This window comes from Coffea arabica, chromosome 5e, assembly GCF_036785885.1.
Source record: "Coffea arabica cultivar ET-39 chromosome 5e, Coffea Arabica ET-39 HiFi, whole genome shotgun sequence".
NCBI classification, from domain to species: domain Eukaryota; kingdom Viridiplantae; phylum Streptophyta; class Magnoliopsida; order Gentianales; family Rubiaceae; genus Coffea; species Coffea arabica.
Window position 1 is genome coordinate 1,231,869 of NC_092318.1, and position 72,089 is coordinate 1,303,957.

General features: G+C 36.7%; 2 protein-coding genes across 2 annotated transcripts in view; both read left to right on the top strand.

Annotated features, from left to right (window-relative positions):
- The window catches only part of LOC140006356 (uncharacterized), a 4,097-nt gene extending 2,642 nt beyond the window's left edge, over positions 1-1,455 (top strand). Inside the window, exon 3 of the mRNA XM_072048167.1 lies at positions 597-1,455. Within this exon, the coding sequence (XP_071904268.1) occupies positions 597-1,455 (859 nt within the window). The remainder of the gene's footprint in view (positions 1-596) is intronic.
- A 30,581-nt stretch (positions 1,456-32,036) lies between these two features.
- Positions 32,037-54,900, top strand: LOC113723606 (diaboline synthase-like). The gene is made up of 5 exons (XM_072048168.1): positions 32,037-32,079; positions 32,689-32,800; positions 42,576-42,782; positions 44,381-45,554; positions 54,817-54,900. Exons 1-5 carry the CDS (start codon positions 32,037-32,039, stop codon positions 54,898-54,900), a joined length of 1,620 nt encoding a protein of 539 aa, XP_071904269.1.
- Positions 54,901-72,089: the final 17,189 nt, after the last annotated feature.

A 72,089-nucleotide genomic window follows, 5' to 3' on the forward strand; every position in this document is an offset into this window, starting at 1 on the left:
TGTGGGTCATTTTCTACATCTGCTTGGAATGGTCAACAATATTTTATAACGTTCATAAACGATTTTTCAAGATATGGGTACATATATCTCATTTCTGAAAAGTCACAGTCACTAGACGTGTTCAAAAATTTTAAGGCTGAAATTGAGAATCAACTCAACAAAAGAATTAAAAGCGTCAGATCTGACTGTGATGGTGAGTACCAAGGTAGATATGACGATTCAAGTGAACAACGTCCAGGACCATTTGCTAAATACCTAGAGGAATGCGGTATCGTCCCACAGTACACTATGTCGGGTTCACCCACTATGAATGGTGTAATTGAAAGACGAAATAGAACACTTAAAAACATGGTAAGGAGTATGATATGTCATTCTACCTTACCAGAGTCACTTTGGGGAGAAGCACTTAAGACTGCAGTATATATTCTGAACAGAGTTCCAACTAAATCAACTATTAAAATCCTTTATGAACTTTGGACAGGAAAAAAGTCCAGTTTAAAGCATTTACATATTTAGGGATGTCCACCTGAGGCAAGACCTTATAGGCCAAATGAAAAGAAACTGGACTCAAGAACGATTAGTTGTTATTTTATTAGATACTCTGAAAGATCTAGAGGTTACAAATTTTATGATCCCACAACTAAATCAATTTTTGAGGCAGGAAATGCCCGGTTCTTTGAGGATATCGAGTTTGGGGGAGAAAATACAGTAAGGGACATTGTCTTTAAAGAACAATATATTAATATTCCCACAGGTGTCATTACTCTTGCTCAGAACCCTATTCCTGAACTTGATCATGATATGACAAATCATGACAATGTCGAAGAACAAACTGTTATAGAAGAACAAATTCTTCCTTTCCAAGAACCAGCGCCATTAAGAAGATCCACTAGAGCAAGGAGAAGTACAGTGTCAAATGATTACATTATTTTTCTCCAAGAACATGAGGATGATTCTGGATTGATGGAAGATGATCCAATCAACTTCCGTCAAGTCATGGAAATTTCAAATTCTCAAAAGTGGATCGATGCCATGAATGAGGAGATTAAATCCATGAAGGACAATGATGTTTGGGATCTTGTGTTATTGCCAGAAGGAGCGAAACCCATTGGTTGTAAATGGATATTTAAAATCGAAAGAAATTTGAAAGACAATGTGGAAAGATACAAAACTCATCTTGTCGTCAAGGAATTTACACAAAAAGAAGGTATCGATTATAAAGAAACTTTCTCCCCAATTTCTTCAAAGGACTCCTTCAGAATTATTATGGCATTGGTGGCGCATTTCGATCTTGAGTTACATCAGATGGATGTAAAGACAGCGTTTCTCAATGGTAACATTGATGAGATAATTTATATGGTGCAACCAGAAAACTTTGTATCAGGAGATCCAAAGAATATGGTTTGCAAACTTAAAAAATCCATCTATGGGCTCAAACAAGCGTCTCGACAATGATATTTCAAATTTCATCAAGTGATCATCTTATTTGGTTTCGAGATGAACTTAGTAGATGATTGTATATACCATAAGTTCTGTGGGAGCAAATATATTTTTCTGGTATTGTATGTTGATGATATTTTGCTTGCTAGCAACGATATTAGTCTATTGCATGAAACCAAAAAAATTTCAAACTAAGAATTTTGAGATGAAAGATCTTGGTGATACATCTTTTGTGTTAGGCATACAAATACACCAGAATCGATCTCGGGGTATTTTAGAACTATCACAAAAAGATTATATCGAAAAGATTCTTAAAAGGTATGACATGCAAAATTATAAATCAGGTGACACCCCTGTGGCTAAAGGCGACAAATTTAGTCTTGAACAGTGTCCTAAGAATGCTTTTGAGGAAAAAGATATGTAAAAGATTCCTTATGCATCAACAGTAGGGGTCTAATGTATGTTCAAATATGTACACGTCCGGATATTGCGTACATTACTGGAATGTTGGGTAGATATTTAAGTAATTCAGGATTAGATCATTGGAAAGCAACCAAACGGGTCTTACGTTATTTACAGAAAACAAAAGATTACATGCTCACGTATCGGAAGTCAGATGAGTTAGAAATCATTGGGTATACTGATTCCAATTATACTGGATGCCAAGATACTATGAAATCAACGTCAGGCTATATCTATTTGTTGGCAAGAGGTGTCATATCTTGGAAGAGTACTAAACAATCCCTCATAATATCTTCCACTATGGCTGCAGAGTTTATAACTTGTTATGAGGCATCCAACCAAAAAATTTGGTTGCGAAATTTCGTCACAGGATTACGTGTAGTGGATAGCATTGAAAGGCCACTCAAATTATTTTGTGACAATAAGTCAGCAATTCTCTATTCCAATAATAACAGGAGTTTGACGAAATCTAAACATATAGATATCAAGTTCCTGACTGTTAAAGAAAGAGTACATAGTGGACAGTTATCGATAGAGCATATCGGGACAAACTCCATGGTTGCGGATCCGCTTACTAAGGGATTGCCACCCAAAATGTTTCATGAGTATACTTTTAGTTTAGATGCTCTTATGATACCTTTCGGTTATTAATGATTTAAGGATATTTTATGTATAAATAAAGTTTAGATTTATTTACACTTTGATTTTGGTATGGTTTGATATCATAAAATTTAAGATAGACCAGTTGGAAATAGGCATATTTTGATCACATTACATGAATTTTCATGCTACACATCCACATCATGATTCATGCCATTCAATTATATTAATATATGTGACCATTGATGGGTCGAATTACGAAATTGTAACAAAACCCGCTTTGATCCTATGTTGGTATGATTGATGGATCGAATTGGTTACAAGTACATTATGATAATGACAGTAAAGTTGAGCTCATACGGTAATTGCGAATCATAATTATAAGCTTACACATATAGTCCAAGTGGGAGATTGGTAGATCTTTAATCCAACGTTGGATTTATATATGAATAATTACTTGCACACCACAAAAAAAAAGTGTTGAAAACCAATCAACGTATCAAAACCATACATCTCAGTAATATCAATTTCTCTAAGTTATTCAGTAAGTCCTTTTGGTTATCAACTTGTTTTAGCCAATCTTACCAATCTTTTGTATGGGTTTACATCCTAAATTCATAATTTTCATCAACCAGATGACTCCAGCACAATTATATGGACAGACGAAAAGAAAAAAAAAATCGAAAATCAGCAGCATTATATCAATTTTATCATGAGTCAAAGTTTTCTTGCAACACAATAAGAGACGTAAAACCTTGCTTGGTGTGGTTGGAGAAAGACTGAAAATTAGACCTTTGTTTCTTCTCTTCATGAATAAACGTTTTTTATATGTTTACTGTTTGTTTTCTTTCACTTTTCTTCCTTACACTATTATAATCATGTCAACTATTCATAACAATATTTATTAGAATGTCAAAATTAATTAATCATAAGTCCAACATAAAACTATTTGATAGGGCAATAATTGAATGTTTATTCGTTGGTATTTGGTCTTAATTTTGATCATTTATTGTGCAAGACACTAAATTTTTGCCCAAATTTGGTATTTGTGTTGTTTACAGGCGAGTTGTGTTAAAAAGTGAAAAGAAGAGGCAAATTCCAGAAGCCTAGGCATTATCTGGCGTGCCCACGCCAGAAAAGGTAGAACTGCGTGAAAAAGACGAACCGCGGGTCCTATCCCTGGAATCACCACCTTTCTTTGGAAACAAATTCTGAACGTGCGTGGAATTGATTCAAGTCAAAGATGACTTTTGGCAACAATCCAAGGAGGGAATTAAGGAAACAATTCGTTCGAAAAACAACCTCTTATTTCGGCTAGCAAAAAGGACGGCGGAACACTATAAATAGGAGGACTGTAATAGATTAGGGATCTTATCATCTGTCTTGGACTTTTCTCTTTGTTTTCTTTTTCTTCTGAACGCAAGTTGTAAGTTGGCGGCCGAATCTTTTTACTCCTTCAATTAATGAAACTCCATGGAAACTGTGAATCGCATGAACAGCATGAGATCAGGCTAAGTTCTTTTATCTAGTTGAGGAGTAATCAAGGGCCGGAATACAAACAATTGTGAGATCGTTTTTAGTATTCTAAGTTCTACGTTTGTGAGTATTTAATTATTCTTTGTTTGAATTGCTTGTTATTGTTTAGATATATTGAATTAATGTGGTCAGTTGTTCAGTTGTCTAAATAATATACCTCCGATTAGGACAGGGGTACGTATCACCTGAGTGTCTTAAATTAGTGGCGAACGATACCAATTTCATTGCCTCGCAAGCAGTCTAATCTGGGTCGTAGGGATAATTAATCTAGTTTAAATGAACTCGCATGTGTGTTTGTTAACTAGAATTGGGTCTCTCTAATTCCTAAAGCTGTAATTAGATTAAATCCTTTGAGCGTCTCTGGGGTTGTCTATTTTACAAGATGGTAGTTTACGAGCATTTCTGAACTACTGTAAAATTAAGGAGAGATTGGGAGTTTGGCGGTTGATAAATTGCTAGAACCGATTTATTTGCGAACGTATGAATTAATTTAGATATCTATGATCAATTGTGAAAATCGGTGCCGAAATTGTCTCCTTGACTAGGTTGTGTCAATTAATTGTTTATTTCATTCTTGAGTTATAGCATTTATTGCGATTGTTATTTAATAATCTTGCATCTTTAATTTGTTTCATTTATTTATCTCTATTCCAAAAACCCCCCCCCCAATTATCTGTGTGTGATAAATCTACCAGTTCCCTTTAGAGACGACCCTACTCACCTCCACTAGCTGTATTGATCATGCTCCTATCCATGGGTAGGAGCCCCTCGTAGAAATATTGGATCAACAGTTGGTCAAGAATTTGATGGTGTGGGCAACTGGCACACAATTGTTTAAATCGCTCCCAATATTCGTAAAGAGTCTCTCCATTTGCTTGCCTCACTGCACATATCTCCTTCCTGATATTGGCGGCCCTGGAGGCTGGGAAGAACTTCTCCAAAAATTGTCGTTTTTAATGCTTCCCATGTAGTGATGGACCCCGATGGCAAGTAGAACAACCAGTCCTTCGCCTTATCTGCTAAGGAAAACGGGAAGGCACGCAACTTGATTTGTTCCTCGGTGACCCCCTGAGGTCTCATGGTCGAACACACCACATGAAATTCCTTCAAGTACTTGTTTGGGTCCTCACCTGCAATACCACGAAAAGTAGGTGACAAGTGAATTAAACCAGATTTTAGCTCAAAAGACTCCTCTGTGTTAGTGTATGTGATGCACAGAGGCTGTTGGTTAACATTAGGGATCGCAAGCTGCCTCAAAGTTCTTTGGGCTGCCATTGTTTTGTTGGATCCAAGCAAATTTGTTTCCAGTTGGACTAGTGAATCACCAAAGTGAAAGTTTTGCTCAAGTTCAGATGGTTGTGCCGTTGAGGCTTGTTGCTTTTGCAACTTTGTCTCCTTTGTCAACCTCCTGGCGGTTTTCTCGATCTCTGGGTCAAACTCAAGTCTTCCTGTACGGGAAGATCGAGGAATAAAACAAGGCTATACTAGCCTGTGTAATAAATCACTTCAAGCACCAGGTCCTCGGCAGCGGCGCCATCCTCAACGCGGTCACCGCTCGCATCGCCGCCACCGCTCACCTGCCCCCTCGAGCACGCCACCATCCCGACCCAACCGCCCACGCCGCTTCGACGTACTCCACTAACCGAGGGCCACCATCGCGACCGACTTGCCTTCAAGTGCACGGTCGTCGCTCACCGTGCCCATTCACCCCGGTGTTCCTCAGTGGTACCCCACTTCCTCTCACTTGTTGCCGCTTTGTGACTCAGATCTGGGATTTTTTTTCTGGCTAAATTTTCCCATTTTGTGGGTTGACATAACGGTTGGTTTATTGGGTAACATTTGACTGCTGACCACGATTTGGAGGATCTAATTTTATGATGAAATTTAAAATTTTTCTATCAATGGGACTTTTTGAGTGTAGCATTCTGCCAAGTGATGTTCGCATTTGCAAAATGCGAGCTCACTGAGTTCGCATTTCGCAAATGCGGTTTATTATTGAATTTCTAACTTGCAAAAATCCAAAAAAAAAAAAATTTTGCTTCAGACCTCGCATTTGTGGAATGCGAGGTCAGGTAACCTCGCATTTGACAAATGCGAGGTCCAGCGCATATAAGATATGCAAGTTTTAAAACCTTTTAGTTTTTTCTTGTTTGTTTTGTTGGTAAATTTCATTCTTTGCAGAAACCATAGATTTACAATGATAGGCTAGTGCCTCAGAGATCACCCACTTGAAGGACAACATGCTAAACATAATCCATCCGAAATCCTTGCAAATGCCGATTTTGCCACGTTATGAGTGGTAGAATCCAGTTTCTAGGAACCTTCAGCTTCTTGGATATCCATCTTACGTGACCAGTCTACTCTGTAATAATAATCCTGAACAAATCGAAAAAAAAAAAACCAATTTAGAGGATTATCTGAATAAGGTCTCCTCTGTTTCTGAAACAAAAAAAAGAGAAGTACATCTTTTAATTTCAGAAGAAACGAAGCATGAAGATAGCAAATTTACATATCCAGTTCACCTAATTCTCACGCTTATTGAGTTATTTCTATTTGTATCTAAACATTTTCCTGAGTTCAATAATTCTTGAGACGCTAGAAAAATCTTCCTCGAGAACTCTGAATATTCTCTGATGACTATCAAATGATTAAAAAAGTTGTTCCTGTCTCTTGGCTGCAATGAGTTTGCTCCACGCTTAGACCCTCAGTTTCACAACTTGCCATGGACTGATAGTAGGATTCAACTGGTGCAGCTCCAAGAACGTAGCGTAACTTGGATGCCAAGTGTTGATGATTGCCTTTCTTTGCCAAGAACTCTGGTATTTAGTGTAAAACAATTGGTTGTGTTCCATTAGAACTAAGTGGTTTCCGATTGATCATTCCGAGTGCTCACCCACACGGTGAAATATTATTGTTTAGCATCCGATGCTAGACACACGTAATAAAGCAAACATACTTGATGCAGTCTGTGTGGAAGATATAAAAATATAGTTGTTCGCATTTGAAGAATGCGAATTCAATTGAGTTCGCATTTACTAAATGCGAACACCCCCGGAGTCAGCACAGCTAACCCAAAACACCCCTTATGTGGAATTAAATTTAATTTTCATAATAATTTTAGAATTTACTCTTTTTTTCCATTGGTTATATCTGTCTTGGTGTCACTTGTGGGTCTGGTAGATCTAATATTTGATACTTGTGGGTTGGTGACTCGTCCATTGGTTGGGGATAGTTGCCTGTTGACTGCTATTTTGGGATTTCTTGGCTGTCTTTCCTTACTTTTATTTGTCACATGCACGCTAGTGGCCGTTCTGGTGTCTATCCGTGCTTTATTTGTTAACTGTTGACTGTGGGTAGCGTGTTTGTGGTTCCCTGCCTCCATTTGGTATTTCTTTGTCAATCTGTGCCTTTGGAATTGTCAAATTTACCCTCCATGGCTTCAAAGAAAACTGCTACATCTGGGGCATCGAGCTCCAATTCTCGTAAGAGGCGGGCCCTGGTCCAACCCCCTACTAGGTCCCGTTTGGGACTGTCCAGGAGTACTTCGTCTCCTGGAGTGTGGGGGGAACCTCTGAAGGATCTCACTCCGGAGCAGCAGCAGCGCGTGAACTCATTGGTGATCCGGCCATTCGCCCCATGCAAGTGCTTCCACCCCCCAACTCTCGATCAGTTGAATATTGCTCGGGAGGTGAAGCAGTTGTTTACTGCCATCGGATGGGGTAAGTTTCTGGTTATTGACTGCCCGGCGTATGAGGAGCTCTGCTATGAGTTCTACGCCACCTTCGAGTTTGAGAGGTCTGCTAATCTCGCCTTGGATTCACCAGCGGTTATCAAGTATCGGCTAAGGGGCGCCCCACAGGCCTATTCTATCAATGAATTCAATTTGATGCTGGGCTTTGTGAGTGAGGACACCATCGCCTCCAGCGCTTATATCAACAGCGCTTGTGACTACACCCACCATTTCACCAATAATTACATTGAGATTTGGCGGGAGTGGTCTACTGACAGGCAACTCTACGACCCGAGTCAGTCAAAGGTCTCGTATCTTAAGGATCCGGTGCTGAAGGTCATTCACCGGTTTTTGGCCTATAACTTCTCCGGTCGGAAGGATTCTTCCAGCACTCTTGCCAAAGCGGAGTTCTATTTCCTCTGGTGCATGCGTAATAAGGTTCAGGTAAAATTTGGTTGTTGGATGGCCTCTCAGTTACAATCTGTCCTTCATAAGCGCCATAAACCCTTGATTATGGGCTCTCTCATCACTTATTTGCCCATCCGCTTAAGAGTCCTCGATCTCGATAAGGAGCATAAGCTTACCTTGGCTCGCGAGCTTGAGCCTTTGGACCTGCACAGCCTTGAGCGGATGGGGGTCATTCGTAAAATGGGGGACGTTTATCAGTTTACATCTCCTGGGGAGGGTATTCCCCAGCCACGAGTTCCTTCCACGGCACCAGAGGAAGCCCAGGCGGGTCCTTCCTCCTCCGCTGCTCCGTCGTCTTGGGACACCCAGTTCCGTCACCTACAGGACTCAGTTACTGATTTGAATGCCCGGGTAGAGCACTTGGATGGCCGTCTCGCAGCCCTACAGGTTTTTGCCCGTATCCAGACGGAGAATCAGGCCGCCTTCTACGCCCACATTGGCTTTCAGCCTCCTCACTCTCCTCCTCCATAGTGCTCTCGTGCTTTCGTGGCCCTCAGGGAAGCCCCTGTCCCTTTCTTTTTAGCTTTTATTTTTCTTTGCTCTATTGAGGACAATGTAGATTTCTGGTGTGGGGGAAGTAGTTCTAGCTCTTTAGGTTTGATATGTTTGATAGATAGTTTTAGCTCTTTCGGTTTGTTAATACAAAAAACAAAAAAACAAAAAAAAAATTTTTGGAAAACTAGGAAAAGGGAATATATATATATATATAGGTGATGAGTTTGGTTGGATTCAGTTGATAATGTCTAGAACTTGACGCTATGATGATGATTGCGATTACTTTACAAGCATGAGCAGTGTTATTATGTGGTTAACTGTCCTATCTTCTTGATGATGGAATTAAATGAGGAAATTTGCAAGATTTGATTGCTAATACCCAGATGTGAGCTATTGAGCTATTGAGTATTGTATTGATAACTGCTCCATTTCCTTTCTTTGAGTGCTATCACACATGACTTGATTGTTCTAGAACTTGCTTTGTTGTGCATGTCAAGATCACACCCCTGAGTTTGGTGCCTTAAAATGATAAGGGCACTTAGGTTCACCATTTTCAGCTTTCTAAACACCAACCCTAGTCAAAACTCCCCTAGTTGACCATGGTTGAGCCTGGACCTTCTCTTTGTTTTGAAACTCATTTTGTTACCTCTAAACCTCTTGTGTTCAAATCCTCTTTGTTTTCACCCCGTGTCAAAGGAACGCCTTGATTTCAGTGCATGATGATTTTCAAATTGGGTTGAAATGAGGCAATTGAAGTTAGCAGGTGTGTTTATATGTAGCTGTGCGTATTTGAAAAAAAAAAAAGGGAGAAGACTGTGGGTTCCAAGGCATGCCCCCGCCTTCCAACCATTGTAACCGAAAAAAAAGAGAGAAAAGAAAAGTGCTTTTGTCTATGTGTGTTTTGTTGAGAAAAATGGGTGAAGTTCTTAGTTGTGCTTGCTCTTGCTAAGTTTTTGGGAAAGTCACAGTTAGGCTTTGGAGAGATCAATGGGATGAAGGATGAAATGGGAATTCATGCGGTGGGGTCAATGGTGTTTTCTTTGACACAATGAGCCTAAATTACCTGTTTGATCTAACCTGTGCCTGAGCCCCATTACAACCCGCATAAAGACCCTTTGATTTTTGCATTAAATTTGGTTTAAGTGGTGGAGATGTGATATATTAGCAAGCACATGGTAACATCATTTTATTGTGTGGTGAGAGTGACCCTTTGTGTTTCATATCGGTATGGTGAGTAATTGTACTCCATCCAATAAGAGAGGGTTGAGTCTTGCAATTTCTGAATTTGATCACATTGTTAGGAGGATAGGATACTTGTGCTCGCATGGTGGACTGCTACATATGCGTAACTGTGATTGTATCTCTGAGCTTTGAAATGCTTGAGGACAAGCATTGTCTTGGTGTGGGGGGATTTGATAAGGCAATAATTGAATGTTTATTCGTTGGTATTTGGTCTTAATTTTGGTCATTTATTGTGCAAGACACTGGATTTCTACCTAGATTTGGTATTTGTATTGTTTGCAGGCGAGTGGTGTTAAAAAGTGAAAAGAAGAGGCAAATTCCAGAAAGACTAGGCATTCTCTGGCGTGCCCACGCCAGAAAGGGTAGAGCTGCGTGAAAAAGACGGACCGCGGGTCCTGTTCCTGGAATTGCCACCTTTCTTTGGAAACAAATTCTGAACGTGCGTGGAATTGATTCAAGTCAAAGATGACTTTTGGCAACAATCCAAGGAGGGAATTAAGGAAACAATTCGTTCGAGAAACAACCTCTTATTTCGGCTAGCAAAAAGGACGGCGGAACACTATAAATAGGAGGACTGTAATAGATTAGGGATCTTATCATCTGTCTTGGACTTTTCTCTTTGTTTTCTTTTTCTTCTGAACGCAAGTTGTAAGTTGGCGGCCGAATCTTTTTACTCCTTCAATTAACGAAACTCCATGGAAACTGTGAATCGCATGAACAGCATGAGATCAGGCTAAGTTCTTTTATCTAGTTGAGGAGTAATCAAGGGCCGGAATACAAACAATTGTGAGATCGTTTTTAGTATTCTAAATTCTACGTTTGTGAGTATTTAATTATTCTTTGTTTTAATTGCTTGTTATTGTTTAGATATATTGAATTAATGTGGTCACTTGTTCAGTTGTCTAAATAATATACCTCCGATTAGGACAGGGGTGCGTAACACCTGAGTGTCTTAAATTAGTGGCGAACGATACCAATTTCATTGCCTCGCAAGCAGTCTAATCTGGGTCGTAGGGATAATTAATCTAGTTTAAATGAACCCGCATGTGTGTTTGTTAACTAGAATTGGGTCTCTCTAATTCCTAAAGCTGTAATTAGATTAAATCCTTCGAGCGTCTCTGGGGTTGTCTATTTTACAAGAGGGTAGTTTACGAGCGTCTCTGAACTACTGTAAAATTAAGGAGAGATTGGGAGTTTGGCGGTTGCTAAATTGCTAGAGCCGATTTATTTGCGAACGTATGAATTAATTTAGATATCTATGATCAATTGTGTGAACCGGTGCCGAGATTGTCTCCTTGACTAGGTTGTGTCAATTAATTGTTTATTTCATTTTTGAGTTATAGCATTTATTGTGATTGTTATTTAGTAATCTTGCATTTTTAATTTGTTTCATTTATTTATCTCTCTTCCAAAACCCCCCCCCCCCAATTATCTGTGTGTGATAAATCTACCAGTTCCCTGTAGAGACGACTCTACTCACTACTATACTCATTCAGTTTTGGGAGTAGGTCTTATATAAATTTTATTTTTGATAGTTTGACAACCACCACTATTATAATAAGGGTGAGCATTAAGGTGAACTATTTTCTTAACTTGAATGTAAACAAATAAGGGCACCTTTGTGCAAGTGCTTAAAGATCGTTAACTATATTCATTTTTTTTATAAAAAATGTATTGAGGTAGAATTTTATAAAATTTATACCCCCAATACTAGCTTATCCAATCGAACCTTAAAGCAGTCATGGCTCTAGTTTGGTTCTGTATTTAACTCGGGAAGTTAGATGAATCTATCAAACCCAATAAAAATTGGTCAAACTTGGAAAAACTGATAAAAAATGGCCTCTGAACTAGTTTCGCACTAAATATTTCTTTTATTTTTTTTAGATATTACTTTTGTCCAAGTAACTTAATACTAAATAATTTTAAGAAAGTTTAACATCATTGAATCAGTGTTGAAATGTGAACCGAAAGCTCATTCAGTTTACTTGTTCACCCGGGTTTCAAAATATTGCAGCATATTGTTATTTGGGTTCGTATTTGACAAGGAAATAAACATGAAAAATGATTGAATAGGTCTTAGCATTTGATAGTGAAGGGATAGGGAAAGGCGGTACTACAAGCGGGGAGAAAGCAATTTGTAGTCAAGAGAGAGGTGGGGATGCAAGATACAGAAATGAGGGGATAGATGGGTAGAGAAAGGGAGATGGGGCTGCGAGACAAGAGGGAGGATGGCGATTAGATGGGAAAGGAGGGGCGGAATGTGATTGCAGGTAAGTAGTTAAAAAATATTTTGATTAGACAATTCCAATTACATATAACAATTAGACCCACATTTTCTAAGCTATTTCCTAATTTGACGAAGTGGTTAAGATGCCATTGCTTACACTCAATAAGTTAGGATTTTTTTCTTCGCGTTATTTAAAGTAACATATTTCAGTAGAAGTTGACACTAAATTGATACCCTTTTGAAGCTTTTAGGTTTTTCTTATTATGTGACTTTTTTATAAAAATAATTTTGATTTAAGATAGAAACCCGTGCAAAGCACGGGTTATATTGCTAGTTTGAAAAAACTTAAGAAATTATAATTCTCTTTCATGCCAAAATTTAGCATGCAAAAAGTTCAACAACTTTAGTTTCATCAAAAAATTCACCCCTGCTCAAGATTAAACCATTTACAATATTATCCTCACTCTTTTCAAACAATTTTTGTGCTCTAGTAAAAGTGACATAATTGGCCCTCTTTTTTAAAAAAATATCAGCCACACTAACAATTGCATTAATTAAAGAATATTAAGTATTTAATGAATCCTTTTCAAGTTCAAATCTATGGAATCCCAATCAATTGATTCAGTTTCTCCATCACCATTTAAAAACTCCAAGAGGACTAATACAATTCGAGTTTATTACTGAAGTAACCTTTTTTGGAAAAAAAATATTTCAAGTGTGATGCTCTTTTATAAACCATTACCATTTTAATCCTTTTTATACCATGTAAACTCTTATTTTAACTGTGGGAAGACCTCACTTAAATGAAACTTCTTATTGTGGTAATCTTACCAAATTCATATTCAAAATTTAGACACAAAATAACCAAATCCAAAGTGGAAAAGAAAAAGAAGGAAACAAACATAAGATTCCCCATTTGGCTAACGATAAAATATTATAATTAAGAAGTATTTTATATCTTAAATTATTCAATAATCGAAGGTCCTTTATATCGAAACCTATGACTGTCCCACCTTTCCCTAGGGCGAACCCTAGGGTATCAGCAGAACGCCTGCTCAACTCTCGTCAGGATTCACGCACTCGTTCAAGTTTAATATAGAGCCACAAAACAACCATCGACCTAAATAAAAGTACTTCGAATATACAAGTCATAACTTCTAGGGTTAACAATTACGATTACAATCCACCAACCAACAATAACAAAATTACACTTAAAGAACCATCAAAAGTTCATACAAAAGGTATACTAGCATCCATCAAGTCGCTAGTCTAGAACCACCAATCCATCTCCAAAGCTTGTTAAGGAATACAAACTTAATGGGATGAGCGAACGCTCAGTGAGGCGAAAAAAATAAACAGGCAAGCAAGTAATACCAATTAATCAAATAACATGCTTAAAAGCAACTTTAAACATGACATTTTATTTAAGTGCACAAGGAGGATTTAACACACAAGAAGGATATCGGAGCTCTCAGGAGCTATTTTCATGTCTCGATCAATTGAGCCTTCGGGGGTTGACCCTCCGTCAACCCAAGTAGTAACACGACCTAGTGCTCCACTTACTTCTTCCATCCAACATAACACCCTCTCGGATTCGGAACCAAACATGTAAGGGTGGCAATACTATTCGAGTATGCCAAACGAGATCTCAAAGATCAAGCTATTATTTTCAAGGTTCACCAAGCTTCTCGACCAAGCCCTTGCCGGCTCGAGTTACAAGGTTAGCCGATGGGTTGGGGCATCCCCACACGTGTATTTGATCGACGAGACAACGCTCCAATCGACTTTAAGTCGATCATAGCACTGAGTCGGGGTGAGCGGTACCTCCTACCCGAATAGGGCGTGATACTTCTAGCCGCCCAGTGCTCACGAGTTAAAACATGTTCGTATATAAGTGTAAGTCATATATATTCATGTAACAAGTATCATGTAATCAGAAAGAGAGAGGACGAAGGCGATAAAGTACACCCTCGCCTCGGTAAGTTTCATGTATCATATCTAACACTTGTACATATATCATTTCAAACACATAAGCATTTAACACGCACTTGACACTCACCACAAGTCAAGGGCAAAACAAGAGTGAAGCGAGTAGTCAGATGAGTTCTTCAGCGTTCTCGTGACCACCTGAGACATATACAATCACCATTACTTAGGTGCTCGACAAAGATTAATAAGAAAGACATTTTTCCGCTACCCACTATTAAGGTCACAAGTTCGAGTCAAATTAAAGAAGTTTTTCTAGCTAAAACATTGGAATAATGCTCAAAGAGAGCTCGAAAGTCATTTTTGATTCAAGTCATGGTAAGTAAATCTCAATCTAAGAGAAAGTACCATTTTCATCTTCGGCACGAAAATCATGGAAAAGGGTAAAAGGTTTTCATCTCCCAAAACTTCAAATCTCATGACCCAAAAGTTAAAATATAAAGAACGTTCACATTTTCAAACTAATGGAGTCCAAACTCGTCCAAAACTCCACTCATATTCATAGTAAATGTCAAGGTTAAGGTTCCAAGGTTCAAGTATAAAACTAGTGAAATTTCTCCAAGATTTACTCTTGTCAAAACGCTCCCTTTTAAAAGTTCAAACTCATGGAAATCGAGGGCATAAAACTAGGGGTTGAAGTTCATTTTTTTTAATATGAAAAGAGGTGCCATCAACTAATGAAGTTGAACAACCAATAAAACGTATTAAGAGAGGTTTAATCCTTTGAAACCAAGATTCAAAATGAAAGTTTAAAATTCAAAGAGACTTTATACCTAATCATGAAATTAAACTTAAAACAGTCCAACAATTGCAAAGGAAGGTGGAAAGTTCTTAAAAAGAGTATTTGTTTGAAATCAGAAATTTTCAGCTCAGAGCGGCAATATTTGGAAAAATGGTATCTCGAGTTCCGTAAGTCCAAAAATTGAAAACTTTCTACCATTGGAAACTAGACTTAAAGCACTAAAACTTTCTACAACACATTTTTCCCAGACTCCAATTTGAAGTCATTAAAATTTTAGTTCAAAATCACTGTTCTAGACAGAACAGAGCAAAACAGGCTTGCAAATTCAGTGAAGTTTGGAAATTAGGCAAAATTCGTAAAAATGGAATCAGTCCTTAAAATTTATACCAAAATTAAAAATCCAAATCTAGTTTCAAATGCAACTAATGGAACTCAATTTAGACCTTTCTACACCAAGATACAACAGTTCTAAGAAAACTGATTTTTAGGACCTGTTTTACGAAATTCTAGTTCTGACATACTTGACAGAGTTTAAGAATCTGATCGTAACTAGAGCTACAGAACTCAAAATTTAGTATGGTTTACGGCATTGAAAATTAGATTTAAAATTCTGAAAATTACTAGAAGGAACTGTCTTAAAATTCGTTTTGAAAGATAGCCAAAATTGAGCTACAAACTGCAGCTGAGACTGTTTCTCGGATGAATGCAGTGAAGAATTTCAGTCATTTTTACCGGTTCAATATAGCTCATAGGAAACAAGTTAGGAGGTGCATTTTATACCAACGGAAAGCTACCGGAGTCTAGTTTCGGATGCCATAAACGGCACTTGATTTAAGCTCTCAGAAAAAAAGTTATGACAAAAAAGTGAACATTGGTTGGGGTCATCTGATCAGAAAAATTTCAAATTTCAACCTTACTTTCACCCTACTTTAACACAACCAATTAGAAAACTTTTTGGATGATATTCAACACACATAACCACCATTGTATATCAAGCATTATTGTACCAAAAGAACATCAAAAACTTGAAATTAACAAGAGAGGAACAAATGGATGCTACTAATACTTTTTGTAGAGATCCTTTTCAGAAATGTCACCAAACAGGTCTGTGGATTTAAAGCAGAAAAAGAAGATCAAAAAGGATGAAGAGTGCTGAGGATGATGTCGGACGCACAAAAGAAGAGTACCGGACGTCCGACATCCTTTGAGTATCTTCGGACGTGTGAAGAACTCAGACTCGGACGTCCGAAGAAGACAAGCCAGGGCTTCTATGATTACTGATCATGATCGGACGCTCAACACATGAGTATCGGACGTCCGACAAGTGTTGCTGCTCTTCGGACGCAACACTCTGGTCGCATCGGCCATCCGAAGGAATTGAAGAAGAAAGTCCAAGTATTCATCCTACCCTCGGACGCATGATCGGACGTCCTAAGGGATTCAAGAAAACTTCCAGAACTCATTGATCTCGTTCGGACGCATAAAAACCAAACATCGGACGTCCGACAGCACCAACGGCTAGTTGACTCTTCAGTTGCCTTCTACCCGTTGACAGCATTAATGGAAGAACTCTCTGGTCTCCTATAAAAAGAACAAAGTCAACCACCTCAAGATAACTTTGCACATCAAGCCTACAACAGATTGTGAGTGTTTCTAGTGCTAGAATACTCAAAAGGAACATTTGTACTATTTGCTTGTGTAATCTTCGTGTAGTTTTTCAAGTGTGACACAGCTTTTTCAATAGTGTAGCATAGTGAGGGTTTGCGAGTGTTTGTAAAACTTCCTTGCTTGACCAAGTGTGGTTTGGGGCAAGAAGGAAGTGATCCCTTCCTTGTACACAAAAGATTGGTTGCAAGTTTGTTCAACTTGAAGTAACTTGGTATATAAAAGTGGTGTTCAAACCTCAGTTGTGTTTGAAGCCTGGTTTGTTTCTTTACTTTCATTTACTGCTTTTCTACATAAACTGTTCTTCTCTTCATCTCACGAATACCTGTGCTCTTGTGTTATCTCGTTCATTGGGAGGTATTTGAGAAAAGAAAGGTAGTCTGTGAAAAAGTGGACTATATCTTAGCAGTTTTTTGAAAGCCTAATTCACCCCCCCTTAGGTTGTTTTCGATCCTTACAATTGGTATCAGAGCTTGGTCTCCTAGAGATTAAGCTCAAGCGGCTTGGAGTAAAGATGACAACCAGTCATGCTATGTTTGTTGAGGGGCAATCTGTTACTAGGCCTCCCATATTTACTGGTTCCAATTATGTTAGTTGGAAAGAAAGAATGATTATCTTCTTGCAATCCATTGATATTGAGTTGTGGTTTATTGTGAATGAAGGACCGCATGATGCTAACTTTCTTGATGCAGAAACAGGTTTGTTGCGGCCAAAAACGAGAGCTGAGATGAATGCTCAAGATAGAACCAATCTCACATTGAATGTCAAAGCCATGAATGTTCTTTATAGTGCCTTAGACTCAAATGAGTCAATTAGAGTAAAAGGGTGTAAATCTGCCAAAGAAATGTGGGATAAGCTAAGAGAAATTCATGAGGGTAGTGACAACGTAAGAGAACAGAAAAAGTCCATTCTGGTCACCAAGTATGAATCTTTTAAGATGGAGCCTCATGAAAACATCGATAAAATGTATTGTAGATTTAATGATCTGATCAAGGATTTAGAGGTGCTTGAGAAGGAGTACTCTTTAGGTGAAAAGAACAGAAAAATTCTGAATGCTCTATCAAAGGATTGGGAAAGCAAAGTGACTGTCATAGAGGAAGCCAAGGATCTAAATTCCTTATCCATTGAATCTCTGATTAACTCTCTAACTTCTTACGAACTGAAACTTAAATCTAAGATGCAGGAAGAAGAAGACACAAAAGGAAGGAAGAGTATTTCTCTGAAAGCTTCACAAGATGAAGATGAAACAGCCTCACTGGATGAAAATGACTTGGAAGGTGGTGACAGTGATATTGCACTCATCACAAGAGGATTCAAAAGATTTCTCAGTAAGAGAAGATTCAGGAAAGACGGATCCAGCAATTCCTTCCAGAATCAGATTAATGACTTCAGAAATAGAGGGAAACTAGAGTTCAACAAGAAGCAAAACGATAAATGTTTTGAATGTGGCCAACCTGGACATTATGCAAATGAGTGTCCAATGAAGAAAAAGAAGGAAAACAAGATTGAACGAAAACCAAAGTTCAACAATTTTCAAATTACCTGGAATGATTGCAACTCAGAAGGCGAAGTTGAAGAAGAAGAGGAATCTGCTCAAGTGGCTTTCATGGCTATTGGAGATGAAGAGGTAACACAATGCAACTCTCAAACCGATAGTGATAGTGAATCTGATGATGATGTTAATTCTTTTCTAGAAAAAAATGCATAACAGATTGAAAGAATCCTATGTTAAAAACAAGGAACTGAAGCAGAAAATTAGCTTTCTAATACAAGACAATGCAAATCTTTTTCGATAAAACAAATGTCTTAAGTATGAAAATGATAACCTGAAAAGGACTGAGTCTGATGTGCTTGCTGAACTTTACAAAAAGAAAAATTACTGTGACATACTCAGAAGTGAGCAATGCAGCTTAAGAAAAAGGATGGATGACTTATGTCAATTGTTACATCATTTGAAACAGAACCATCTTCAAAAGAATAACACTGTACCTTATGTTAATACTCATCAAATAAGACTGAACCAAAATACAAATGAGTTTGCTATCCACAGAAGAAGGCAAGTCAGATTCATTAAACCTGTTCATTTGATTAATCCAATGTCAGTATGCAACTTTTGCTGTCAATCTGGTCACATGAATAGCAACCGTCATGTTAAGAAAAACATGAGGAATGACATGAGATGCATGTGGGTAGTTAAACATAAGACTAACTCTCAAGGACCCAATATGTAAAGGGTACCAAGTATTATCTTGTGGGTTTGTGTGTAGGTGAACCAGGATAACATTGCTAAAAAATCAAAATGGTTCATTGATAGTGGATGCTCAAGACATATGACTGGTGATGCATCACAATTTATTAAACTCAAGCAAAAAGCAAGTGGAAAGGTAACGTTTGGAGATGATAACAAAGCCAAGACTGTTGGTATTGGCGATGTTGGTAAGAATGATCAAACTTTTATCCACAATGTTCTTCTTGTTGATAATTTGAGCTACAATCTGTTAAGTGTTAGCCAATTGTGTGATAGGAATCTGTTTGTATTGTTCAAAAAGCTTGAATGTCTCATATTTGACTCAAAATTCAACATTATTTTCAAAGGAAAAAGAGTTAATGATGTCTATATAGTTTTTCTTGAAAAAATTGATTCCTCATATCTCAAATGTCTCAAAGTAGCAAATGAGGACCCATGGTTGTGGCATAGAAGGTTGTGTCACTTCAATATGGATTTGCTGAAAGAAATTTCTAAAAAGGAACTTGTTAGAGGTCTTCCAAAAATTAGATTTGAAAAAGACAGAATTTGTGATGCTTGCCAATTTGGAAAACAAGTCAAGGTTTCTTTTAAATCTAAGAAATGTGTTTCTACTTCAAAACCACTTGAACTTCTGCACCTTGATCTGTTTGGTCCTCCACAGACTGCAAGCCTTGGTGGTAAGAGATACTGTTTTGTGATTGTTGATGACTATTCTAGATATACTTGGGTGATATTCCTTGCTCATAAAGATGATGCCTTTAAGAATTTTACCTCACTATTTGCTAAAGTACAAAATCTGCTTGACTTGAAAATTGTCAGGATTAGAAGTGATAATGGGACAGAATTCAAGTTCTGTGGTTTTCCAGAATTTTGTGATCATAATGGTATTACTCATGAATTCTCTATTGCTAAAGTCCCTCAACAAAATGGAGTTGTAGAAAGAAAAAATAGAACTCTCCAAGAGGCTGCTAGAACCATGTTTAGTGAATGCAATTTACCAAAATATTTTTGGGCTGAAGCCATAAACACAGCCTGTTATACCATGAATAGAGTTCTTCTAAGACCAATTTTGAACAAAACTTCCTATGAGCTCATGTATGACAAAAAACCTGTTGTCGGTTATTTCAAAGTATTTGGTTGTAAATGTTTCATTTTGAATATCAAGGAGCATCTTGGAAAGTTTGACAAGAAATCTGATGAGGGAATTTTCTTGGGTTATTGTGAAAACAAAAGAGATTTCAGAGTTTATAATCGTAGAACATTGATTATAGAGGAGGCTATACACATTACTTTTGATGAATCTAATGGTGACATCTCTATGAGTTGTGGTGAAGATGATGACACAGGTGTTCAAGAAGAACTGAAGAAGCTAGCAATCAATGATCATGACTCTGTCTCACCAGAAACTGATTCAAAGGATACTGATGCTCAGGTCAGTCCAGCTGAAGAAGTGAATAATAGAGATACCACTACTCCTAATGATCTTCCAAGAGCCTGGAAATTTGCTCATAATCATCCCAGGGAGCTTATAATTGGTGATCCTTCTGAAAAGGTCAGGACTCGTTCCTCTAGACACCTGGTAGACAATCTTGCTTTTGTATCACATATTGAACCTAAAAATGTTGGTGATGCATTGAATGATGAGCACTGGATTTTAGCTATGGAAGAAGAGTTAATCCAATTTGAAAGAAACAAAGTTTGGACCCTGGTTGCCAGACCACAAGGCCATCCTATCATTGGCACTAAATGGGTTTTTAGAAACAAAATGAATGATAAAGGGGAGATTGTTAGAAATAAGGCTAGACTGGTGGCTAAGGGATACACTCAAGAAGAGGGAATAGACTTTGATGAGTCTTTTGCACCAGTAGCCAGGCTGGAATCCATAAGAATGTTTTTAGCATTTGCATGTTTCAAGAATTTTAAATTATTTCAAATGGATGTTAAGAGTGCCTTCTTAAATGGATTTATAGATCAAGAAGTCTATGTTGACCAACCTCCTGGTTTTGAAAATGAATCTTATCCAGATCACGTGTTTAAACTCTCAAAAGCTTTATATGGATTAAAGCAAGCTCCTAGAGCATGGTATGAACGTCTGAGTGGATTTCTGATTGAAAATGGTTTTAAAAGAGACATTGTAGACACTACACTTTTTACAAAACAAAGCTCACGAGATCTTTTGATTGTGCAAATATATGTGGATGATATCATATTTGGTGCTACTAATGAAAAATTGTGCAAGGACTTTTCCATCATCATGCAAAAAGAATTTGAAATGAGCATGATGGGAGAACTGAACTTCTTCCTTGGACTCCAAGTGATTCAAACCCAAGATGGAACATTTATAAATCAAACAAAATACACCAAGGAGTTGCTGAAAAGATTCGGAATGGAGGATTCAAAGCCTGTTGAGACACCTATGTGCACATCTACCAAACTTGACAAAGATGAAGAAGGTATAAAAGTATAGGAGAAGAAGTACAGAGGTATGATTGGAAGTTTACTTTATTTAACTGCTAGTAGGCCTGACATCATGTTTGCTGTGTGTTTATGTGCTCGATTTCAATTCTGTCCAAAGGAATCACACTTGAATGCGGTAAAAAGAATCTTGAGATATCTTAAAGGAACCTTAAATTTTGGCTTGTGGTATCCAAAATGTCATGAACTTCCTTTGTGTGGATTCTCTGATGCTGACTTTGGTGGTTGTAAAATAGATAGAAAAAGTACTACTGGCATATGCAACTTTCTTGGAAATTGCTTGGTCTCTTGGTTTAGTAAAAAACAAAATGCTATCTCACTGTCCACTACTGAAGCTGAATATGTTGCTGCCGGTGCTTGCTGTGCTCAATTGTTATGGATGAAAAACACATTGAATGACTTCGATTTAGTATATGAATGTGTACCCATGTACTGTGACAACACTAGTGCAATCAATCTAACAAAAAATCCCATTCAACACTCTAGGACTAAGCACATTGATATAAAGCATCATTTCATTCGCGATCTTGTCTCAAAGGGGGTAATCCGTGTTGAGTTTGTTTGTTCTAAAGAACAGATCGCTGATATCCTCACAAAAGCTCTTCCGCTAGATCAATTTGTGTCCTTGAGGACAAAATTGGGTGTTTCAGAAAAAATGTTCTAAGTCTTATTTCTAGTCAATCTTTATCGGACGTCCGATGAATTGGAACGGACGTCCGACAGTGTTCTTCGTCCAAGTTCCAGAAAAACATTGGTTCGAACGGTTGTGTCGGACGCATCATTTCGTTCTGACGTCCGACACTCAAAAAATGAGTCCTATAAGGCAGTTACCCATTCTTCTCAGTTCATTTTCCTCCATAAGTCTCGGACGCGACCTTTCAGTTTCCTCTAATATTTGAAATTCAAATTCCTCTCTCCTCAAACCAAGTTCCGAGAAATTGACTCAACCAACTCTATTACACCTCTCTTGCTCATTAACCACTCATAAAAAGCACTCCTAACACCCAACTACCCCAAAATTCCCAATTTACATGCGAAACCCTAATTTCATATAACCCTCTCTTTGCGGCATTTTAGTGCACTCTTGTTGGCTCTTACTGCTTATTCCTTCTATACACAACATTCTGCATCAAAAATCATATCCACATTGCATCATGGTTAGAATTAGGGGAGGATCTACTAGTGCCGGACGGTCTTTTAGGCTTAGGGATGAAGACATTGAAATTGTTGATCCACCTCCTGTGGCACCTAAAAAGAAAAAAGTGACCCGTGGTGGCAAAGTGAAGCAGACTGCCCAAAGAAAATTAGTTACTCCAACTGCTGAATCATCTGATGAACAAATGGAAGGGCAGATCTCTGAAGGGAACATTGCTAGTGGAAATGAGGAACCAGAGCAGGCTACCCAAGGTGATGAAACTGTCACAAGGTCTTCTAGTAAAAGAAAAAGGACTGCAAAGGGGAAGAGAACTCCCCAATCCAAGAAAAAGCAATCTGCTGATCCCTCTGTTGATCAGCAGAATGAAGAAAACACTACTGAGAGTCAGCCAACACCTGAACCCTCCATCAGGAAGTCTCCAAGGACAAGGACTGAGACTCAAAATGTTGGTGCATCTGCCACTCAAACCTCAAAAGGGACACGTTCTGGGAAGAATCCAGTATCTCAGCCTGTACCTGAACCCGTTCCTCTACCAAAGTTCATCGATGATGAAGCCAGAGACAGATTTGAGTTAGTCTCTCAAAAAGGGTTCATCACCCAAAGGCTCATCATTCCCTTTGAATTTCGTAAGCTTGATCTTGAACCTGTCATCAAACTATTTGAATTCCAGAAATGGACTCATCTTCTGACCATTCCTAATGTTTTTTATCCTGACATGCTTTATCAATTTTTTGCTAATCTCAGAAAAGGTACATCACACACTGAACTCATCTCTAGGGTCAACTCTGTAGACATCATGTTAACTCCTGACATTGTGAATTCTATTCTGAAAACTAGTATTGAAACTGGTTTCAAAGGAAAAATTGCAAATTTCTTTTCGTATGAGGAATTTCCTTCTGCCTATCATCATTTTTACAATGCTAAACTCATGACTTATTTTCAAACCAAATTCAACACCCCTGCTGAGGCAAGATTGGATGATCTCAGTCCTCAGAATCTCATCATCTTCACCATCATTTCGAATCTGTTGGTGCCAACTGATGGCCACAGAACATATGCAAACAAAATGGAACTCTATCTTTTCTACTGCTTTGTTGAAAAAATCCGCATTGACTTTGGATTTATAATGTGCAAGTTTCTGCTCAAAATTAGCACTGATAGTCGTAGGAAGCTTTCCTATGGCAGATTTCTGACCCCTATTTTTGCTCATTTTGAAATACCCTTTTCTGGCAAATCTCCAAAAGACAGTACTTCATCAGTTTTCTCAAAAGCTTATTTTGAAAGAAAGAACCTAAAATTTTTTTATGGTCATTGGTGCTACAAGGAGACTGTGGCCGAGTGTAGAAGAAAAAACTTGCATGAAACCCCTGTCACTCCTAGAACTCCCCATGATCAGTCAGGCTATGTTTCTCCTTTCACCATTCATCCTAGAAAGTCTGCCAGTAAGTCCTTCTCTTCCAACTCTGAGGTCATCTCCTTGCTTGAAGACCTCAAACAGCATGTTATGCTTCTTGAAGATGGTCTCATGATGACCATGACCTCTGCCCAACAATCCTCTTTCCTTGAAAAAAGGAATCTTCTTGTGCCCCCTATACCTGAGACAAATGAGACTGCTCATTAGAAAGAACCAAGATCTGAGCCCACAGGGCCAACTACTGGTAATGAGACCACACCAGCTTCCAGTTCTCAGCCCAAGGATAAAGGCAAGGCTCCAGTAACTGAGGAAGCATATGAAGATGATGATGAAGAAACTGAGGAAGAAGAGGACCCTGAACAGTATCGTCTGATCAGGAGGAGGCCTGGATCATCTAAAATCACCATCTAGGCACTACTAGGTCACTGCACCTAAATCTAGGACCATAGTTCATCTTTTGCATTGCACTTTTGTACTAAGTGTTGAATACCTGGTCTGTACAACTGGATATTTTCTACTATTTATGAATGTTTTAACTAAGTGTTTGTTATGAATGCTTTGAATGGATGTTATGATTGGTTATATGTTTTTGAAATCTGCTCAATGAATGAATGTTTCTGTTTAACATCTGCTAAATGATTGAGTCCAAACTGTGCTGTACATTGTAAATAAATATACTGATAATGTTTCTGATGGGACGTACTGCTGGTACCAAAACTGATACTCAAATCTTGTGATGACAAAAAGGGGGAGAATTGGATTTGGATTAGCACTGATGATGTTGATTGCGTTTCTTCCTGTATAATCATGCAATTCGTTAGGGGGAGCTACTCTGATGATGTTGATTGTGTTTCTTCCTGTATACTCATGCACTTCGTTAGGGGGAGCTGTTATATTTTTTTTCCTCTCTATCCAAATGTTTTGTCATCATCAAAAAGGGGGAGATTGTTTATCTCAATTCATATCTTTTGATGATTACAAAACAAATGGATGCTACAAATACTTTTTGTAGAGATCCTTTTCAGAAATGTCACCAAACAGGTCTGTGGATTTAAAGCAGAAAAAGAAGATCAAAAAGGATGAAGAGTGCTGAGGATGATGTCGGACGCACAAAAGAAGAGTACCGGACGTCCGACATCCTTTGAGTATCTTCGGACGTGTGAAGAACTCAGACTCGGACGTCCGAAGAAAATAAGCCAGGGCTTCTATGATTACTGATCATGATCGGACGCTCAACACATGAGTATCGGACGTCCGACAAGTGTTGCTGCTCTTCGGACGCAACACTCTGGTCGCATCGGCCGTCCGAAGGAATTGAAGAAGAAAGTCCAAGTATTCATCCTACCCTTAGACGCATGATCGGACGTCCTAAGGGATTCAAGAAAACTTCCAGAACTCATTGATCTCGTTCGGACGCATAAAAACCAAACATCGGACGTCCGACAGCACCAACGGCTAGTTGACTCTTCAGTTGCCTTCTACCCGTTGACAGCATTAATTGAAGAACTCTCTAGTCTCCTATAAAAAGAACAAAGTCAACCACCTCAAGATAACTTTGCACATCAAGCCTACAACAGATTGTGAGTGTTTCTAGTGCTAGAATACTCAAAAGGAACATTTGTACTCTTTTCTTGTGTAATCTTCGTGTAGTTTTTCAAGTGTGACACAGCTTCTTCAATAGTGTAGCATAGTGAGGGTTTGCGAGTATTTGTAAAACTTCCTTGCTTGACCAAGTGTGGTTTGGGGCAAGAAGGAAGTGATCCCTTCCTTGTACACAAAAGATTGGTTGCAAGTTTGTTCAACTTGAAGTAACTTGGTATATAAAAGTGGTGTTCAAACCTCAGTTGTGTTTGAAGCCTGATTTGTTTCTTTACTTTCACTTACTGCTTTTCTACATAAACTGTTCTTATCTTCATCTCACGAATACCTGTGCTCTTATGTTATCTCGTTCATTGGGAGGTATTTGAGAAAAGAAAGGTAGTCTGTGAAAAAGTGGACTATATCTTAGCAGTTTTTTGAAAGCCTAATTCACCCCCCCTCTTAGGTTGTTTTCGATCCTTACAAAATCCTCAAGGCCTCTACCTATAAAGCCACCTCAAGTCTACTACCTAATGTCAAGGTTCTTGTGAACCCATCAACAACCCAACAAATAAACTAACTAAACTAAATTACTACTAAGATTTGAGAGGAAAAGTTGAGGGTTTCTTGGATGATTACCTTGTTGCCAAAATGAAGACTAAACACTAGGATTTGAGCTCTTAAATCACCAAGTTTCTTCCTTGATCAAGTCACCTTCCAAACTTGTATGAAGACCCAAGACAAGAAGCAAATTTGGAGAGCTTTTGTGGAGCAAAAATGGAAGACAAAAGCTGAAATTTTTGATGGGAAGGGGAAAGTCGGCCAAGCAAGAGGAAGAAGGAATGGGTTTTGGTTGGTAGGTGATGAGTTGATTGAATGACAAGAGAAATGACATAAAGGTGGTCTTAGTGCTCAAAAGTCAACAACCAATTAATGAGCAATTAGTGCTCTTAATTGAACTTAACTTAACTCACTCATATCTAATCTCTCGATTAACTTTCCTTAGTCTAATATTAATCATCCTTAGTTCTCTAAGATTAATGCACTTTTGGATCGAATTTATCTCGAAAAATGTGCATTCACAATTTCTCGCTAAACGAGCCGCAGAAAAATGAAATTCACTAACGAAACGTTTTAAAAATATAAATGAGATATTGTTCCATGTAAATGATTTAAAATGAATGAAATAAATTATTCGGAGTAAACGGGTGAATAAATAATTAAATAAGCCAGTAAAATAAAATAAAAGTAAGAAAAATTAAAATTCGGGTTCTCACATCCTTCCCCCTTTAAAAGAATTTCGTCATCGAAATTCATACCTTGATTTAGAAACAACTCTGGATATTTCTTCTGGACCTCCTCTTCTACTTCCTAAGTCGCTTTTTCCATTCTATGATTTCTCCATAAAATCTTCACTGGAGAGATTTGCTTGCATCTTAACTTCTTCACCTTTCGATCTAAAATCTTTACCGGCCTTTTTTCATAGGACAAATTCTCATCAATCTCTACTTCTTGCGATCGTAACACATGGGATGGGTCAGGATGATATTTCTTAGGCATGGAGACATGGAAGATATTATGAATCCTGGATAAAGGCAATTCCAACTTGTAAGCTACACTTCCTACGCGTTGAATAACCTTATAGGGTTCCACAAATCTCGGTTGCAATTTCTTCCCTTTTCCCGCCATTAGACTTGCTTTCAAGGGTGTAATTTTAAGGAATACTTTATCTCCAACTTCAAATTCTAAATCCTTCATCTGATTATCCGCATAGCTCTTTTGCCGGCTTTGAGCCGTTCGAATCCTCTAACAAATTAATTTCACCTTTTCATAAGCTTCCTCAACTCAAGGTACAGTAGTCGAGTCCAAAATCTTCTTTTCTCCAACTTCGTCCCAATGAATCGGAGATCGACACTTTCGACCATAAAGAGCTTCGTACGAAGCCATTTGTATCGAGAAATGAAAACTATTATATTATAAGCAAATTCCACCAACGTAAGGTACTGTCTCCAATTTTCTCCAAAATCCACAATACACGACCTCAACATGTCCTCTAGGGTTTGGATTGTCCTCTCCGATTGTCCATCGGTCTGCGGGTGGTAAGCGGTACTAAAATTCAGTTTAGTCCACAAACTCTCTTGCATCTTTTTGCCAAAATCGAGATACAAACCTAGGGTCCCGATTTGAGACTATACTCATTGGTATCCTATGTAATCTCATAATTTCATCCAAGTACAATTTAGCCAATTTTTCCAAGGAGTACTTCAAACTAATCGGCAAAAAGTGAGCATATTTGGTCAATCGATCAACTATTACCCAAATAGCATCGTGCCTTCTCTGAGTCCTTGGTAGCCCTAATACGAAATCCATTGTGATATTTTTTCACTTCCACTCATGTATATCTAACGGCGGTAATAATCCAGATATTTTCTGATGCTCGGCCTTAATTTGCTGACAAGTGAGACAAGATCGAACAAATTGAGCAATCTCTCTCTTCATATTCTCCCACCAATAAAGGATTTTCAAGTCTTGATACATCTTATTACCTCCAGGGTGTACCTTATACTTAGAACGGTGAGTTTCGTCCAAAATTTCTTTCTTTAGACTTTTATCCTTGGGTACCACTATGTGATTTCTAAACTTTAACACTCCATCGGTCCCCAAATTATAGTCAAAATTTTCCCCTTTGGAACTTTCTCAACCCATTTTTGCACTTCAGGGTCTCCTTTTTGAGCTTCTTTGATCTCTCTAACAAGGTGGATCTCACAGTAATATTCCCAAAATTACCCTCTGTAGCTCAAGATACAGATTCCAAACACTAATTTCTTCTAACATGTGCTATTCTCTCACCATTAAACTGGCCACTTGCATTTTACAACTTAGGGCATCCGCCACTACATTAGTTTTTTCAGGGTGGTAGCTAAACATACAGTCATAATCTTCCAAAAATTTTACCCATCTACGTTGCCTCAAATTGAACTCTTTCTGGGAGAACAAATGCTTAAAACTTTTATGATCCATGAAAACTTCGAAAGTCACTCCATATAAATAATGTCTCCACTTTCTCAAGACAACCACTACTGCCGCTAACTCCAAGTCATGGGTCGGATAATTCTGCTCATGAGGTTTCAACTTATGGGAGGATACGCAATTACCTTTCTATTTTGCATCAATACACATCCTAAATCATCCTTTGAATAATCTGTGTAAACCACAAAACCATCTCCTCCGCTTGGTAAAGCTAACACAGGTACCTTAGTTAAGCACTATTTCAACTCTTGAAATCCTTTCTCACATTTAGGATTTCATATGAATTTGTCATGCTTCTTAGTCAACTCGGTTAAGGGTTTGACAATTTTAGAAAAGTTCTTGATAAATCGACGGTTATACTCCACTAACCGTAATAAATTCTGAATTTCGATAGGATTTTCTGGTCATTTCCACTTAGAAACAGTTTCTACTTTAGTTGGGTCCACAGTAATTCCTTCTTTAGAGGTTATATGACCTAGAAAGGTTACTACTTCCAACCAAAACTCACATTTATTGAACTTAGCAAAAAGTTGGTGCTCTCTCAGGGTTTGTAAAACTATCCTCGGTTGCTGTTTATGATCTTATTATAGGTCTAAAGGTACGGGACAATAAATCAAATATATATATAAGCCGTAAAATCAATTAAAGCAAAGTAAATTTTTATGTGTCATAAAATATCATAATAGTTACACCAAGTGAGGATAACTTCATCAAATCATTTCAAAAGAAAGGGGAGATACACAAAATCATAGGAAAACGTGCTAAGTCGCAAATATACAAAACAACAAAAGGACTTTATCCCCTATACAAAAGATTACAACCTCTAAAAGTGCCAGCCTAAGTTAGGATAAAACTACAACCCCAATCCTTCGAGTGGAGTCAGAACCATCCGCACTCGCAAAGCTTTCACTACTTGGATCCCTCTTACAGTCATTAACATTAATTACTCCCTCTAGCACTCGACTGTTTTGCAGCAGACTTAGCAGACTGTTGAGTATTTCCTCTTTTTAGAGGTACTAGGGCAACTTGAAACCCGATGTTTGGTACTACCACAGCTCATTTTCCTTGCTTTTTTCAGCACACGGTCTCAGTGTAGTTAAACTTGTCACAGTATCCACAAGCCACACGAGACGTCACGACCTGACCAATTTGATAATTTCCTTTGTATTTCTTTTTCAGTTCCACTTTCTTGTGTAGCAACTCAATTTTCTCCGCATATTCTTATTTCCATCGTTTTTCCCAGTAGTCAGCTAATTTCTTTTGAAATTCTACCTCTCTTCGAAGAATGTCTATTTCCTTATGCATCTCTGCCAAATTTGGCATCTCACCGATTGGCTCAAATCAAATGCTAGCCTGCCAGACAAATCAAAGAATCGAAGTAAGTAACTATTCATAATGGGAAACTCTGGTCATATTACTTTTCCATTTTTTTACGTACAAGTTACCTTAGAGTATAAATCTTAACTAATCTCTGTTTAATATGGACGAGCTCTTGAGTCTCCACAAGAATTACTATCATCACTTATAAACATAACAAAATAGAAATCATATTCCTTAATATATAAAAGTTTTACACTCTAACTCACTCTCCAATACTCACTTACAAAGTTGCTCAAGAAGAATCCCCAATCTTTTGCTCTCACTAGTGCCTTATTATCCTCTCAAATCAATTTTCTGCTGCTTCGAGATCAAACCCTCCATGAAACCTAGGTGGAGAGAGTTTCAAGAATCGCTCTATGTTCTATCCTCACCCCTCTCTTAACTCCTAGGTTGGTTGACTGGTTCAGGCCCTCTCAATTTTCTGAAACTGTGCATGGGAGGCATCAGCCCTCTGATGCTCCTCTAGTTTTCTATTTTCTAACTCCTGAAATCGAGCAGCCTGAGCCTCCATAGTGGCCTCCATCTCCTCTCTCTCCTCTAGTACTCTCCGGAAGTCAAGAGTCAACTGCCTCCACTCTTCGGCTACCTCTAATACCAAACGGTTAGGGTAAGAGTATTTCGCTCGGTATGACCACGACCTACCCCGTCTAGCAGGTGAGTATTGCAAAAGGGGGCCGCCTCCAACCATGCGATACGGAATCACGGGGAGAGGTCTCTCAACACTATTGTCATCACTGCTGCTATCCATATCCTACAAATAACCCACAACTAAAGATTAGGTCCGTACATTCGCTGGTACCATTTAAAAATTTAACCTAAGGTCTACCACGGGTTTCTATGACCAAAAGTTCACGACTAAGAACTCCTAACCCTATTCCAGGTAATTCAAACTTAGCGCTCTGATACCAATTATGACACATCCACCTCTCCCTAGGGTATCAGCGGAACGCCTGCACAACTCTTGTTAGGATTCATGCACTCGTTCAAACTTAATATAGAGTCACAAAACAACCATCGACCTAAATAAAAGTACTTCGAATATACAAGTCATAACTTCTAGGGTTAACAATTACGATTACAATCCACCAACCAACAATAACAAAATTACACTTAAAGAACCATCAAAAGTTCATACAAAAGGTATAGTAGCATCCACCAAGTCCCTAGTCTAGAGCCACCAATACACCTCCAAAGCCTGTTAAGGAAAACAAACTTAATGGGATGAGCGAACGCTCAGTGAGGCCAAGAAAATAAACAGGCAAGCAAGTAACACCAATCAATCAAATAACATGCTTAAAAGCAACTTTAAACATGACATTTCATTTAAATGCACAAGTAGGAATTTAACACACAAGAAGGATACAGGAGCTCTCAAGAGCTATTTCCACGTCTCGATCAATTGAGCCTTCGGGAGTTAACCCTCTGTCAACCCAAGTAGTAACCTGACCATAGTGCTCCACTTACTTCTTCCACCCAACATAACACCCTCTTGGATCCGGAACCAAACATGTAAGAGTGGCAATACTATTCGAGTATGCCAAACGAGATCTCAAAGATCAAGCTATTATTTTCAAGGTTCACCAAGCTTCTCGACCAAACCCTTGCCGACTCGAGTTACAAGGTTAGCCGATGGGTTGGGGCGTCCCCACACGTGTATTTGGTCGACGAGACAACGCTCCAATCGACTTTGAGTCGATCATAGCACTGAGTCGGGGTGAGTGGTACCTCCTACCCGAATAGGGCGTGATACTTCTAGTTGCCCAGTGCTCACGAGTTAAAATATGTTCATGTATAAGTGTAAGTCATATATATTCATGTAACAAGTATCATGTAATCGGAAAGAGAGAGGACGAGGGCTATAAAGTACACCCTCGCCTCGGCAAGTTTCACGTATCATATCTAACACTTGTACACATATCATTTCAAACACATAAACATTTAATATGCACTTGACACTTACCACAAGTCAAGGGCAAAACAAGAGTGAAGCGAGTAGTCAGACGAGCTCTTCAGCGTTCTCGTGACCACCTGAGACATGTACAATCGCCATTTCCTAGGTGCTCGACCAAGGTTAATAAGAAAGACATTTTCTCGCTACCCACTCTCAAGGTCACAAGTTCGAGTCAACTTAAAAAAGTTTTTCTAGCTAAAACATTGGAATAATGCTCAAAAGGAGCTCGAAGGTCGTTTTTGATTCATGTCATGGTAAGTAAATGTCAATCCAAGAGAAAGTACCGTTTTCACCTTCGGCACGAAAATCATGGAAAAGGGTAAATGGTTTTCATCTCTCAAAACTTCAAATCTCATGATCCAAAAGTTAAAATATAAAAAATGTTCACATTTTCAAACTAATGGAGTCCAAACTCGCCCAAAACTCCACTCATATTCATAGTAAATGTCAAGGCTAAGGTTCCAAGGTTCAAGTATAAAACTAGTGAAATTTCTCCAAGATTTACTCTAGTCAAAAAGCTCCCTTTTAAAAGTTCAAACTCATGAAAATCGAGAGCATAAAACTTGGGGTTGAAGTTCATTGGGTAAAATACACTAAACCCCCTTGTGATTTGGGTTATTATCATAAAGCCTCCTCATTATTTGAAAACCCCCAAAGAACCCCCTCGTGGTTTGGATTAATTTGGGCAATGAACGGAAATCGTCCAATTTAACGAAAAATATGAAATTCCTATATTAACCTTGTTTCAACCTATACTAAAAGTTAGTTCAAGATTTACATAAGATTTTAGAAACTTTCTCACTTCATTTGATAATAAAGAAACATCAAGTGGCTTATTTGAAAATTTCAAAAATTTGGAGCAGCTGCTGCAGAAGAACATCGAGGAAAAGAAATTGTTGATCCATTCAAGCGATTACCAGATGCAATAGTTTCCGTCATTCTTGACAAAGTTTTTGAAGCCAAATACCTCTGCAGGTGTTCCTTTAGTCTCCAAAAGATTCTCTTCTCTTGTTTACAAATCCGAATCTATTTCTTTCAAAATCCCTGTTCAGATCTCACTTATCCAACGTGATCCCACACTCTGACTGGCTGCTTTTCCCGGCAAACTGGTCCATGCTGTCACCTATCCTATGGTGTTTCTTCAGCCGGCAGCCTATGACTCTGTCATGTGGACATTTTCGCCACCCTATTGTGCCTTCGATCACTACCTGGTGCTGGATTATCTGCCACAATTTCTTTGTAAGTTTACTTGGTTGAAATCCCTTGTCGTAGATTTCGATTATTCCGCTTCCGGGGGCAACAATAATAACCTCAATTTCACCAAGCAGTCATCCCTAAAGTGGACATTTGACACAAATTAACAACTAACCCACGGTACTATTGGTACCCTTATATTGATGATGATGATGATGATGATGATTTTCACATTTCTGGGTGGTCTCGTCCTCGGGTTTCTCTGGGTCCAGTTGAGCTTACAGGTCTGGGTCACATCAGCCTCCGGGCAGGTATCGGGCCAACCAGTTTAATTGTACTTGGTGGTAGATGATGATGATTCTGAAGGAGTTCGGGGAAATTTTTTTCCCCCTTCTAGTAGAAACTTGTAATTACAAATTGGTGGTGCAAGTTATAACAACTGGGAAAAGCAGATGGTTTTAGGCTTTGAGGAGTTTGAAGGTTGAGGTGTTGGGTTGCTTCGGTTGGTGAAGGGTTGAAGCAAATACTGGATTCCGTTGGTGGAATCTTTTGCCGGGTGTCATCGGATTAACAAAGGTTGGTGTTGATTTTGCTTCAGTTTTGCTTCAGTTTTGCTTCAGTTTTTCTACTCCAAATGGTTCAGTTCAGGAGAAAGAAAAACAAGGAAGAACAAGGAAGAACAAGGAAAAAAAAGAAAAGAAAAGAAAATGTAAAATTACCACATTACCCTTGATGTATTGTTATCACACTCGCTTGTCAAGCGTGTGTAATTCACTTCCCGTCAAATTGGACGATTTCCGTCCATTACCCAAATTAGTCCAAACCACGAGGGGGTTCTTTGGGGGTTTTCAAATAATGAGAAAGTTTTATGATAATAACCCAAACCACAAGGGGGTTTAGTGTATTTTACCCATAATTCATTTTTTAAATATGAAAAGAGGTGCCATCAACCAAGGAAGTTGAACAACCAATAAAACGTATTAAGAGAAGTTTAACCTTTTGAAATCAAGATTCAAAATGAAAGTTTAAAATTCAAAGAGACTTTGTGCCTAATCATGAAATTAAACTTAAAACAGTCCAACAATTGCGAAGGAATGTGGAAAGTTCTTAAAAAGAGTATTTGTTTGAAATCAGAAATTTCCAGCTCAGAGCGGCACTATTTGGAAAAATCGTATCTCGAGTTCCGTAAGTCCAAAAATTGAAAACTTTATACCGTTGGAAACTAGACTTAAATCACTAAAACTTTCTAGAACACACTTTACTCAGACTCTAATTTGAAGTCATTCAAATTTTAGTTCAAGTCACTATTCTAGACATGACAGAGCAAAACAGGCTTGTAAATTCAGTGAAGTTTGGAAATTCGAAAAAATTCGTAGAAATGAAATCAGCCCTTGAAATTTGTACCACAATTAAAAATCCAAATCTAGTTTCAAATGCAACAAACGAAACTCAATTCGGACTTTTCTACACCAAGATACAACAGTTCTAAGAAAACTAATTTTTAGAACCTGTTTTACGAAATTCCAGTTCTGACATACTTGATAGAGTTTAAGAATCTGATCATAACTAGAGTTATGCAACTCGAAATTTAGTGTGGTTTATGGCATTGAAAACTAGATTCAAAATTCTAAAAATTATTAGAAGGAACTGTCTTAAAATTCATTTTAAAAAATAGGCAAAATTGAGCTACTAATTGCAGCTAAGACTGTTTCTCGGATGAATGCAGTGAAGAATTTCAGTTATTTTTGCTGGTTCACTACGGCTCATAGGAAACGAATTAGGAGGTGCATTTTATACCAATGAAAAAATATCGGAGTCTAGTTTTGGATGCCATAAATGGCACTCGATTTCAGCTCTCAGAAAAAAAGTTATGACAAAAAAGTGAACACTGGTTGGGGTCACCTGATCAAAAAAATTCCAGATTTCAACCTCACTTTAACCCTACTTTGACACAACCAATTGGAAAGTTTTTTGGATGATATTCAACACACATAACCACCATCGTATATCAAGCATTATTGTACCAAAATAACATCAAAAATTTGAAATTAACAAGAGAGGAACAACCAGCAAATTTCAGCCAGCAAGCATTTCTCATCCTCTAGCTTTCTTTTTCAACTTTCCAATTAGAACTACACCATATCTCATCAAAGCAAGTAACAAACAAGCAATTAAACATACAAAATTCTCAAGGCCTCTACTTATAAAGCCACCTCAAGTTCACTATCTAATGTCAAGGTTCTTGTGAACCCATCAACAACCCAACAAATAAACTAACTAAACTAACTTACTACTAAGATTTGAGAGGAAAAGTTGAGGGTTTCTTGGATGATTACCTTGTTGCCAAAATGAAGACTAAACACTAGGATTTGAGCTCTTAAATCACCAAGTTTCTTCCTTGATCAAGTCACCTTCCAAACTTGTATGAAGACCCAAGACAAGAAGCAAATTTGGAGAGCTTTTGTGGAGCAAAAATGGAAGACAAAAGATGAAATTTTTGATGGGAAGGGGAAAGTCGGCCAAGCAAGAGGAAGAAGGAATGGGTTTTGGTTGGTAGGTGGTGAGTTGATTGAATGACAAGAGGAATGACATAAAAGTGGTCTTAGTACTCAAAAGTCAACAACCGATTAGTGAGCAATTAGTACTCTTAATTGAACTTAATTTAACTCACTCACATCTAATCTCTCGATTAACTTTCCTTAGTCTAATATTAATCATCCTTAGTTCTCTAAGATTAATGCACTTTCGGATTGAATTTATCTCAAAAAATGTGCATTCACTATTTCTCGCTAAACGAGTTGCAGAAAAATTAAATTCACTAACGAAACATTTTAAAAATATCAATGAGACATTGTTCCATGTAAATAGATTTAAAATGAATGAAATAAATTATTCGGAATAAACGGGTGAATAAATAATTAAAGAAACCAGTAAAATAAAATAAAAGTAAGAAAAATTAAAATTCGGATCCTCACAAAGCCAATAAGATTCGATATTGGGCTTTTAGAATAGTACTGCTCCCTCCGTCCCAATTATTTGGTCAAGTTTAATTGGAGAATCCAACTTTTTAAAAATAGTGATTTGACAGTGATATTTGTACTTGTCTTTTCAATTTTACTCCTACAAATTCAAATTTTAAATTTGAATGGTAACATGCATATAATTAGAAAAAAGGACTATATTGGTAAGAGAAACTAAAAGGTGTTTTGACTTTTCCAATATAACAAATGTTTTGGAACATTTCAAAATGAAAAGTATAACATTTTCAATGGGACAGAGGGAATATCATGTTTGACGGGCACAGGGTATGCATATAACAATTAAACTTATTTCACAGTCAAGTTTTACATTTATAAATTTCTAAATAGCCCACATACGATTTTCTGTAAGTATACCGATCCAGATTGAGTATAGGTTATTAAGGATTAATCTCATAAGGAAGATTGTCAATTACCAATATTTTTCGAACTTCATTATTATTTAGAATATCATAACTGCAAGAAATTAAATCGACACTATAAACATGAGATAAGGTAATACAAAAAACAATAGAAAACTCCTAGATGTATGGAATTCCTAACTACTCTTGCAAATGAAATTACCGATTAATCGAATGTTATTATCTTGGCTAGTTATGACGTAATTTGCTAATGTATGTGAAACCTACTCTTGTAGTGAATCAACTATACTTATAACTAAACCATTCCTACTCTCGTGGTTATGAAATTAGTTACAAGTTCATTTATTTCTATGAAATTACATGAAACAAGTCACTAAAGCCACAAAGGTACACCTCTACTCTCATGAGTGTACTCCCTAAATTTATCACTTTCTCGAACTAGTGTTAAATCTCAATTTCATAGCAAACTTGACACCTTAAGATTATCATAATTAATGGCCGGTTAATCATGACTAGAAAAGCAAAAGTGCTAAATAACTTACTCAAAATAATATCATCAAATAATCAAATAAATATCACAAACAAGATATAGAAAGTTCACCCCTAACTCTAGACATAAACTTTAGCTAAACATGAAGAAAAGGAAAGAAAAAGCCATACTTGTATTATAACTAAACATAAGATTCAAATACAAGAGTTAAAGAGTTGAACAAATGGAACCCCTTGTCACATGTGAGCAACATCTTCTCCATCTTCAAACCTCAATCATCATCCTTGCTTAGCATGATATAAGATAGAATAAAACTGTACTAACCTACCTAAACTAATGAACTAAAAAAAACTAGTGAAGACTGCATTTTGGTAGTGTCTCTAACCTTCCAAAGTTCTAAAAATATGGTCTCCAAGGGCCCTATTTATAGAGGAATTCATGCAAAAGACAAAGTGTTAAGTTATGTTAAGATTCTCCTTGAGCCCATAAACAAGTTAGATTTGAGTTGTAAAACTTCTTTGGCAACTTTTTTGGTCTGTTTCCACCGAAATTCTTGTAGAAAAATGGGTCAAAAAACTTGCATGAACAAAGCACAAGTTGTAGAACAAGTTGCAGCCACAATTGAAGAAAACACGACCTCAGAAAACATGGGTTGAGGTCGCATATTATCCCCACGTTTTCCTCCATTGCATGTTTTCTCAATTCTAGTCAGTCTTCAACTTTGCTCTATTTTTCTGCCAATTTCAACTAATATTTTCTCGATGTTAGAGGCTGAATTAGCTCTTGTAGAAAACATGAAAGCTGTAATCCTTTGATTTAGCTCTCAAATTCATGAAGAATCATCCAATGTGGAGGTCTGTAGACTGATAAATGACCAAAATACATTTGAATGGTCAATCCCCTGTTTCAGCTTTTGACAACAGAAATGACCGACTGTATTTTGACATTATGTCTTGGAAAACTCATGAACTGGATTTTGATGTCTTGATAAAAAATGCAGAACTATGTGTTAGCTTCAAAATGATTTAATAATCATCTTAATCTGATGCGTGTAACTCAAGATTTAGCTAAAATACCAAGAGATGTCAAACCTGTCAAACTCATCCTTTCTTTTATACTTGCTTGCTTTTCATCTCTTGAGTATTTGGCACTTCATATTCTTTTTAAATTACTTCAAATCATCAAAAATCAACCAATTATCTTCTCATTCCTCAATCGAGTTTTACATTTATAATTTCTAAATACCCCATATGTGATTTTCTGCAAGTATACGGGTCGAGATTGAATATAGGGTATTAAGGGTCGAATCCACAGAGAAGATTGTTAATTACTAATGGTTTTCAAACTCCTTTATTATTTAGACTATTATAAGTGCAAAAAATTAAATCTACACTATAAACATGAGATAAACGTAATACAAATAATAATAGAAAGCTCCTAAAGGTATGAAATTTTTTACTACTCTTGCAAGTGAAATCATCGGTTAATTAAATGTTATTATCTTATCTAGTTATGGCGTAATTCCTTCATGTATGTGAAACCTACTCTCGTAGTAAATCAATTATACTTGTAACTAAGTCATACCTACTCTCGTAATTATAAAATTAACTACAAGCTCATTTCTTCAATGAAATTACATGAAACAATTCACTAAAACCATACAGGTGCTCCTTTACTCTCGTGAGTAAACTCCCTAAATTTAGCACTTTCTTGAACTAGTGTTAAATCTCAATTCTCGATGCAAACTTAACACCTTAAGATTATCACAATTAATGGCCAGTTAAACATGATTAGAAGAGCAAAAGTGCTAAATAGCTTGTTCAAAATAATATCATCAAATAACCAAGTAAATATCACTAACAATATACAGAAAGTTCATCCATAACTCTAAACATAAACTTTAATAAAACATGAAAACAAATACCAAACTTGTATTATAACTAAACATAAGAATTAAAACAAGAAACAAAAAGGTAGGAGAGAAGTCACCCTTATCACATGAGTTCCAAGCATCTCCATCTTCATCCACTATCTCATCCAAGTTTAGCTAATACAAGAAATAATGGAAACTATACTACTCTATACTAAACTAATAAATTAACTTAATGAACTAAAAAAAACCAGTGAATACTGCATTTTAGTAGTATCTCTAGTCTTCCAAAGTTCTAAAAATATGTTTCCCAAGGACTCTATTTATAGAGGAATTTATGCAAAAGACAAAGTGTTAAATCATGTTAAGATTCTCCTTGAACCCATAAACAAATTAGATTTGAGTTGTAAAGCTTCTTTGGCAGCTTTCTTGGTCTATTTCCACCAAAATTCTTGTTGACAAATGGGTCAAAAAGCTTGCGTGAACAAAGCACAAGTTGCAAAACAATTGAAGAAAATGTGGGCTGAGGTCACGTATTGTCCCCACGTTTTCCTTTTTTGCAAGTTTTCTCAATTCTGATCAGTCTTCAACTTTGCTCTGTTTTTTCACCAATTTCAATTGATCTTTTTTCGATGTTAGAGGATAAAATAGCTCTTGCACAAAACATGAAAGTTGTATCCCTTTGAGTTAGCTTTCAAATTCATTAGGAATCATCTAACTTGGAGATCTATAGACTGATAAATGACCAAACTATGTTTGACTGGTCAATCCCCTATTTCAACTTTTGACAACAGAAATCACCGACAATATTTTGACATTTTTAACTAGAAAACTCATGAACTGGATTTGATGTCTTCACAAGAAATGTAGAGCTACATGTTAGCTTTAAAATGGTTTAAGAATGATCTCAATCTAATGCGTGTAACTCAAGATATAACCAAAATACCAATAAGTGTCAAAACATGTCAAACTTTTCCTTTCTTTTATACTTGCTTGCATGTCATCTCAAGTATTTGGCACTCCATATTCTTCTTAAATCATTTCAAATCATCAACAATCATCCAATTATCTTCTCAATTCATTCCATTTGATGATTGAATCATTAAACCTACAAAAATATGAAGTTTTCACCACTTTAATCCATAGAAATGCAATTTTTGATACTTAAACCACAAAATGCATAACTTCACTAGAAAGTTTGTTCATAAGCTACAAAAATGAATAAAACATAGCAAAACTAAATAATAAAATATTTTAAAAACACACAAAATACTCACTTATCAATGTTACTCCTAGGAATTAAAGATCCTAAGTTTTGATCCCCTATCCCCTCTCCGTTCCTTAAATCCCATCATTCCCTTACTAATTTTTTTAAAAATTTGTTACTCATAAGAAATGCTATAATCGTTTCATAATATTTTAGTGTTAATCAAATCTAGTCCTTTTCCTTTGTTTATTGCCTTGGTTTTCTTATTTTTCTTCCTTGAATTTTGCTTTTTGTGTTTGCATTTCGAGTGTGAATGTGGAAATTAATAATTATGAGGTAGAAAAAATGAATAGTATTACACCAAAGGATAATTTCAAAAACCTCTTCTAAGCTTTCTGATAATTACATGTTACACTCCTCTACATTCAAATATTATACTTAATGTGCTTTTTAAGGACTCAAAATGACTAGCAATCTTCCCAAACTTTGCAAAAAATTCTAGCCACAATTTTTTCAAAAAGGGGAAAAAAGTAATAAAATGCCTATCAAACTTGAAAAATGTATCACCAAAAATCTGTCCATCACAGTTTCAATCCACTTTTTTTCCCCTATTCAAGTTTTCTTATCCTTTCCATAATCCAAATCTCCATGTCTCACAAATTTTAGTATTAATCATGCATTTTAATTAACCCATCTCTCACTCTTTCCATTTATTCTCAATTTTGTCTCTGACCAAAGTTTAATAAACAATTGCAAACACAAATATACAATTGCAAAAATGGCCAAAGGGATGTGGAGGAAATGATTTAGGCCTAAGGCGAAACTATTTTAGAATAGGCGATAAACAAGAATATATACATTGAACAATTGATTTAAACATAAAAACTCCTTAAGGGAAATTTGAGGTATTAACATGATTATTTCCCCTTACATCAGCCAAATAAAACCCAAAACTACTATTCTGGAAAGGTATGTATAATTTTTTTAGGAAGCTAACTATATAATTGTCATAAATCTTAGGGGAGATTTGTGAAATTATCCATTGGAACAAGGGGGGGGGGGGTCTGTTGATTTCAGGTCTCATGATTAAAAAGGTAGTAATTTGTGAAAGAGCATCACACTGGAAATATTTTTTCTAAAGAAGATTACTTTGGAAATAAACTCAATACAATTCATCAAAAGTTCTAAGCCTTTCCTGCTGAGTTCCCAATTTCTTTTTAATTTTTATTTGATACAGTAATTGTTCCTTTCCGAATGAGAAATTTTCAATCTGAATAATCCCAAAAGTATATCCACCAGAAAAAAATTCAATTGACTAATCCGAACCCTTCACTAGTTAGCTTATTGTCAATGAATATACCTAGTTGGAATTCAACTTTCTGGTTTGAAACTTTTAGATTTGTATGCAAAATCATCTGGGAATTCAAGTCCAACATAATAAATATTTGAAAAAAAAATTACGTGATTAACTATCAAGAAAAAAGCTTTTTGTAAATATTTGCAACCTTTTGTTTGCTCCTAATCGTGAAAAACAACAATAGGTTAGGTACACAATAAACATAGTTGCCCTTAAGTATATCCCCAGGCTTTATCTAGGCATGATATATTCCCTTTGTTAGGTTAGCACTACTTGCCAGCATTAAATCTGATAAAGCTTTTGATTAAGTTGGCTTTACACACTCTCAATCGACTTTAGGCAAACAAATAGCAGCTATATATGGGTCTCATTAAACAAACGAATCCAAACACGAGAGAGTGGTCCTCTTGGATTTTTTCTTTTCTGTTGTCTAAACTCATACTAAAATTTCTCCACTCTATAGCTTCTTTCCTTTATCAATGTAGGCCTGCTGGGTAGCTTCTTTCCTTCATCAAAGTTAGTCGCTTTTCCTTCGTCATCCAAATTTGTTAGCAAGTTTTGAAGCAACAGTACAATTCTAATTAGACCATTGTTTCTTCTCTTCATGAATAAACGTTTTTGATATGTTTCCTTTTTGTTTTCTTTCACTTTTCTTCCTTAAATTGTTATAATCATATCAACTATTCATAACAATATTTATTAGAATGTCAAAATTAATTAATCATAAGTCCAACATAAAACTATTATAACAAGGGTGAGCATTGAAGTGAACTATTTTATTGACTTGAATGTAAACAAACAAGGGCACCTTCGTGGAAGTGCTTAAAGATCTTTTACTATATTCATTTTTTTCAAAAAAAACATGCATTGAGGAAGAATTTTACTAAATTTATACCCAAAACTAGTTTATCCAATGGAACCGTAAGGTGGTCATGGTTCTAGTTTGGTTCTATATTTAACTCTAGAAGTTAGATGAACTGATCAAACCCAATCAAGAACTAGGCGAACCAGCAAAAACTAGTAAAAAATGGCCTCTGAACCATTTTGTCACTAAATATTTCTTTTCTTTTTTTACATATTAATTTTATCCAAGTAATTTAATAATACATAATTAAAAAAATTTAAAATCATTGAATCAGGGTTGAAATATGAAGTTAAAGCTCATTCACTTTACTTGTTGGCCCGGGATTCAAATATTGCTGCATATTGTTATTTGGATTTGTATTTGACAGGAAAAAATGCATGAAAAATGACAGAATAGGTCTTGGCAGTGAAGGAAAGCGGAAAGGTGGTACTGTAAGCAGGGAGAAAGCAATCTGTAGTCAAAAGAGAGGTGGGGCTGCAAGATATGGAAATAAGGATAGGAGAGGGGATAGATGGGTAGAGGAGGAGAGGTGGAGCTGTGAGACAATAGAGAGGGTGGCGATTAGATGGGAAAGGTAAGTAGTTTAAGAATATTTTGATTAGACAATTCCAATTACATATAACAATTAGACACGCATTTTCTGAGCTATCTAATTTGTTGAAGTTGATAAGAGGCCATTGCTTACACTCAATAAGTAAGGATTTTTTTCCTTCATGTTATTTAAAGTAACATATTTCAGTAGAAGTTGACACTAAATTAATACACTTTTGAAGATTTTAGGTTTTTCTTATTATGTGACATTTTTATAAAATAATCTTGATTTAAGATAGAAACCTGTGCAAAGCATGGGTTACATTGCAAGTTTGAAAAAATTTAAGAAATTATAATTCTCTTTCATGCCAAAATTTAGCATGCAAAAAGTTCAACAACTTCAGTTTCATCAAAAAGTTCATCCATGCCTAAAATTTGTAATTATCCTCACTGTTTTCAAATAACTTTTGTGCTCCAGTAAAAGCGACATAGTTGGCCCTGCTTTAGAAAAAAAAAAAAAAAAAAAAAAAAAAACAATCAGCCACACTAAGAATTGCATTAATTAAAGAATATTAAGTCTTTAATGAATCCTATTCAAGTTCAAATCCATCACCATTTAACAAGTCCAAGAGGATTAATATAATTCATCAAAAGTTCTTAGCCTTTCCTAGTGATTCCCAATTTCTTTTTCATTTTTATCAGATATACTAATTGTTCCTTTCCGAATGCGAAATTTTCAATCTGAATAATCCCAAAAGTATATCCACCAGAAAAAAATTCAATTGACTAATCCGAACCCTTCACTAGTTAGCTTATTGTCAATGAATATACCTAGTTGGAATTCAACTTTCTGGTTTGAAAATTTTAGACTTGTATGCAAAATCATCTGGGAATTCAAGTCTAACATAACAAGTATTTGAAAAAAAAAATAAATTACGTGATTAACTATCAAGAAAAAGGCGTTTGTAAAGATTTCCAACCTTTTGTTTGCTCCTAATCGTGAAAAACAACAATAGCTTAGGTACACAATAATCAAAGTTGCCCTTAGGTATATCTCCAGGCTTTATCTAGGCATGATATATTCCATTTGTTAGGTTAGCACCACTTGCCCGACTTCAGGCACACAAATAGCAGCTATATATGGGTCTGAAGGGAAACAAATGAATCCTAGCACAAGAAATTGGTCCTCTTGGGGTTTTTTTTTCTGTTGTCTAAACACATCCTAGCTTCTTTCTTTCATCAATGTAGGACTGCGGCGTAGCCTAATCTTCACCAGTGGCTTGGAAAAACTATGTTTAGACTGATGGCTTCTTGAGAATTTTAAGCAGAGGGAGATAGAGAGGGAGAAATTTTTGATTTGCTTAAGCACTCTAAAATCATTTCTTATTCAAGTAATGATGAATTTTGTATTTTAGTGACTGTAAAACAATTGTACCATAGGGAGAGACTTTAAAAGAAATTGGTATTTCGGAAGACAGTGTACTAAGAGATGTGTAACTTTTCCAAGTACAGGTATTTTAGGTTAATACCAAAAATACAATGCCATTGTTCACCACACTATAAAAGGGTAATAGGTTAGCAAAGCCAGCACAAGCTTATTGATAAGACATATAGGCCTTCATTCAAGCAAATATTCATCAGGATGGATGCCTCGCTGCAGTTTGAGATAATTTCTGAAACATTCATCAAGCCTTCCTCACCCACTCCAACTTCTTTGAGATACCACAAGCTCTCATTGTTAGATCAAGGAATCTCACCATATCTTCTGATCCCGGTGGCTTTCTTCTATCCTAATATTAAGGGAACTCGTTGGCTTGCCAATGAAATATCACAACTGCTTAAAAGTTCTCTCTCAAAAACTCTTGCCCAGTATTACCCTTTCGCCGGACGGCTGATGAAAAACGGCTATATGATTGATTGCAACGACATGGGTGCTCAATTTACTGAAGGCCGAATTAATTGTCGAGTGTCTGAGATTCGCAAGCAATTAAGTTCTGGAAAAATGGAAGATCTTATCTTTGCTAGATCTCTATTCTCCGGGCCGGCCCTAGCTAATCATCGTAGCCTAGTATTTGTTCAGCTCAGTTCTTTCAACTGCGGTGGCATAGTATTGAGTGTGTCTATAAATCACAGGATTGCTGATGCATCCAGCGTATCAACTTTCATGAATGATTGGGCAGCAATAGCTCGTCAAACGAGTGACATCCCATCTCCTCATCTTCATGCAGCTTCTCTGTTCCCCCCTGTTGACGGTCAGCAATTTCCGAAACCATCTCCTCCTAAGCTAGATCAAGGGAAGCACGTGAAAAGGATTTTGGCGTTCCATGCTTCTAAAATTGGAGAACTCAAGGCTATTGCTCTTAACTCAGGAGTAGAAAACCCTACTCGGTTTGAAGTTGTGTCAGCCCTACTTTACGGTTGTTTTATGTCTGCAGCGTCAAAGGCAAACTCGGGATCACACAGCCGCCCATCAATCTTCGTGAATGCTGTGAATTTTCGACAAATAATTGTCCCTCCACTTCCACAAAATTCAGTTGGGAATTTTTTTGCCTATTTCCCGACATCAGTTGACAACAATGCTGAAGTTAAATTACCAGAGTTAGTTAATAAACTAAGGGAAGGGAAAACAAAATTGCTCAAGGAGTGCACAGAAAACATCAATTCCATTCTTAGTAGGCAAGAAGCATCCCACTCAGCACCGCTGAGTACTGCAGCAACTGAAACACACAACTCTGACTTGTACGGGTGCTCAAGCTGGTGTAGGTTCCCATTTTATGGCGTTGATTTTGGCTGGGGAACACCTTCGTTGGTTGACGTGCGCGGAGTATACATATACAATTAAGCTCATCCTAATCAAGTTTTACATTTATAAACTCCTAAATACCCCACACGCGATTTATCGCAAGTATACGAATCGTGAGCGAGTATAGGGTATTAAGGGTCGATCCCACAAGGAAGATTGCAATTACCGGTACTACTAAAGCTTCTCTATTATTTAGACTATCAATGAATTATAACAAATTAAAGCCTACTGAAATTATACAAGAAAATAACAAATGAAAGCTCCTTAGGTTGTGGTATCCCTAACTACTCATGCAAGTGCTATATTTGGATCATTAATTACTACATTTAGGCTAATTATGGTGTAATTTCCTTATGCATTTGAATCCTACTTTCGTAGTGAATCAATTATACCTATAACTAATCCATACCTATTTTCATGGTTATGAAATTAGTTACAAGTTCATTTCTTCAATGAAATTACATGAAATGAATCACTAAAACCACATAAGTGCACCTCTACTTTCGTGAGTGTACTCCCTATGTTTAGCACTTCTTGAACTAGTGTTAAATCTCAATTTTCATTGCAGAAACAACACCTTAGATAATCACAATTAATGGTACCAGATTAATCATGATTTAAAGAACCAAAGTGCTAAATAACTTGCTCAAATCATAGCAATCAAATAACCAAATAATAAACACTAACAATTATAGAAAGTTCAACCAAACCCAAGGTATAAACTTTAGAAACACATAATGAACACAAAATCCAGAACTTGTATATTAACTAAACTTGGAATCAAATACAAAAGATAAAGAGTTTGGAAGGAATACAACCCTTGTCACATGAGCTTTCTTCCTTGCCTTCTTCATCCTCCATCTTCATCCTAATCTAGATAATAAACAAGAATGGAAAAGCTACACTACTCTATACTAAGCTAAACTAACACTAAGGAGATGAAAGAGCTACATTTCTGCAACTTCCAGCTTCTCCCGTATGTCTCTCTCTATTTTTCTGCTATGGACTCCCCATCTCCTATTTTTGCAATGCATTTGGCTATTTAATGATGAAAGGTGGTCAAGAAATGAGGATTACATCTCCCTTTTACAGCTGGGAATGTTTCTCACATGTCTAGCATCCAATGTGAGTTGGTGGAGGTGAAATTGAGTTTTACGCGTACAGAGCAGCCTTTTCTGACCAGTGATCCGAGCTGCTACAGTACCTCGGATCCGTATGGATCCGAGCTCGGATCCACTAACCCAGAAACAACCGAGGGTTCGGATGAATAGTGGATCCGAGTGTGTGGATCACTTGCTCTGTTTTTGGCCCAACTTCAACCAATCTTTTCTTGATGTTAGAGGCTGAACCAGCTCATGTCTAAAACACGAAAGTTGTAGCCTTTTGAGTTATCTTTCTGATGCATCACGAATCACCTCATTTGGATCTGTGTAGGCTGAGATATGACTGAAATACCCTTGCCTGCTCATTGCCCTGTTCCAGTTTCGACCAGTAGAAATTTGCTATTGTAATTCGGCATTTTGACCTGGAAAACCTTCAAACTGGATTTAGATGTCTTCACCAAAGTTGTAGATCTATCTCTTATCTTCAAATGGGTTCAAGAATCATCCCAATCCGATCATTGTAACTCAAGTTATAGCCGAAATACGAAAATGTGTCAAAACTGTCAAAATACACAAAATCCAAGTAAAAAGTGATAAAAACCTCATTTAATTACTTAAAAGCATTTTTCACCAATTATAGCCAAAATGATTCATATTCTTCCAATAATATAACCAAAGTGACTAAAAATAATATAAAATGTCATACAATTATTACGTAAATTAGTCACTTATCAAACTCCCCCACACTTAAATCATTGCTTGTCCTCAAGCAATTCACACATAATCAAATGCAATGATTCAAGAGGTGAAACAATATATGCACTTTGTCCAATTTAATTCCTCAAGACTTGGAAAATAATCATTATACAATTATTCAATTTACACTAAATACTTATAATATCAAGTAAAGGAAAGATAATTATACCCTAAATTCAACAAGTTAAACTTAATCTCTTACCCTAACCTAATTTCACAAATAAGCAACCCACATAGTCGATTTATAGCCTTCCTCCTCCTATAATCATCCTTTTCTCAAAATTTTACATCTAAGAGGGATTTATTCATACTAATTTTACTTAATTAGTGAGAATGCCTTTTTACGCGAAAATCGACACTTTTAGGTGAAGATTCCCGGTTACTCAACATTTCACTTATTCAAGTTGCAATGCATACTCTTAATTCAAGTACCTTTTTACGCGAAAATCGACATTTGTAGATGCCAACCCCCGGTTACTCGGTACAAAAATCATTGGAGTAGAATAATTTTTTCTTTCTTTTCTTCTCTTTTTTTTTTTTTTTTTTTAAACTAAAGGACAATAAATAGATATTCCCTCTTAGAAAATATATAAGACTAATCAAAGGAGGAGTATAACCTTTTATCAACTATGTCAATCACTTACTTGCAAAATTAAGTAAAGAGAAGAAATCTCATTAAACATGTAAAATTATAGGCATAATTTTCCTCACTTTACCAAATATACTTTCTAAAATGTAAAAATTCTAATTGCATAATAACTATTTCCAAGTTAAATGAGGACTAAACCTTCCAAAATACACATAAAGTTTCAACAATTGGAAGAATAAAAACATTTAAAGTTGGAACAAATTAGCCCTTTTTGAATGAAAATGCAAAAATTTGAAGAACTTTTGGGCCATAGTGACATATTGGACAAGATGTTAGACAAATTTTGACGGAATTTCCCCATATAAATGGAAGAAAACTCCCTGCCAACAAACCCAATTTCAGGCAAATTATCCACATGGCAAATAATTCAAACACAATTCCAATATTTCTAAGCATTTAAATCCACAAAATATCATCACATAGCATTAGAATGCAAGTTCACATATTTCCTCCCCCACACTTAAACTTCACATTGTCCTCAATGTGAGAAAAGGAAAATAAAGAAAGAGTAAAAGAAAATACTCCCCTTATGACTTGCGCAATCCGAATCCATGTCCAAGTGATGAATTTTCAACTTTACTTGAAAGAATGGAGACTTCAATTAATGCACCTTGAAAAAAAAAAAAAACAAAAATACAATTCTTAAGAATAAAAGCTTGCAACCAACAAGAAGAAAAGTGGAGTTGAAGGAGGAAAAAGAGGGAAGAATGAAGAAAAGTGGTCCGAGGCTTCGTTTGGAAAGGATCCGAGGTCGTTTTTGAAAGGATCCGAGGTCGGATCATGATAAGTGAGCTCGGATCAAGAAGCTCAAATTTTTTCTGATTGCAGAAGTGGATCCGAGGCCTCGGATCCATATGGATCCGAGCTCGGATCAAGAAGCTCGAAGTTTTTCTCTGATTGCAGAAGTGGATCCGAGGCCTTGGATCCATATGGATCCGAGGCCTTGGATCCATTGAATCTGCACTTATTGCAGAATTTTTGCAATTTTCAGTTTGACCTCAATTCTTCAAAATACACCCTAGATCATTTCTATGTCAAAATAAATCATTCACGCACATGTAAAATGATCTAAACATGCATTCTAAACCTCTTTAATGCATCAAAATTCACAATTACTGAATTTGAGGTATTGAGATCTTTGATCAAACTTCGCCTTTTTCACCTCATTTGGTCACTTTTGCATCTTTTTCCAAAACCTACAAATGAAAAATAACAAAATAACTCAAACTTATACTTTAAACATAAAATCACTCCAAAGTAACACCAACTTAAACAAGCATTGGGTTGCCTCCCAATAAGCGCTTCTTTAAAGTCAATAGCTTGACTATATCACCTCATTTTTCAAGGAGGCTTAGTTAACGAATAATCCACCATTTTAGGCCTTGGTGGATCATTGTAAGGTGACTTAATAGAAAAAGCCACATGAACTAATGATGTGAGAAATGGAAGTGACTTACCTATTCCAAGTGTTTCATAGATATTACCTTGAATATGCACCACTTGAGAATTTACCAAAGGAAATGTCATGAGAGTATCTTGGGCAGCAATACCCTTAGAACCTATACTTTCAATGCACTCCTCAAGAGGGGTGAAAAATGAGTCATTAAAACTCACCTCTTGAGGCTCAAAGTTAGTTTCAAAGGTATTATCATGTGAAATGGATATTTGCTCATTGAAATATAATTGAGATTCATCATTTTCATCCAAATGCAATCCATTTTCACATACAACATTTCCACGATTCATGCTAGGATCATTTTGCAAATTATTAGAAGAAATAACTTCACACAATACATTCAATTGCTCATGTATTCTACCAAAGTGAGAAGCTAATTCATCTATTCTTTCCTCAATCCTATCAAAACGGTCGGAAGTTGCATTTGCTAGCTTTTCTAAAGCTAACTCCCAAGATGGCTTAGAATCATTAGCTACTCTTTCTATTGCCAACTCCCAAGATGGTTTTGATTCATATTGGACACTTTCAGGTTGGTGATCATAAAAATATGAATTATCACTATAAGTACATTGATTATTCCAACCATAAGCAGGAGAATTGCTCCAATTAGCACTATATTGATCAAAACAAGGATTGTAATGCTCTAATTCATCATAATAATCCACATTTTGTGCTTGCATACATGTATTAATAGCATGATAACCTCCACACAAGTCACAAATCACATGATAAGAATTGAAAGCATTAACATTCCTCCCTTGCTCAATTTCATGCATCATGGTGTCCATTTGAACTTGTAACTTAATTACATCAAATTTTGCCTTTAAGCACCTTAAACCATCTTCAAAAGATATACATTCAGTAAATTCTTGGTTACCTCTGTTGAAGGAGCTTTGCACTTGGTAACCATCCATTTCCAATCTTCCACTTCTCAAGCATTGTCCTCCAAATTGACCTAAGCTTCTCATCACCTAAAATTGCTTTTAAACAACTTAAGAGCAAAATTAGTGAGAAGAATAGGTGATTAAACACATACACACAAAAAATACTAAAATGACAGAAAATAACATTCACACAATAACTAATAAAATGTCTAAACTAATAAAGTTACTCTTCACACCGATATTGCCAAATCTTCCCCGGCAACGGCGCCAAAAACTTGACGTGCGCGGAGTATACATATACAATTAAGCTTATCCTAATCAAGTTTTACATTTATAAACTCCTAAATACCCCACACGCGATTTATCGCAAGTATACGAATCGTGAGCGAGTATAGGGTATTAAGGGTCGATCCCACAAGGAAGATTGCAATTACCGGTACTACTAAAGCTTCTCTATTATTTAGACTATCAATGAATTATAACAAATTAAAGCCTACTGAAATTATACAAGAAAATAACAAATGAAAGCTCCTTAGGTTGTGGTATCCCTAACTACTCATGCAAGTGCTATATTTGGATCATTAATTACTACATTTAGGCTAATTATGGTGTAATTTCCTTATGCATTTGAATCCTACTTTCGTAGTGAATCAATTATACCTATAACTAATCCATACCTATTTTCATGGTTATGAAATTAGCTACAAGTTCATTTCTTCAATGAAATTACATGAAATGAATCACTAAAACCACATAAGTGCACCTCTACTTTCGTGAGTGTACTCCCTATGTTTAGCACTTCTTGAACTAGTGTTAAATCTCAATTTTCATTGCAGAAACAACACCTTAGATAATCACAATTAATGGTACCAGATTAATCATGATTTAAAGAACCAAAGTGCTAAATAACTTGCTCAAATCATAGCAATCAAATAACCAAATAATAAACACTAACAATTATAGAAAGTTCAACCAAACCCAAGGTATAAACTTTAGAAACACATAATGAACACAAAATCCAGAACTTGTATATTAACTAAACTTGGAATCAAATACAAAAGATAAAGAGTTTGGAAGGAATACAACCCTTGTCACATGAGCTTTCTTCCTTGCCTTCTTCATCCTCCATCTTCATCCTAATCTAGATAATAAACAAGAATGGAAAAGCTACACTACTCTATACTAAGCTAAACTAACACTAAGGAGATGAAAGAGCTACATTTCTGCAACTTCCAGCTTCTCCCGTATGTCTCTCTCTATTTTTCTGCTATGGACTCCCCATCTCCTATTTTTGCAATGCATTTGGCTATTTAATGATGAAAGGTGGTCAAGAAATGAGGATTACATCTCCCTTTTACAGCTGGGAATGTTTCTCACATGTCTAGCATCCAATGTGAGTTGGTGGAGGTGAAATTGAGTTTTACGCGTACAGAGCAGCCTTTTCTGACCAGTGATCCGAGCTGCTACAGTACCTCGGATCCGTATGGATCCGAGCTCGGATCCACTAACCCAGAAACAACCGAGGGTTCGGATGAATAGTGGATCCGAGTGTGGATCACTTGCTCTGTTTTTGGCCCAACTTCAACCAATCTTTTCTTGATGTTAGAGGCTGAACCAGCTCATGTCTAAAACACGAAAGTTGTAGCCTTTTGAGTTATCTTTCTGATGCATCAAGAATCACCTCATTTGGATCTGTGTAGGCTGAGATATGACTGAAATACCCTTGCCTGCTCATTGCCCTGTTCCAGTTTCGACCAGTAGAAATTTGCTATTGTAATTCGGCATTTTGACCTGGAAAACCTTCAAACTGGATTTAGATGTCTTCACCAAAGTTGTAGATCTATCTCTTATCTTCAAATGGGTTCAAGAATCATCCCAATCCGATCATTGTAACTCAAGTTATAGCCGAAATACGAAAATGTGTCAAAACTGTCAAAATACACAAAATCCAAGTAAAAAGTGATAAAAACCTCATTTAATTACTTAAAAGCATTTTTCACCAATTATAGCCAAAATGATTCATATTCTTCCAATAATATAACCAAAGTGACTAAAAATAATATAAAATGTCATACAATTATTACGTAAATTAGTCACTTATCATTGGTATACCCAGGAACCACTCCAGGGCTAAATCTCAACATCTTGATATTAACAGACATGGAAGATGGTAATGGAATACATGCACATCTTATCCTAAAAGATTCCGAGTTGGACATGTCACTATTGGAAGAAAATGAAGTGCTGCTTGCTTATGCCTCTTTGGATGCTTAAACATGTCCAAGCATTACAACAGGAAAATGAAATACTTATAACTATGATAAGCATTCATATATTATGCATCAGCATCACAATCTCGTAATCCTGACTTGCTGTTGTGCATACTCACAGCTTCTAATCTCCTCATGGGTGACTTGAGTTATTTCTCTTTATGTTGTCAACATATCTACAGTTACATTACACATTGCTCCATGTCTGCTCAGTTGAGCTATTTGAACCTTTGAAAAGAAAAGAAAAGAAAAAAAAAAAAGACTGTCAAATTTGTGGCAAAGTTCATGTTGTTTTACTTGAATAGCATAAATAAAATTAGATGATTCTATATTGGATTTGATACCAATATTATTATCAAGTATTATGTCTTTCCTTACTTAGATGCAAGTGCTTTAAGCCATTCTGCTACGACTTGAAGTTTGTTTGTTGTTTTTCTCCGCCATTTTTCGCAAGTTTAGAGTACATCGCCGCACTTTTGAAACGAAGAGAGCCGGCATTGCAGGTTTTGATTTTTGAAATTTATATGTCGAAATAGAATTCAATGGGTCTGAAGCACTATAGTTTGGTTATGTGTTAATTTTTCCTTAGCGTTTAGCTAATTAATTAATTCGACACTTTACAAAATAATGTAGTAGGGAAATGATTAGGATATAAATTACCTATAAGATATTTTATGGCTACCATTATTATTGAATGTATGACAATTCATTTGAATTTAAATTTGAAATTCAAATTCCGTTCATGTCTCATACATCTAATCGTGATGGTGTATATACTGCCAACATATATATATAAACTTTTTATTTTTCTTTAAATATCTATTAAATTCTTTTTTATCCATGATCAATCCCCTGACCAGCTAGAGCGGAAGGGCTTTGACCCCATTCTCTAGCCCACCGTCCCAAGTGCTAGTGATTTTTAATTTCTGCAGCAATTTTTTTGTAAATTATGAGGGTATTGTCATTTTCATCTCAAAGTTGAATCAAGAGTAAAATATGTTAGAGATCACAAAACTATTTCAAAATATCATATACCCATTAAAATAACAATGTTTTTGAAGTGCATTTTCAATATAACTTGAATTTTCAATTTGAGATGAGAATGTCTTTGATATACTCCTTCTGTCTTATAAAATTTGTCATGTTTGTCACTTTTTCTTATCCCAAATTAATTGTCGTGTTAGATAAGTTAATTCACGTTGTTCAATAAAATTTTATCTCTACCTTTCATGTGTCATGTGGTCCACCACTTATTCTTTACAATTATCAATACAACAAATAAAAAATGGCCCGCTACTAGCGATAAAAAAAGGAAAGTAAAAATTCTCTTTTCTACTAATATCGCTATACATAAATTGCACGTTGTATCAAAAGCGACAAATTTTATGGGACGGAGGGAGTATATATATATATGTATAAAGGTCCGCAATTTCTAAAATTTTGAAGGTTTTCCTTTTAATTTAATGTGGGCCATTTCGTTTTAGGCAAATTAAAATTTTGGTCATCTAAAAAACAAAGAACAAGGAAACAAAAGTTTAGTTTGGCCTTAGGACACGTCCATGAGAAAAAGAAAATCAAATTCAGCAACATAAAAAAAAAGAGAAAAAGAAAAAGGATAAAAATAATAAAGGATTGGCGTGTGCTTGGTTTCTTCCTTCTGATAAAAATAATGATAGGATTCTTAGCGATTTCATTTTTGGACAGTTCTAATTGTTCACAAATAAATTAGTGTAGCGGGGAGAATTCTAAGAGACCTTCCCTGGCCATTGGACTAACTCGAGTGGTTTGGTATATATGTATTTTGGTGTGGTTGCAATCATCTGAATATACAAGTTTGGTAGTTAATTGTTATAGGTCCTCTTGTCTCTGTTTTTTGGACTGAAACTTGTCCAGCATGGCCGTATCTCTACCTTGGTTCTATTTTGAAGGTAGAACTTGATAATAGGAGGTCAGTCCTACTTCTTTTAGAGTGGTACTGAAGTGGGGTTCTTGTTTTCTGTCATAATCATGGCAAGGATTTAGAGGAATTGGAATCTTGATAAAAATCTGTAATTTGGGTTTTGGGGTTTGTGACTAAATGTATTGTTTCAGAACCATTGTTCCAAAAGGATGATGGGGCTCTCATTTCAGTATTTTAAACCACTTTTTTGAAACAGGTAAATGTTCCTGAGGGTCTAATTGCTGAAAGTTATCCATCCACCTTACATAGGAAAAGGAAGCAGTTACCTGTTTGCAGCTAGCCTGGGTTAAATTGGTATTGAGATACAACAGTTTGAAGCTGAAAAGCCTTCCATAGAAGTACAAAATTTGTATTCTGTTGATTAAACTAAGACTGCTGAAAACGTTGTGACAATGCTTAGATGTTTAGGTTGACATACTATAGATTGTGAAAATGATGAGATTAGTGTTCGATCACAAACCTGTTGCAACCCACTAATGAACATGTGCGCGTTTGCTACCTCTGCTGCTTCTAGTATTTCTGCTTCTGTAGCATTCCCTTCCTTCCCGTGCGCAATGTTGGCTCGAACTGTATCATTAAACAACACAGGTTCTTCACTCACAAGCCCCATTTGCTGCCTTAGCCACTTCACTTGAAACTTTTGAATTTTAATGGGCAAATTATATTTTACCCTCCTGTGGTTTAACATTTTTTTACATAACCCCCAATATGGTTTTAAAAGCTATACATAATCCCCTCATGGTTTGGATTAAAGCGTCAAAATGACAGAAATAGTTACTCGTAACGGAACTTCTAAAAATGTCGAAATTACCCTTATAAATACATGACACATTAACCCCGTATGATTTTTATATTTTACTATATAACCCCCTTATAGTTTAATACTTTATCATATAACCCCCTTATGATTTTCAAAATATACACATAACCCTCCTTAGTTAATAAATAATTTTCAACTTTACATAAGGGTATTTTTGACATTTTATGTGACTCTGTTACGAATGGTCATTCCCGTCACTTTGACACTTTAATCCAAACCATAAGGGGGTTATATATAGTTTTTGAAACCATAGGAGGGTTATGTAAAAAAACGTTAAACCACAGGGGATAAAGTAGAATTTGTCCAATTTTAATCCCATCCGGTGTAATATGACTTGAATCAGGATGGTCAAATCTTTGCAACAGTGAGATCACCGCAGATTTCCCGCTTCCACTCTCTCCAACTAGAGCAACTGTCTTAAACATCATTAATGTGCCAACTAAATTTAGTACACAACATATGAGAAAGAAGAAGAAGAAGATGTTGGATCCTTAATTCAACATTGGATTTATATATGAATAATTATGTTTTGCAAACTGTCAATTAAGGTTAAACCCAATTAAAGTGATCAAATATAGTTTGGATTTAATGTATCTAATAGGGTGTGGGCCTTTAATGTGTAGAGACTTAAGGGCTTCTATTTCTATGATGGGTTGAAATAAGGTTCCAAAGAGTACAAGAATGTTACCTATAAATAGAGTTATGGTCCCCAAGTCACACGTATCATTCTAGTTGTCGTATTTCCTAATACCACAAAATAACTCTTTCTTGATATCCCATCGTCAGGAAAGATACCAGAGAGAAACTAAAGGGTTCTCTCAAAAGATCGGTAAATACGTGTTGACTTGGAAGGCCACCCCAATAACTTTGGAGATTCATATATCAGTTTGTCGATATGAATCCAGGTACGCTTCCGTTATTTTATTGTTAATTTATTTCTTAATAATCGCCATATAAATTTTAGGTTTAATAGGTGATGGTTTTCACCAAAGGTTAAATTTAGATAACCACCCTAACAAGTGGTATCAGAGCCCATATGATTGATTATTAGAAAATACTTTTGTTTTAGTAATTTATAGTTTTATTACTATTGGTTCTGTTTTCATGGCTATTGGCTGCGGACCTGATGCTATTAAATACATGACTGTTATGTGTTTAAATTTTCGATCGCCAGTTGATTCACTGTTTTCGTTATATATATGACATGATTTTGGTTGCTTCCGCCGCACTACATGAATTCAGAATTATGGTAAATTATGTTTTTGTTTGTACGGCGCCACTCTGACTCATATGCAATATTAAAAAAAAAATTGAATTCGTGGGCTCCGCTTCCATGGTTGACGAGTCTTTATGTGGCTTTTATGTTCATGGGTGCTTACGTAAGTAATGTATGGCCTTCGGTCAAATCATTCCAACAATGCTTTTGCATACATGAAATTTAGAGGGTCCCACCATAGTCCAACTTTAGTTGTATGATTCAATTGTTTCTTCACGCTATTTTGGTTGGCCGACTCCCTACTTTTACATCTGGAGAATTCGGCTTAGCTTATTAATGACTAGTTGGCACGTGGTTCGGGATCATAATTGATTGTCAATTAATTTATCTTTTTCTCAAACAGAAAGCCAAAATATTTTCTTTTTTGCCGTGACTTTTTCATTATGTCTTTGTAGCTCAATTGTTTACAATTGGACTCTTTGACTTGTTTTCTTGTTTGAGAAATAATATAAAGGAAATTAGGGTTTCTTTAATTTAAGTGAACCCTAATAAAGTTAAATATGACATTCAAGTCCTATAAAGTCCATATATTAGGCCCGCTAAATATAAAGTTTTATAAAATATTTATGGACTTCAAGAAATATTTTGGGGTTGAATGATAAATTTGGGTCGGATTATGGATATGAACTTTTGGTCCAATAAGTTTTGATTCAATTTGACCATGTTTGACCACGTTTTGACCAGAGTTGACCAAAGTTGACTTTGATAAAAAATTTTGTTTAATTTGTATTATTTTAAATTTGAATATTGGTATGATTATATATATTTTGGAATAAATTAATTGAAATAATATGCCACCAAAGTGACCTCTATTATGAAAATTAATTTATTTTAAAATATAACTAGTTGGGTACCTGTAATTTTATGAATATTGATCGGTCCAAAGGAAGGTCAATATTTAATAAAATTACATGTGCACTTGTGGTAATAAATACGTGATAATTATTTAGATTTTTTACATGTGATTTATAAATTAGCCCAAAAGAAAATTTATTTTTGACATGTTATTATTATCAGTATTTATTACTGCACCAAGATAACACTTAGAAGTTAATATTTTTGTCCAAAAATAAAATATTAATGGAACATCGGTATCTTGAGATGGGGCTACCATTATTTGAATTTATTATTATTTGATTTATGTAAGCGTAGTTTTAATTATTTGATATTTTTCATGTTCAGCTGCAAATGATCTTACAAATATTACTATCAACATCAATAATATTTCTATATTGAATGGCACAAACTTCAAGTTCTGGAAAGAAAATCTCTTGATAGTACTTGGAATAATGGATCTCAACCTTGCGTTAAGGGATGATTCTCCCCCACCTCTTACAGATCAGAGTACCTCTGATGAAAAAAGAAATAATGAAAGGTGAGAGAGATCAAATCGCTTGTGTTTGATGATCATTAAGAAGGCTGTTCCAAAAGCATTCAGAGGAACAATGTCATAAACAAAAATAACCGTTAAAGAGTTCCTTCAAGATATTGAAAAAATGTTTGTCAAGAACGAAAAGACTGAAATTAGTACGCTCTTGACACGCCTAGTTTCAATGAAATATAGTGGTAAAGAAAATATCAGAGAGTACATTATGGAAATGTCTCATCTTGTTTCAAAATTAAATGCACTTAAATTGACACTCTCTGAAGAGTTACTAGTGCATTTGATTTTAATATCTCTTCCTACACAGTTTAACCAGTTTAAGGTGAGTTACAACTGTCAAAAGGAGACTTGGTTTCTAAATGAACTCATCTCGCACTGTGTAGAGGAAGAGGAAAGGTTGAACCAAGATCAAATAGAAAGTGCCCATCTGATGTCAACCACTAATAATAAAAGTAAGGGACTTAAGAGAAAGAAGGAAAAAGGAGCTGCAAGTACAGCGCCACAAAAGAAACAACAAAAGAAATCAGACGATCAGGGAAAGAATAGTTATTTCTTCTATGGACTTGAAGGGCATAAAAAAAAGCATTGCACCAACAATCACGCTTGGCATGCTAAGAAAGGTATGCTTCTTAATTTGGTTTGTTCTGAAATTAATTTAACTTCAGTATCTAGACACATATGGTGGTTAGATTCTGGTGCAACAACTCACATCAGTGTGTTTATGCAGAGTTGCCTGAATTGCCGAAAGGTTAATGATAATGAAAAATATATTTATGTGGGCGATAGCAAAACAGCTCAAGTTGAGACAATTGGAGTTTTTAGATTATTGTTAAAGACCGGATTTTATTTGGATCTCAATGAGACATTTGTTGTACCGTCTTTTAGACGGAATTTAATTTCTATTTCTGTTTTGGACAAATTTGGTTATTCTTGTTCATTTGAAAATGGAAAATTTGAATTATTTTATGATTCAAAATTGGTTGGTTCTGGTTCTTTAATGCACTACGATAATCTATATTTAATTGATACAATTGTCTCATTTAATGAATCTCTGCATTTGAGTACTAGAGAAGTAAAGAGAAAATTAATCAATGAGAATTCAGCCGCATTATGGCACAAGAGATTGGCACATATCTCCAAACGGAGAATAGAAAGACTTGTGTCAAATGAAATTCTCTACCCCTTGAATTTCACTGATTTTGATGATTGTATTAATTGTATAAAGGGGAAACAAACCAATAAAAGGATATTTGAAACCAATAGGTCCTCAAACCTCTTAGAACTTTTACATACGGATATTTGTGGGTCATTTTCTACATCTGCTTGGAATGGTCAACAATATTTTATAACGTTCATAAACGATTTTTCAAGATATGGGTACATATATCTCATTTCTGAAAAGTCACAGTCACTAGACGTGTTCAAAAATTTTAAGGCTGAAATTGAGAATCAACTCAACAAAAGAATTAAAAGCGTCAGATCTGACCGTGATGGTGAGTACCAAGGTAGATATGACGATTCAAGTGAACAACGTCCAGGACCATTTGCTAAATACCTAGAGGAATGCGGTATCGTCCCACAGTACACTATGTCGGGTTCACCCACTATGAATGGTGTAATTGAAAGACGAAATAGAACACTTAAAAACATGGTAAGGAGTATGATATGTCATTCTACCTTACCAGAGTCACTTTGGGGAGAAGCACTTAAGACTGCAGTATATATTCTCAACAGAGTTCCAACTAAATCAACTATTAAAATCCCTTATGAACTTTGGACAGGAAAAAAGTCCAGTTTAAAGCATTTACATATTTAGGGATGTCCACCTGAGGCAAGACCTTATAGGCCAAATGAAAAGAAACTGGACTCAAGAACGATTAGTTGTTATTTTATTAGATACTCTGAAAGATCTAGAGGTTACAAATTTTATGATCCCACAACTAAATCAATTTTTGAGGCAGGAAATGCCCGGTTCTTTGAGGATATCGAGTTTGGGGGAGAAAATACAGTAAGGGACATTGTCTTTAAAGAACAATATATTAATATTCCCACAGGTGTCATTACTCTTGCTCAGAACCCTATTCCTGAACTTGATCATGATATGACAAATCAAGACAATGTCGAAGAACAAACTGTTATAGAAGAACAAATTCTTCCTTTCCAAGAACCAGCGCCATTAAGAAGATCCACTAGAGCAAGGAGAAGTACAGTGTCAAATGATTACATTATTTTTCTCCAAGAACATGAGGATGATTCTGGATTGATGGAAGACGATCCAATCAACTTCCGTCAAGTCATGGAAATTTCAAATTCTCAAAAGTGGATCGATGCCATGAATGAGGAGATTAAATCCATGAAGGACAATGATGTTTGGGATCTTGTGTTATTGCCAGAAGGAGCGAAACCCATTGGTTGTAAATGGATATTTAAAATCGAAAGAAATTTGAAAGACAATGTGGAAAGATACAAAACTCATCTTGTCGTCAAGGAATTTACACAAAAAGAAGGTATCGATTATAAAGAAACTTTCTCCCCAATTTCTTCAAAGGACTCCTTCAGAATTATTATGGCATTGGTGGCGCATTTCGATCTTGAGTTACATCAGATGGATGTAAAGACAGCGTTTCTCAATGGTAACATTGATGAGATAATTTATATGGTGCAACCAGAAAACTTTGTATCAGAAGATCCAAAGAATATGGTTTGCAAACTTAAAAAATCCATCTATGGGCTCAAACAAGCGTCTCGACAATGATATTTCAAATTTCATCAAGTGATCATCTTATTTGGTTTCGAGATGAACTTAGTAGATGATTGTATATACCATAAGTTCTGTGGGAGCAAATATATTTTTCTGGTATTGTATGTTGATGATATTTTTCTTGCTAGCAACGATATTAGTCTATTGCATGAAACCAAAAAAATTTCAAACTAAGAATTTTGAGATGAAAGATCTTGGTGATACATCTTTTGTGTTAGGCATACAAATACACCAGAATCGATCTCGGGGTATTTTAGAACTATCACAAAAAGATTATATCGAAAAGGTTCTTAAAAGGTATGACATGCAAAATTATAAATCAGGTGACACCCCTGTGGCTAAAGGCGACAAATTTAGTCTTGAACAGTGTCCTAAGAATGCTTTTGAGGAAAAAGATATGTAAAAGATTCCTTATGCATCAACAGTAGGGGTCTAATGTATGTTCAAATATGTACACGTCCGGATATTGCGTACATTACTGGAATGTTGGGTAGATATTTAAGTAATTCAGGATTAGATCATTGGAAAGCAACCAAACGGGTCTTACGTTATTTACAGAAAACAAAAGATTACATGCTCACGTATCGGAAGTCAGATGAGTTAGAAGTCATTGGGTATACTGATTCCAATTATACTGGATGCCAAGATACTATGAAATCAACGTCAGGCTATATCTATTTGTTGGCAAGAGGTGTCATATCTTGGAAGAGTACTAAACAATCCCTCATAATATCTTCCACTATGGCTGCAGAGTTTATAACTTGTTATGAGGCATCCAACCAAAAAATTTGGTTGCGAAATTTCGTCACAGGATTACGTGTAGTGGATAGCATTGAAAGGCCACTCAAATTATTTTGTGACAATAAGTCAGCAATTCTCTATTCCAATAATAACAGGAGTTTGACGAAATCTAAACATATAGATATCAAGTTCCTGACTGTTAAAGAAAGAGTACAGAGTGGACAGTTATCGATAGAGCATATCGGGACAAACTCCATGGTTGCGGATCCGCTTACTAAGGGATTGCCACCCAAAATGTTTCATGAGTATACTTTTAGTTTAGATGCTCTTATGATACCTTTCGGTTATTAATGATTTAAGGATATTTTATGTATAAATAAAGTTTAGATTTATTTACACTTTGATTTTGGTATGGTTTGATATCATAAAATTTAAGATAGACCAGTTGGAAATAGGCATATTTTGATCACATTACATGAATTTTCATGCTACACATCCACATCATGATTCATGCCATTCAATTATATTAATATATGTGACCATTGATGGGTCGAATTACGAAATTGTAACAAAACCCGCTTTGATCCTATGTTGGTATGATTGATGGATCGAATTGGTTACAAGTACATTATGATAATGACAGTAAAGTTGAGCTCATACGGTAATTGCGAATCATAATTATAAGGTTACACATATAGTCCAAGTGGGAGATTGGTAGATCTTTAATCCAACGTTGGATTTATATATGAATAATTACTTGCACACCACAAAAAAAAAGTGTTGAAAACCAATCAACGTATCAAAACCATACATCTCAGTAATATCAATTTCTCTAAGTTATTCAGTAAGTCCTTTTGGTTATCAACTTGTTTTAGCCAATCTTACCAATCTTTTGTATGGGTTTACATCCTAAATTCATAATTTTCATCAACCAGATGACTCCAGCACAATTATATGGACAGACGAAAAGAAAAAAAAAATCGAAAATCAGCAGCATTATATCAATTTTATCATGAGTCAAAGTTTTCTTGCAACACAATAAGAGACGTAAAACCTTGCTTGGTGTGGTTGGAGAAAGACTGAAAATTAGACCTTTGTTTCTTCTCTTCATGAATAAACGTTTTTTATATGTTTACTGTTTGTTTTCTTTCACTTTTCTTCCTTACACTATTATAATCATGTCAACTATTCATAACAATATTTATTAGAATGTCAAAATTAATTAATCATAAGTCCAACATAAAACTATTTGATAGGGCAATAATTGAATGTTTATTCGTTGGTATTTGGTCTTAATTTTGATCATTTATTGTGCAAGACACTAAATTTTTGCCCAAATTTGGTATTTGTGTTGTTTACAGGCGAGTGGTGTTAAAAAGTGAAAAGAAGAGGCAAATTCCAGAAGCCTAGGCATTATCTGGCGTGCCCACGCCAGAAAAGGTAGAACTGCGTGAAAAAGACGGACCGCGGGTCCTGTCCCTGGAATCACCACCTTTCTTTGGAAACAAATTCTGAACGTGCGTGGAATTGATTCAAGTCAAAGATGACTTTTGGCAACAATCCAAGGAGGGAATTAAGGAAACAATTCGTTCGAAAAACAACCTCTTATTTCGGCTAGCAAAAAGGACGGCGGAACACTATAAATAGGAGGACTGTAATAGATTAGGGATCTTATCATCTGTCTTGGACTTTTCTCTTTGTTTTCTTTTTCTTCTGAACGCAAGTTGTAAGTTGGCGGCCGAATCTTTTTACTCCTTCAATTAATGAAACTCCATGGAAACTGTGAATCGCATGAACAGCATGAGATCAGGCTAAGTTCTTTTATCTAGTTGAGGAGTAATCAAGGGCCGGAATACAAACAATTGTGAGATCGTTTTTAGTATTCTAAGTTCTACGTTTGTGAGTATTTAATTATTCTTTGTTTGAATTGCTTGTTATTGTTTAGATATATTGAATTAATGTGGTCAGTTGTTCAGTTGTCTAAATAATATACCTCCGATTAGGACAGGGGTACGTATCACCTGAGTGTCTTAAATTAGTGGCGAACGATACCAATTTCATTGCCTCGCAAGCAGTCTAATCTGGGTCGTAGGGATAATTAATCTAGTTTAAATGAACTCGCATGTGTGTTTGTTAACTAGAATTGGGTCTCTCTAATTCCTAAAGCTGTAATTAGATTAAATCCTTTGAGCGTCTCTGGGGTTGTCTATTTTACAAGATGGTAGTTTACGAGCATTTCTGAACTACTGTAAAATTAAGGAGAGATTGGGAGTTTGGCGGTTGATAAATTGCTAGAACCGATTTATTTGCGAACGTATGAATTAATTTAGATATCTATGATCAATTGTGAAAATCGGTGCCGAAATTGTCTCCTTGACTAGGTTGTGTCAATTAATTGTTTATTTCATTCTTGAGTTATAGCATTTATTGCGATTGTTATTTAATAATCTTGCATCTTTAATTTGTTTCATTTATTTATCTCTATTCCAAAAACCCCCCCCCCAATTATCTGTGTGTGATAAATCTACCAGTTCCCTTTAGAGACGACCCTACTCACCTCCACTAGCTGTATTGATCATGCTCCTATCCATGGGTAGGAGCCCCTCGTAGAAATATTGGATCAACAGTTGGTCAAGAATTTGATGGTGTGGGCAACTGGCACACAATTGTTTAAATCGCTCCCAATATTCGTAAAGAGTCTCTCCATTTGCTTGCCTCACTGCACATATCTCCTTCCTGATATTGGCGGCCCTGGAGGCTGGGAAGAACTTCTCCAAAAATTGTCGTTTTTAATGCTTCCCATGTAGTGATGGACCCCGATGGCAAGTAGAACAACCAGTCCTTCGCCTTATCTGCTAAGGAAAACGGGAAGGCACGCAACTTGATTTGTTCCTCGGTGACCCCCTGAGGTCTCATGGTCGAACACACCACATGAAATTCCTTCAAGTACTTGTTTGGGTCCTCACCTGCAATACCACGAAAAGTAGGTGACAAGTGAATTAAACCAGATTTTAGCTCAAAAGACTCCTCTGTGTTAGTGTATGTGATGCACAGAGGCTGTTGGTTAACATTAGGGATCGCAAGCTGCCTCAAAGTTCTTTGGGCTGCCATTGTTTTGTTGGATCCAAGCAAATTTGTTTCCAGTTGGACTAGTGAATCACCAAAGTGAAAGTTTTGCTCAAGTTCAGATGGTTGTGCCGTTGAGGCTTGTTGCTTTTGCAACTTTGTCTCCTTTGTCAACCTCCTGGCGGTTTTCTCGATCTCTGGGTCAAACTCAAGTCTTCCTGTACGGGAAGATCGAGGAATAAAACAAGGCTATACTAGCCTGTGTAATAAATCACTTCAAGCACCAGGTCCTCGGCAGCGGCGCCATCCTCAACGCGGTCACCGCTCGCATCGCCGCCACCGCTCACCTGCCCCCTCGAGCACGCCACCATCCCGACCCAACCGCCCACGCCGCTTCGACGTACTCCACTAACCGAGGGCCACCATCGCGACCGACTTGCCTTCAAGTGCACGGTCGTCGCTCACCGTGCCCATTCACCCCGGTGTTCCTCAGTGGTACCCCACTTCCTCTCACTTGTTGCCGCTTTGTGACTCAGATCTGGGATTTTTTTTCTGGCTAAATTTTCCCATTTTGTGGGTTGACATAACGGTTGGTTTATTGGGTAACATTTGACTGCTGACCACGATTTGGAGGATCTAATTTTATGATGAAATTTAAAATTTTTCTATCAATGGGACTTTTTGAGTGTAGCATTCTGCCAAGTGATGTTCGCATTTGCAAAATGCGAGCTCACTGAGTTCGCATTTCGCAAATGCGGTTTATTATTGAATTTCTAACTTGCAAAAATCCAAAAAAAAAATAATTTTGCTTCAGACCTCGCATTTGTGGAATGCGAGGTCAGGTAACCTCGCATTTGACAAATGCGAGGTCCAGCGCATATAAGATATGCAAGTTTTAAAACCTTTTAGTTTTTTCTTGTTTGTTTTGTTGGTAAATTTCATTCTTTGCAGAAACCATAGATTTACAATGATAGGCTAGTGCCTCAGAGATCACCCACTTGAAGGACAACATGCTAAACATAATCCATCCGAAATCCTTGCAAATGCCGATTTTGCCACGTTATGAGTGGTAGAATCCAGTTTCTAGGAACCTTCAGCTTCTTGGATATCCATCTTACGTGACCAGTCTACTCTGTAATAATAATCCTGAACAAATCGAAAAAAAAAAAACCAATTTAGAGGATTATCTGAATAAGGTCTCCTCTGTTTCTGAAACAAAAAAAAGAGAAGTACATCTTTTAATTTCAGAAGAAACGAAGCATGAAGATAGCAAATTTACATATCCAGTTCACCTAATTCTCACGCTTATTGAGTTATTTCTATTTGTATCTAAACATTTTCCTGAGTTCAATAATTCTTGAGACGCTAGAAAAATCTTCCTCGAGAACTCTGAATATTCTCTGATGACTATCAAATGATTAAAAAAGTTGTTCCTGTCTCTTGGCTGCAATGAGTTTGCTCCACGCTTAGACCCTCAGTTTCACAACTTGCCATGGACTGATAGTAGGATTCAACTGGTGCAGCTCCAAGAACGTAGCGTAACTTGGATGCCAAGTGTTGATGATTGCCTTTCTTTGCCAAGAACTCTGGTATTTAGTGTAAAACAATTGGTTGTGTTCCATTAGAACTAAGTGGTTTCCGATTGATCATTCCGAGTGCTCACCCACACGGTGAAATATTATTGTTTAGCATCCGATGCTAGACACACGTAATAAAGCAAACATACTTGATGCAGTCTGTGTGGAAGATATAAAAATATAGTTGTTCGCATTTGAAGAATGCGAATTCAATTGAGTTCGCATTTACTAAATGCGAACACCCCCGGAGTCAGCACAGCTAACCCAAAACACCCCTTATGTGGAATTAAATTTAATTTTCATAATAATTTTAGAATTTACTCTTTTTTTCCATTGGTTATATCTGTCTTGGTGTCACTTGTGGGTCTGGTAGATCTAATATTTGATACTTGTGGGTTGGTGACTCGTCCATTGGTTGGGGATAGTTGCCTGTTGACTGCTATTTTGGGATTTCTTGGCTGTCTTTCCTTACTTTTATTTGTCACATGCACGCTAGTGGCCGTTCTGGTGTCTATCCGTGCTTTATTTGTTAACTGTTGACTGTGGGTAGCGTGTTTGTGGTTCCCTGCCTCCATTTGGTATTTCTTTGTCAATCTGTGCCTTTGGAATTGTCAAATTTACCCTCCATGGCTTCAAAGAAAACTGCTACATCTGGGGCATCGAGCTCCAATTCTCGTAAGAGGCGGGCCCTGGTCCAACCCCCTACTAGGTCCCGTTTGGGACTGTCCAGGAGTACTTCGTCTCCTGGAGTGTGGGGGGAACCTCTGAAGGATCTCACTCCGGAGCAGCAGCAGCGCGTGAACTCATTGGTGATCCGGCCATTCGCCCCATGCAAGTGCTTCCACCCCCCAACTCTCGATCAGTTGAATATTGCTCGGGAGGTGAAGCAGTTGTTTACTGCCATCGGATGGGGTAAGTTTCTGGTTATTGACTGCCCGGCGTATGAGGAGCTCTGCTATGAGTTCTACGCCACCTTCGAGTTTGAGAGGTCTGCTAATCTCGCCTTGGATTCACCAGCGGTTATCAAGTATCGGCTAAGGGGCGCCCCACAGGCCTATTCTATCAATGAATTCAATTTGATGCTGGGCTTTGTGAGTGAGGACACCATCGCCTCCAGCGCTTATATCAACAGCGCTTGTGACTACACCCACCATTTCACCAATAATTACATTGAGATTTGGCGGGAGTGGTCTACTGACAGGCAACTCTACGACCCGAGTCAGTCAAAGGTCTCGTATCTTAAGGATCCGGTGCTGAAGGTCATTCACCGGTTTTTGGCCTATAACTTCTCCGGTCGGAAGGATTCTTCCAGCACTCTTGCCAAAGCGGAGTTCTATTTCCTCTGGTGCATGCGTAATAAGGTTCAGGTAAAATTTGGTTGTTGGATGGCCTCTCAGTTACAATCTGTCCTTCATAAGCGCCATAAACCCTTGATTATGGGCTCTCTCATCACTTATTTGCCCATCCGCTTAAGAGTCCTCGATCTCGATAAGGAGCATAAGCTTACCTTGGCTCGCGAGCTTGAGCCTTTGGACCTGCACAGCCTTGAGCGGATGGGGGTCATTCGTAAAATGGGGGACGTTTATCAGTTTACATCTCCTGGGGAGGGTATTCCCCAGCCACGAGTTCCTTCCACGGCACCAGAGGAAGCCCAGGCGGGTCCTTCCTCCTCCGCTGCTCCGTCGTCTTGGGACACCCAGTTCCGTCACCTACAGGACTCAGTTACTGATTTGAATGCCCGGGTAGAGCACTTGGATGGCCGTCTCGCAGCCCTACAGGTTTTTGCCCGTATCCAGACGGAGAATCAGGCCGCCTTCTACGCCCACATTGGCTTTCAGCCTCCTCACTCTCCTCCTCCATAGTGCTCTCGTGCTTTCGTGGCCCTCAGGGAAGCCCCTGTCCCTTTCTTTTTAGCTTTTATTTTTCTTTGCTCTATTGAGGACAATGTAGATTTCTGGTGTGGGGGAAGTAGTTCTAGCTCTTTAGGTTTGATATGTTTGATAGATAGTTTTAGCTCTTTCGGTTTGTTAATACAAAAAACAAAAAAACAAAAAAAAAATTTTGGAAAACTAGGAAAAGGGAATATATATATATATATAGGTGATGAGTTTGGTTGGATTCAGTTGATAATGTCTAGAACTTGACGCTATGATGATGATTGCGATTACTTTACAAGCATGAGCAGTGTTATTATGTGGTTAACTGTCCTATCTTCTTGATGATGGAATTAAATGAGGAAATTTGCAAGATTTGATTGCTAATACCCAGATGTGAGCTATTGAGCTATTGAGTATTGTATTGATAACTGCTCCATTTCCTTTCTTTGAGTGCTATCACACATGACTTGATTGTTCTAGAACTTGCTTTGTTGTGCATGTCAAGATCACACCCCTGAGTTTGGTGCCTTAAAATGATAAGGGCACTTAGGTTCACCATTTTCAGCTTTCTAAACACCAACCCTAGTCAAAACTCCCCTAGTTGACCATGGTTGAGCCTGGACCTTCTCTTTGTTTTGAAACTCATTTTGTTACCTCTAAACCTCTTGTGTTCAAATCCTCTTTGTTTTCACCCCGTGTCAAAGGAACGCCTTGATTTCAGTGCATGATGATTTTCAAATTGGGTTGAAATGAGGCAATTGAAGTTAGCAGGTGTGTTTATATGTAGCTGTGCGTATTTGAAAAAAAAAAAAGGGAGAAGACTGTGGGTTCCAAGGCATGCCCCCGCCTTCCAACCATTGTAACCGAAAAAAAAGAGAGAAAAGAAAAGTGCTTTTGTCTATGTGTGTTTTGTTGAGAAAAATGGGTGAAGTTCTTAGTTGTGCTTGCTCTTGCTAAGTTTTTGGGAAAGTCACAGTTAGGCTTTGGAGAGATCAATGGGATGAAGGATGAAATGGGAATTCATGCGGTGGGGTCAATGGTGTTTTCTTTGACACAATGAGCCTAAATTACCTGTTTGATCTAACCTGTGCCTGAGCCCCATTACAACCCGCATAAAGACCCTTTGATTTTTGCATTAAATTTGGTTTAAGTGGTGGAGATGTGATATATTAGCAAGCACATGGTAACATCATTTTATTGTGTGGTGAGAGTGACCCTTTGTGTTTCATATCGGTATGGTGAGTAATTGTACTCCATCCAATAAGAGAGGGTTGAGTCTTGCAATTTCTGAATTTGATCACATTGTTAGGAGGATAGGATACTTGTGCTCGCATGGTGGACTGCTACATATGCGTAACTGTGATTGTATCTCTGAGCTTTGAAATGCTTGAGGACAAGCATTGTCTTGGTGTGGGGGGATTTGATAAGGCAATAATTGAATGTTTATTCGTTGGTATTTGGTCTTAATTTTGGTCATTTATTGTGCAAGACACTGGATTTCTACCTAGATTTGGTATTTGTATTGTTTGCAGGCGAGTGGTGTTAAAAAGTGAAAAGAAGAGGCAAATTCCAGAAAGACTAGGCATTCTCTGGCGTGCCCACGCCAGAAAGGGTAGAGCTGCGTGAAAAAGACGGACCGCGGGTCCTGTTCCTGGAATTGCCACCTTTCTTTGGAAACAAATTCTGAACGTGCGTGGAATTGATTCAAGTCAAAGATGACTTTTGGCAACAATCCAAGGAGGGAATTAAGGAAACAATTCGTTCGAGAAACAACCTCTTATTTCGGCTAGCAAAAAGGACGGCGGAACACTATAAATAGGAGGACTGTAATAGATTAGGGATCTTATCATCTGTCTTGGACTTTTCTCTTTGTTTTCTTTTTCTTCTGAACGCAAGTTGTAAGTTGGCGGCCGAATCTTTTTACTCCTTCAATTAACGAAACTCCATGGAAACTGTGAATCGCATGAACAGCATGAGATCAGGCTAAGTTCTTTTATCTAGTTGAGGAGTAATCAAGGGCCGGAATACAAACAATTGTGAGATCGTTTTTAGTATTCTAAATTCTACGTTTGTGAGTATTTAATTATTCTTTGTTTTAATTGCTTGTTATTGTTTAGATATATTGAATTAATGTGGTCACTTGTTCAGTTGTCTAAATAATATACCTCCGATTAGGACAGGGGTGCGTAACACCTGAGTGTCTTAAATTAGTGGCGAACGATACCAATTTCATTGCCTCGCAAGCAGTCTAATCTGGGTCGTAGGGATAATTAATCTAGTTTAAATGAACCCGCATGTGTGTTTGTTAACTAGAATTGGGTCTCTCTAATTCCTAAAGCTGTAATTAGATTAAATCCTTCGAGCGTCTCTGGGGTTGTCTATTTTACAAGAGGGTAGTTTACGAGCGTCTCTGAACTACTGTAAAATTAAGGAGAGATTGGGAGTTTGGCGGTTGCTAAATTGCTAGAGCCGATTTATTTGCGAACGTATGAATTAATTTAGATATCTATGATCAATTGTGTGAACCGGTGCCGAGATTGTCTCCTTGACTAGGTTGTGTCAATTAATTGTTTATTTCATTTTTGAGTTATAGCATTTATTGTGATTGTTATTTAGTAATCTTGCATTTTTAATTTGTTTCATTTATTTATCTCTCTTCCAAAACCCCCCCCCCCCAATTATCTGTGTGTGATAAATCTACCAGTTCCCTGTAGAGACGACTCTACTCACTACTATACTCATTCAGTTTTGGGAGTAGGTCTTATATAAATTTTATTTTTGATAGTTTGACAACCACCACTATTATAATAAGGGTGAGCATTAAGGTGAACTATTTTCTTAACTTGAATGTAAACAAATAAGGGCACCTTTGTGCAAGTGCTTAAAGATCGTTAACTATATTCATTTTTTTTATAAAAAATGTATTGAGGTAGAATTTTATAAAATTTATACCCCCAATACTAGCTTATCCAATCGAACCTTAAAGCAGTCATGGCTCTAGTTTGGTTCTGTATTTAACTCGGGAAGTTAGATGAATCGATCAAACCCAATAAAAATTGGTCAAACTTGGAAAAACTGATAAAAAATGGCCTCTGAACTAGTTTCGCACTAAATATTTCTTTTATTTTTTTTAGATATTACTTTTGTCCAAGTAACTTAATACTAAATAATTTTAAGAAAGTTTAACATCATTGAATCAGTGTTGAAATGTGAACCGAAAGCTCATTCAGTTTACTTGTTCACCCGGGTTTCAAAATATTGCAGCATATTGTTATTTGGGTTCGTATTTGACAAGGAAATAAACATGAAAAATGATTGAATAGGTCTTAGCATTTGATAGTGAAGGGATAGGGAAAGGCGGTACTACAAGCGGGGAGAAAGCAATTTGTAGTCAAGAGAGAGGTGGGGATGCAAGATACAGAAATGAGGGGATAGATGGGTAGAGAAAGGGAGATGGGGCTGCGAGACAAGAGGGAGGATGGCGATTAGATGGGAAAGGAGGGGCGGAATGTGATTGCAGGTAAGTAGTTAAAAAATATTTTGATTAGACAATTCCAATTACATATAACAATTAGACCCACATTTTCTAAGCTATTTCCTAATTTGACGAAGTGGTTAAGATGCCATTGCTTACACTCAATAAGTTAGGATTTTTTTCTTCGCGTTATTTAAAGTAACATATTTCAGTAGAAGTTGACACTAAATTGATACCCTTTTGAAGCTTTTAGGTTTTTCTTATTATGTGACTTTTTTATAAAAATAATTTTGATTTAAGATAGAAACCCGTGCAAAGCACGGGTTATATTGCTAGTTTGAAAAAACTTAAGAAATTATAATTCTCTTTCATGCCAAAATTTAGCATGCAAAAAGTTCAACAACTTTAGTTTCATCAAAAAATTCACCCCTGCTCAAGATTAAACCATTTACAATATTATCCTCACTCTTTTCAAACAATTTTTGTGCTCTA

Bases quoted from the DNA above. Each gene is read 5' to 3' on its own strand.
- LOC113723606 (XM_072048168.1), top strand. From the start codon at position 32,037: ATGCTCAAAAGGAGCTCGAAGGTCGTTTTTGATTCATGTCATG. The intron at 32,080-32,688 runs GTAAGTAAATGT...AATTTGGAGCAG, and splicing joins CGTTTTTGATTCATGTCATG to CTGCTGCAGAAGAACATCGA. The intron at 32,801-42,575 runs GTGTTCCTTTAG...TGTATTTGACAG, and splicing joins GAAGCCAAATACCTCTGCAG to GAAAAAATGCATGAAAAATG.